The sequence below is a fragment of the Hemiscyllium ocellatum genome, chromosome 28, assembly GCF_020745735.1.
Source record: "Hemiscyllium ocellatum isolate sHemOce1 chromosome 28, sHemOce1.pat.X.cur, whole genome shotgun sequence".
In the NCBI taxonomy this organism is placed as follows: domain Eukaryota; kingdom Metazoa; phylum Chordata; class Chondrichthyes; order Orectolobiformes; family Hemiscylliidae; genus Hemiscyllium; species Hemiscyllium ocellatum.
The window spans coordinates 40677405-40749493 of NC_083428.1; the positions used below are offsets into that span (position 1 = coordinate 40677405).

A 72089-nucleotide genomic window follows, 5' to 3' on the forward strand; every position below is an offset into this window, starting at 1 on the left:
GGTGAAGGGCCAGCAAGCCTCGCTCTTTGCGTCAGAGGCCTCCAAGATAATCTTCCGGTCCAGGGTCCGCTCGGTGGAGCAGGACGAGACGTGCTCACGTTTCTTCTTCCAGAAGGTGCACAAAGAGAGCTCTGTGCTCAGCAGCCTGAAGGAAGAAGACGGCTCGATAACGTCATCTCAGGCTGGCATCATGAGGATCAGTAAATCCTTCTATGCCAGTCTGTATGACGCGAAGCCGACCGACAGCGCGGCCTCCCAGTCGTTCCTGTCGTCTATCACGGAGGTCTTAGACGACAGAACACGCGAGAGGCTGGACCAGCCGCTATCACTGGACGAGCTGACCAAGGCCCTCGAGTCCTTCGAAAAGAATAAAACTCCCGGAAGCGACGGCTTACCGGTCGAGCTCTATTCCGCTCTGTGGGACTTGATTGGCCAGGACCTGCTGGAGGTGTATGTCAGTATGCTTCGGGCAGGTACCATGAGCGAATCCATGAGGAAAGGCATCATCACCCTCATCTATAAGCGGAAGGGGGAGAGGGAGGAACTCAAAAATTGGAGACCGATCACACTGTTGAATGCAGATTACAAAATCCTGTCAAAAGTAATTGCCAACCGGGTCAGGTCTGCTCTGGGGTCGGTGATTCACCCTGACCAAACCTGTACTGTGCAAGGCAGGAAGATCGCTGAGAGTCTCGCACTCCTCAGGGATACGATCGCCTACGTGCAGGACAGAGGGTTGGACGCCTGCCTGATCAGCCTGGACCAGGAGAAAGCCTTTGACAGGATATCACACATGTATATGAGAGATGTTCTCTCCAAAATGGGCTTTGGGGAGGGAATCTGCAATTGGATCAGACTGCTCTGCACCAACATCGTCAGTGCAGTCTCAATCAATGGGTGGGAATCAGATAGCTTCCCAGTCAGATCTGGAGTCAGGCAGGGCTGCCCTCTCTCTCCAGCCTTGTTTGTGTGCTGCATAGAGCCATTTGCCGAGTCGTTCAGGAAGGATGCGAGCCTGAGAGGGGTGACTATTCCGGGCAGCGGGGGCCTGCAGGTTAAGGCCTCCCTGTACATGGATGACGTCGCCGTTTTCTGCTCGGATCCGCTGTCCGTGCGCAGACTCATGTGCATTTGTGACCAGTTCGAACGGGCCTCGGGGGCCAAGGTAAACCGAGGCAAGAGCGAGGCCATGCTCTTCGGGAACTGGGCCGACCAATCCTCGATCCCCTTCACCGTCAGGACCGACCACCTGAAAGTGCTGGGTATTTGGTTCGGGGGGGCTGGGGCATGTGCCAAGTCTTGGGAGGAGCGTATCAGTAAAGTGAGGCAGAAACTGGGCAGATGGAGGCTACGGTCGCTCTCCATCACGGGAAAAAACCTGGTCATCAGGTGTGAGGCACTGTCATTGCTGTTGTACGTGGCACAGGTCTGGCCTATTCGCAGAACCTGCGCCGCTGCAGTCGCCTGGGCCATCTTCCAGTTCATATGGAGTTCAAAGATGGACCGGGTCCGAAGGGACTCACTGTACAAAGATCTGGGCAACGGGGGAAAAAATACACCCAATGCCACCCTCACCCTGATGGCCACCTTTGTGTGTGGCTGCATCAAGCTGTGTGTGGATCCCCGGTACGCAAACACCAAGTGTCACTACGTACTGAGGTTCTACCTGTCCCCGGTGTTGCGAAGGATGGGCCTGGCCTCGCTGCCGCGGAACGCTCCGAGTAGTTGGACCGTTCCGTACCACCTGTCCTTCGTGGAGAAATTTCTGAAGAAAAACACCTTTGACCACAAGTCCATCAGGAAGTGGTCAGCACGTAGCGTCCTCGGGACGCTTCGGGAAAAGGAGAGGGCGGATCCTGTTGAGTGGTTCCCTGAGCAGACTGTCAAAGCAATTTGGCAGAATGCCTCATCGCCAGAACTTTCCAACAAGCACCAAGACATGGCTTGGCTGGTGGTGAGAAGGGCTCTGCCTGTGAGATCGTTTATGCACGCCCGGACTCTCAGCCGCACCGCACGCTGCCCTTGAAGCGGCTGCGGGGGGGACGAGACTGTCACACACCTCCTTCTGGAATGTGCCTATGCAGAGGAAGTCTGGAGAGGAATGCAGTGGTATTTGTCGAGGTTCATCCCGAGCAGCACCGTGACGCGGGACTCCGTGCTCTACGGCCTGTTCCCCGGGACGCACACCGAGATGAACATCAACTGCGCCTGGAGGATCATCAACTCGGTGAAGGACGCTCTCTGGGCGGTCCGAAACCTGTTGATCTTCCAGCTGAAGGAGTTGACCACGACTGAGTGTTGCAGACTGGCACATTCCAAGGTCCAGGACTACGTGTTGAGGGACGCGCTGAAGCTTGGGGCAGCTGCCGCCAAGGCGCGGTGGGGAAAGACCACCGTTTAACATCTGCCTGTCTAAAGAAAAGCAGGGGGCCCATGCAGTCATTTGGGCTCTGCTGACACCTCAGCTCAATATATGAGTGAGAGATGCACTGATCTGTATGTAATAATGATAATTCGGAGCTGTGTATGTAAATGTAGAAATATGAATGGCATTACCTTATGTACAGTGTATCAAATTATTCTATGCATATTTTATGACTAAAGTATATTTTTGAAATAAAAAAAAAGGGGACGTGTACTGCCTGCAGCATTTCTCTGGGGCAGGCTACATCGATGGGACGTTCAGGAGTGTGAAGCATTGTGAGCAGCTCTTGAAGGTCTTCAAGGAGAAGGAAGGGGAACCTCTGTTCTCCATCTTGTCGGCGGTCCTGTTGTGTGTGCTTCCTGCGCAGAGGAGTCGGGTTGTTACAATCCAAATGTACAACCCTTACGTCCCAGCGGCAGATGTTCTCACCTTCTTGAAGAGGTATGTCTAGGTGGAAGGAGAAAGCACCGATGTGGTCAATCCTTTCGGGATCTGGACCAGCAAAAGACAGATCAAGGTAACCCTGAGGGTCGATGGCAGCGGGAACATCCTCCACCCACCCTCCAGCTTCGCCATCGGAGGAAGCAGAGGCTACCTGACATACGCTGGGCAGCCGAAGGTGTGCCGAACCTGCGGGAGGTCAGGCCACATGGCCGACTGTAAGGTGACCGTATGCCGAAATTGCAAGCAGGAAGGCCACCCGACCAAGGATTGTAAGGAGGCCAAGAACTGTAACCTGTGCGGAGAGGCGGGCCACATGTACAAGGCCTGCCCAAGATGAGGAGCCGCCACTTACGCGGGGTATGGCCGGAGGTGGCAACACGAGCCGGGGACCGCCAAAGACCAGCAAGGCACCACAAGATAGCACGGAAATGGTGCCTGGAGGCACCCAGAAGGAAGAGCAGGCGGTAGTGGAGCAGACGGCAGACAGCGGGGAGGTGCAGCGGCCGATCCAAGCTCCTTCAAGGCAGACGGAGGAAATGGAAGAGGAGGAATCAAAGGAGGCAGAGGACTGGATCACAGTCAAAAACAGGAAGAGGAAACCTCTCGGGGGCCCCAAAGCCACCCAGAGAAGGGGGAAACGATACCTGCAAGTCGAGGATACAGGCAGCTCTTCCGATGGTGAGGACGGGCGCAAGAAGGGTCGCCACCAGAGGAAGAGACAGAGCACCGTGGCGAGAAAGGAGGGCAGCACCACCCAGGAAGGGAAAGACGATCCCTCTGTCGGGATGGGTAAAGGCCTCCCCCGACCCGGTGAGAACCAAGAGTTATCCACCGGCCCACAGCTCCAGGTAACTGGGAGCAGCGGTCCTGTGACTGCCCCGCTGTCAGATGGAGAACTGGACGGTGCGGACCCTGGGCTCGACACAAAGACACCAGAGCGGGGAAACGGCCCCAGCGTGGAGCCGGACAGCTACCTCGGCCCTGAGAGGGTCCAGCAGTTTGCCGTCACCACGGGGATGCACACAGCTACCCCAGAGGAGCAAGACCAGCAGCAAATGGACACTGTTAACCTTGTAAATTGTTAAAATGGGGTTTAAAGTTGCCAGCATCAATGTGCGTAGCATCAACTCGGCTACGCGATGTGTTTCAACGATGGCCTTCCTGGCCAGCGTTAAAGCCGACCTCCTGTTTCTGCAGGAGTGTGGGATACCGCACCTCAGCAGCTACAGGAGATGGTCGAGCTTGTGGGCCCATGGGCAGTCAGTTTGGTCGGGAGGCAACGATAGCCGCGCCTCCGGCCTGGGTATCCTGTTGCGAGGAAGCAACTTCACCATCTCCGAGGTTAAGGAGGTGGTGGGCGGGCGCCTCCTTGTCGCCGACGTTATGTACAAGAATGCTCCCGTGAGACTGATCAATGTGTACGCCCCAGTGGGTAAGAGTGAACGGTTGGCCATCCTGCAGCAGCTTCCACTGTTGCTGGCTATGTTCAGGCCGGTCATTCTGGCCGGAGACTTCAACTGTATCGTTGATGCAGATGGACGATCCGGCGGGGGGGTCAGTAAACTGGACGCCATGTCCAGAGCCCTGATGGACACGGTAAAAGATGCCAAGCTGCACGACGTCTTCAGCACCCCTGCAGACGGAGCGCAGTGTAGATACACCTGGTCACAGGCAGACGGGTCTATCCGCTCAAGGATAGATTACCTGTTTGTGTCCCGAACGCTCTCGGTCAGATCCACCGACGTCAAGCCGGTGTTCTTCTCTGACCACTGCCTCCTGCTGGCCGACTGTCACAGGACGAGCAGTGGGCGGGTAAGGGAATGTGGAAGCTGAACACAAAGCTGTTGACCCCGGGAAACATCGAGGAGCTCAAGAGGGACTATGCAGGTTGGAGAACCGCGAAGTCCCTCTTTGAGTCTCCAGCAGACTGGTGGGAAACAGTTAAAGGGAACCTCAAAAGCTTCTTCATCCTCAAAGGAGGATGTTCAGGAGGCGAGAGAGAGGCGGGGAAAACTGTCCTAGCTCCAGGAAAGTATGCAGAAACTGCTCCTGCTGCAGATGATGGGGGTCGATGGCACGGAGGACCTCAAGGAGGTGAAGGGCCAGCAAGCCTCACTCTTTGCCTCGGAGGCCTCCAAGATAATCTTCCGGTCCAGGGTCCACTCGGTGGAGCAGGATGAGACGTGCTCACGTTTCTTCTTCCAGAAGGTGCACAAAGAGAGCTCCGTGCTCAGCAGCCTGAAGGAAGAAGACGGCTCGACAACGTCATCTCAGGCTGACGTCATGAGGATCAGTAAATCCTTCTATGCCAGTCTGTATGACGCGAAGCCGACCGACAGCGCGGCCTCCCAGTCATTCCTGTCGTCTATCACGGAGGTCTTAGATGACAGAACACGCGAGAGGCTGGACCAGCCGCTATCTCTGGATGAGCTGACCAAGGCCCTCGAGTCCTTTGAAAAGAATAAAACTCCTGGAAGCGACGGCTTACCGGTCGAGCTCTATTCCGCTCTGTGGGACTTGATTGGCCAGGACCTGCTGGAGGTGTATGTCCATATGCTTCAAGCGGGTACCATGAGCGAATCCATGAGGAAAGGCATCATCACCCTCATCTACAAGCGGAAGGGGGGAAGGGAGGAACTCAAAAATTGGAGACCGATCACACTGTTGAATGCAGATTACAAAATCCTGTCAAAGGTAATCGCCAACTGGGTCAGGTCTGCTCTGGGGTCGGTGATTCACCCTGACCAAACCTGTGCTGTGCCGGGCAGGAAGATCGCTGAGAGTCTCGCACTCCTCAGGGATACGATCGCCTACGTGCAGGACAGAGGGTTGGACGCCTGCCTGATCAGCCTGGACCAGGAGAAAGCCTTTGACAGGATATCACACAGGGATATGAGAGATGTTCTCTCCAAAATGGGCTTTGGGGAGGGAATCTGCAATTGGATCAGACTGCTCTACACCAACATTGTCAGTGCAGTCTCAATCAATGGGTGGGAATCAGATAGCTTCCCAGTCAGATCTGGAGTCAGGCAGGACTGCCCTCTCTCTCCAGCCTTGTTTGTGTGCTGCATAGAGCCATTTGCCGAGTCCATCAGGAAGGATGCGAGCCTGAGAGGGGTGACTATTCCGGGCAGCGGGAGTCTGCAGGTTAAGGCCTCCCTGTACATGGATGACGTCGCCGTTTTCTGCTCGGATCCGCTGTCCGTGCGCAGACTCGTGTGCATTTGTGACCAGTTCGAACGGGCCTCGGGGGCCAAGGTAAACCGAGACAAGAGCAAGGCCATGCTCTTCGGGAACTGGGCCGACCAATCCTCGATCCCCTTCATTGTCAGGACCGACCACCTGAAGGTGCTGAGTATTTGGTTCGGGGAGGCTGGGGCGTGCGCCAGGTTTTGGGAGGAGCGTATCAGTAAAGTGAGGCAGAAAAGTGAGGAGCTAAAGAGGGAGCTAAGAGAAGCGAGAAGGGGACATGAAAAGTCTTTAGCTGGTAGGATTAGGGAAAACCCAAAGGCTTTCTATAGGTATGTCAAGAATAAAAGGATGACTAGGGTAGGTATCGGTCCAGTCAAGGATAGTAGTGGGAAGTTGTGTGTGGAGGCGGAGGAGATTGGAGAGACATTAAATCAGTACTTTTCATCAGTATTCACTCAGGAACAGGACACTGTTGCTGATGTGAATATGGAATCACAAATAATTAGAATGGATGCCCTGGAAATATGCAGGGAAGAGGTTTTGGGAATATTGGAAAGGATGAATATAGATAAGTCTCCTGGGCCTGATGGCATTTACCCCAGGATCCTATGGGAAGCTAGGGAGGAGATAGCAGAGCCATTGGCCTGGATTTTTATGTCGTCATTGTCAACGGGAATAGTACCAGAGGACTGGAGGATAGCGAATGTGGTCCCATTGTTCAAGAAAGGGAGTAGGGATAGCCCTAGTAACTATAGGCCAGTGAGTCTGACTTCAGTGGTGGGCAAAGTCTTAGAGAGAATGGTAAGGGATAAGATTTATGAACATCTGGGTAGGAATAACGTGATCAGGGATAGCCAGCATGGTTTTGTGAAGGGCAGGTCGTGCCTCACAAACCTTATTGAGTTCTTTGAGAAGGTGACTAAGGAAGTGGATGAGGGTAAAGCAGTAGATGTTGTGTATATGGATTTTAGTAAGGCGTTCGATAAGGTTCCCCATGGTAGGCTAATGCTAAAACTTCGGAGGTATGGCATTGAGGATACATTAGAGGTTTGGATTAGGAATTGGCTGGCTGGAAGGAGACAGAGGGTAGTAGTTGATGGATTATGTTCATCTTGGAGCGCAGTTACTAGCGGTGTACCACAAGGATCTGTTTTGGGACCATTGCTTTTTGTTATCTTTATAAATGATCTAGAGGAAGGACTTGAAAGCTGGGTAAGCAAGTTTGCGGATGACACAAAAGTCGGTGGAGTTGTGGATAGTGAGGAAGGAAGTGGTAGGTTACAGCGGGATATAGATAAGTTGCAGAGCTGGGCGGAAATGTGGCAAATGGAATTCAATGTAGCTAAGTGCGAAGTCGTTCACTTTGGTAGGAATAACAAGATGATGGATTACTGGGCTAATGGTAGGCTACTTGGTAGTGTGGATGAGCAGAGGGATCTTGGTGTCTATGTACACAGATCTCTGAAAGTTGCCACCCAGGTAAATAGTGCTGTGAGGAAGGCATATGGTGTACTGGGCTTTATTGGCAGAGGAATTGAGTTCCGGAGTCCTGAGGTCATGTTGCAGTTGTATAAGACTCTGGTGAGGCCTCATCTGGAGTATTGTGTGCAGTTTTGATCGCCTTACTATAGGAAGGATGTGGAAGCTTTAGAACGAGTGCAGAGGAGGTTTACCAGGATGTTGCCTGGAATGGTAGGAAAATCTTATGAGGAAAGGCTGAGGCACTTGGGGCTGTTCTCATTGGAGAAGAGAAGGTTTAGGGAGATCTGATAGAAGTGTATAAGATGATTAGGGGTTTAGATAGGGTAGATACTAAGAACCTTTTACCGCTAATGGAGTCAGGTGTTACTAGGGGACATAGCTTTAAATTAAGGGGTGGTAGGTATAGGACAGATGTTAGGGGTAGATTCTTCACACAGCGGGTTGTGAGTTCATGGAATGCCCTGCCCGTATCAGTGGTGAACTCTCCTTCTTTATGGTCATTTAAGCGGGCATTGGATAGGCATTTGGAAGTTATTGGGCTAGTATAGGTTAGGTAGGATTCGGTCGGCGCAACATCGAGGGCCGAAGGGCCTGTACTGCGCTGTATCCTTCTATGTTCTATGTTCTATGTTCTAAACTGGGCAGATAGAGGCTACGGTCGCTCTCCATCACGGGAAAAAACCTGGTCATCAGGTGTGAGGCACTGTCATTGCTGTTGTACGTGGCACAGGTCTGGCCTATTCCCAGAACCTGCGCCGCTGCAGTCACCCGGGCCATCTTCCAGTTCATATGGAGTTCAAAGATGGACCGGGTCCGAAGGGACTCACTATACAAAGATCTGGGCAACGGGGGAAAAAATACACCCAATGCCACCCTTACCCTGATGGCCACCTTTGTGTGTGGCTGCATCAAGCTGTGTGTGGATCCCCGGTACGCAAACACCAAGTGTCACTACGTACTGAGGTTCTACCTGTCCCCGGTGTTGCGAAGGATGGGCCTGGCCTCGCTGCCGCAGAACGCTCCGAGTAGTTGGACCGTTCCGTACCACCTCTCCTTCGTGGAGAAATTTTTGAAGAAAAACACCTTTGACCACAAGTCCATCAGGAAGTGGTCAGCACGTAGCATCCTTGAGACCCTTCGGGAAAAGGAGAGGGTGGATCCTGTTGAGTGGTTCCCTGAGCAGAGTGTCAAAGCAATTTGGCAGAATGCCTCATCGCCAGAACTTTCCAACAAGCACCAAGACATGGCTTGGCTGGTGGTGAGAAGGGCTCTGCCTGTGAGATCCTTTATGCACGCCCGGACTCTCAGCCGCACCGCACGCTGCCCTTGAAGCGGCTGCGGGGGGGACGAGACTGTCACACACCTCCTTCTGGAATGTGCCTATGCAGAGGAAGTCTGGAGAGGAATGCAGTGGTATTTGTCGAGGTTCGTCCCGAGCAGCGCCGTGACGCGGGACTCCGTGCTCTACGGCCTGTTCCCCGGGACGCACACCGAGACGAACATCAACTGCGCCTGGAGGATCATCAACTCGGTGAAGGACGCTCTCTGGGTGGTCCGAAACCTGTTGATCTTCCAGCTGAAGGAGTTGACCCCGACTGAGTGTTGCAGACTGGCACATTCCAAGGTCCAGGACTACGTGTTGAGGGATGCGCTGAAGCTTGGGGCAGCTGCCGCCAAGGCACGGTGGGGAAAGACCACCATTTAACATCTGCCTGTCTAAAGAAGATCAGGGGGCCCATGCAGTCATTTGGGGCTCTGCTGATGCCTCAGCTCAATATATGAGTGAGAAATGCACAGACCTGTATGTAATAATGAAAATTCTGAGCTGTGTATGTAAATGTGGACATATGTATGGCATTACCTAATGTACAGTGTATCAAATTATTTTATGCATATTTTATGAATAAAGTATATTTTTGAAATAAAAAAAAGACACCAGAGCGGGGAAATGGCTCCAGCGTGGAGGCGGACAGCTACCTCGGCCCTGGGATGGTCCAGCAGTTTGCCGTCACCACGGGGATGCACACAGCTACCCCAGAGGAGCAAGACCAGCAGCAAATGGACACTGTTAACCTTGTAAATTGTTAAAATGGGGTTTAAAATTGCCAGCATCAATGTGCGTAGCATCAACTCGGCTACGCGATGTGTTCCAACGATGGCCTTCCCTGGCCAGCGTTAAATCCGACCTCCTGTTTCTGCAGGAGTGTGGGATACCGCACCTCAGCAGCTACAGGAGATGGTCGAGCTTGTGGGCCCATGGGCAGTCAGTTTGGTCGGGAGGCAACGATAGCCGCGCCTCCGGCCTGGGTATCCTGTTGCGAGGAAGCAACTTCACTATCTCCGAGGTTAAGGAGGTGGTGGGCGGGCGCCTCCTCGTCGCCGACGTTATGTACAAGAATGCTCCCCTGAGACTGATCAATGTGAACGCCCCAGTGGGTAAGAGTGAACGGTTGGCCGTCCTGCAGCAGCTTCCCCTGTTGCTGGCTACGTCCAGGCCAGTCATTCTGGCCGGAGACTTCAACTGTATCATTGATGCAGATGGATGATCCGGCGGGGGGGTGAGTAAACTGGACGCCACGTCCAGAGCCCTGATGGACACGGTAAAAGATGCCAAGCTGCACGACGTCTTCAGCACCCCTGCAGACGGAGCGCAGCGTAGATACACCTGGTCATGGGCAGACGGGTCTATCCGCTCAAGGATAGATTACCTGTTTGTGTCCCGAACGCTCTCGATCAGATCCACCGACGTCAAGCCGGTGTTCTTCTCTGACCACTGCCTCCTGCTGGCCGACTGTCACCTACAGGACGAGCAGCGGGCGGGTTAGGGAACGTGGAAGCTGAACACAAAGCTGTTGACCCCGGGAAACATCGAGGAGCTCAAGAGGGGATTACGCAGGTTGGAAAACCGCGAAGCCCCTCTTTGAGTCTCCAGCATGCTGGTGGGAAACAGTTAAAGGGAACATCAAGAGCTTCTTCATCCTCAAAAGTGTTCAGGAGGCGAGAGAGAGGCGGGGAAAACTGTCCCAACTCAAGGAAAGTATGCAGAACTTGCTCCTGCTGCAGACGATGGGGGTCGATGTCACGGAGGACCTCAAGGAGGTGAAGGGCCAGCAAGCCTCGCTCTTTTCCTCGGAGGCTTCCAAGATAATCTTCCGGTCCAGGGTCCACTCGGTGGAGCAGGATGAGACGTGCTCACGTTTCTTCTTCCAGAAGGTGCACAAAGAGAGCTCTGTGCTCAGCAGCCTGAAGGAAGAAGACGGCTTGATAACGTCATCTCAGGCTGACGTCATGAGGATCAGTAAATCCTTCTATGCCAGTCTGTATGACGCGAAGCCAATCGACAGCGCGGCCTCCCAGTCATTCCTGTTGTCTATCACGGAGGTCTTAGACAATGGAACACGCAAGAGGCTGGACCAGCCGCTATCTCTGGACGATCTGACCAAGGCCCTTGAGTCCTTCGAAAAGAATAAAACTCCCGGAAGCGACGGCTTACCGGTCGAGCTCTATTCCACTCTGTGGGACTTGATTGGCCAGGACCTGCTGGAGGTGTATGTCAGTATGCTTCGGGCAGGTACCATGAGTGAATCCATGAGGAAAGGCATCAGCACCCTCATCTACAAGCGGAAGGGGGAGAGAGAGGAAATTAGAAATTGGAGACCGATCTCACTGTTAAACACAGACTACAAAATCTTGTCAAAGGTCATCGCCAACCGGGTCAGGTCTGCTCTGGGAGCGGTGATCCACCCCAACCAAACCTGTGCTGTGCCGGGCAGGAAGATCGCTGAGAGTCTCGCACTCCTCAGAGATACGATCGCCGACGTGCAGGGCAGGGGGGTGGACACCTGCCTCATCAGTCTGGACCAGGAGAAAGCCTTTGACAGGATACCGCATACATATATGAGGGATGTCCTCTCCAAAATGGGCTTTGGGGAGGGAATCTGCAATTGGATCAGACTGCTCTACACCAACATTGTCAGTGCAGTCTCAATCAATGGGTGGGAATCAGATAGCTTCCCTGTAAGATCTGGAGTCAGGCAGGACTGCCCACTCTCTCCTGCCTTGTTTGTGTGTTGCATAGAGCCATTTGCCGAATCCATCAGGAAGGATGCGAGCCTGAGAGGGGTGACTATTCCTGGCAGCGGGGGCCTACAGGTTAAGGCCTCCATGTACGTGGATGACGTCACCTTTTTCTGCTCGGATCCGCTGTCCATGCACAGACTCCTATGCATCTGCGACCAGTTTGAGCGGGCCTCAGGCAAGAGTGAGGCCATGCTCTTTGGGAACTGGGCCGACCAATCATATATCCCCTTCACTGTCAGGACTGACCACCTGAAGGTGCTGGGTATTTGGTTCGGGGGTGCTGGGGCATGCGCCAAGACCTGGGAGGAGCGGATCAGGAAGATGAGACAGAAACTAGGCAGATGGAAATAACGGTCGCTCTCCATCGTGAGAAAAAACCTGGTCATCAGGTGCGAGGTACTCTCAGTATTGTTGTATGTGGCACAGTCCTGGCCTATCCCCAGAACCTGTGCTGCCGCAGTCACCCGGGCCATCTTCCACTTCATGTGGAGATCAAAGATGGACCGGGTCCGAAGAGACACCATGTACAAAGACCGGTGCAATGGGGGAAAAAGCACTCCCAATGCCACCCTCGCCCTGATGGCCACCTTTGTGTGTGGCTGCATCAAGCTGTGTGTGGATCCCTGGTACGCAAACACCAAGTGTCACTACGTACTGAGATGTTGCGAAGGATGGACCTGGCCTCGCTGCCGCGGAACGCTCCGCGTAGTTGGACCGTTCTGTACCACCTGTCCTTTGTGGAGAAATTTCTGAAGAAAAACACCTTTGACCACCAGTCCATCAGGAAGTGGTCAGCACTTTGCGTCCTTGAGACCCTTCGGGAAAAGGTGAGGGCAGATCCTGTTGAGTGGTTCCCTGAGCAGACTGTCAAAGCTATTTGGCAGAATGCCTCATTGCCAGAACTTTCCAACAAGCACCAAGACATGGCTTGGCTGGTGGTGAGAAGGGCTCTACCTGTGAGATCGTTTATGCACGCCCGGACTCTCAGCCGCACCGCACGCTGCCCTTGAAGCGGCTGCGGGGGGGACAAGACTGTCACACACCTCCTTCTGGAATGTGCCTATGCAGAGGAAGTCTGGAGAGGAATGCAGTGGTATTTGTCGAGGTTCGTCCCGAGCAGCATCGTGATGCGGAACTCCGTGCTCTACGGCCTGTTCCCCGGGACGCACACCGAGACGAACATCAACTGTGCCTGGAGGATCATCAACTCGGTGAAGGACGCTCTCTGGGTGGTCCGAAACCTGTTGATCTTCCAGCTGAAGGAGTTGACCCCGACTGAGTGTTGCAGACTGGCACATTCCAAGGTCCAGGACTACGTGTTGATGGACGCACTGAAGCTTGGGGCAGCTGCTGCCAAGGCGCGGTGGGGAAAGACCACCGTGTAACATCTGCCTGCCTAAGAAGAACGGGGGCCCACATAGTCATTTGGGCTCTGCTGACACGTCAGCTCAAAATGTAATCATACCGACTTGTAAATAGGAATGATTACTCTGTTTCGGTATGCAAAGAAATGGAATGTTTATCTATGTACGGCCTGTCCAGTTGTATAGATCGAAGTATTTATGAATAAAGTATATTTTTGAAATTAAAAAAAATTCAGGTGCACTGGCCCTTGTTGCTTCCCTTCAGCTGAAAGACAATCCTTCTGCCGTGCAGGAGCAAACCCCCAAAAGGCTGGGATCGAGACAATGACAGCCACAACCTGAAAACCTATGAAACTATCTGTGTATCCTTCCACTGTTCTCCAAAGGAAGGCTGCAAAGATATGGAACTGAAAACTGAGATTTATCTGGGCAGCTTCACCTGCAGGAAGTTAGCTTTCAATAAATCTTGCAGGCAGCTGGACAGGACACTTTGCTTTATCATCCAGGATACAATTCTCAGAGAAGGGAGGTGATGATGGAGCTGTGCAGGACTTTGGTTAGGCCACAGCTGGAGCACTGTGTGTTGTTCTGGTCACGGTAAGATCAGAAGGAAGGGATCACACTGTTGGGGGAGCAGAGGAGATTGACCAGGATGTTGTCTGGGTTGGTGCAGAGAAGGCTGAGTGGGACCTGGATTGAGGACATGGACAGGCTGGTTAAAAGAAGTTATTCCCTTTAGTTGAAAGGGGACATCACCAACACAGGAAACTGCATCACCAACCCAAGGAAATCTAAACACATATATAGAAAGCAGGACATAACACCAGCGCTTCATTGGAGGCTCACTGATGATGTTACTTAGTATGGTGATGAAACGTCTGAAAATAAACCTTCCAGCTCAGCGAGCAAACTTATATCCACAGCTGAACAAAATTAGAATGAAGAGCCATGTAAGTACAGGACCAGGTGGGAAAAGTAACTGTTGTCAGACAGGGTGAAATTGCAATGGTGAGGCTGTACTGGACTGCAGAGGAGAGTAGAGAGAAGAATAGATACAGTTATTGATACAATCCATGACAGAATGGCTCTTGACATGGTCTTCCAAGGTCAGATTGGCAAAAGTGAAGAATTATAATCATCAGCAACTGTCATGGCAAAGAGGGAGAAATAAATTGAATTATTTTTACTGTTCTTCTCTTCAATCTATAACTGAGACTGTTCGTAATTACCTCTCTGATGTTTTATTTCTCCTTAAAGATAGATTATGATCAGTTGCCCCCAAATCCTGTTTATGAAGTACCATTTAAAATAACCAACAGCAAATTCTTTGGAATTAAGAGAAAGTTGGGTTTATTACTGCGTGCAAAACACAGAGCAACAGCCCATGGAACATCACTGCATCCAAGAGAGAAACAATAGAGAAAGGTAATGTAAGATATTAAAATCAAAGATATCAGTATTAGTTCACATGAACTCAAATGTCCAATAAGTCAGTGTCCAATTGAAGCTCTTTCAGTTGGCTGTGCACTGAAATCCCTCTCACCGAAGCTCAGATGCAGTTGAATTCCTGATGAAGATGTGATAGTTATAAGCTGGGAATTAATTCACTTCAGAGGCAAAACACAGCCTTCTTCCAGAAAACAGACTCCTGTGAAATGTTAGATCAGTTGTAGACGATTAGCTCTGCCTGGAGCTGTTTATGAAGTGCCCCATATGGTGTTACAAACAGACGAATTCAGAAGTCCAAGTTGAATAAGTGAAGGTGGTTCAGACAAGCCAACAGCTTCCATCATTTGGTTAGAGACATTTAACAAACAAGATCAATCGATTCCCCTGATCAGAAACCATTGGGTTTTGTAGTGGATAACTGTGATGATATTTGCATTAAGGTCAGGTGACAATGGGTTTTCATGGTCTCCTTTGTTCAGAACTGACAGAGGTAAATGTCCCATCGACAAACTGCTTTGTATTGGCTTGGCTAGGATGTTCATAAATGACAAGGAGTGTCATATTCCAGACGATCATTACTTCACATTTATCCTAGTAATTGCAGGAAATTCCTGGAGGTAATTAATTTGTTAATGAGATTGAGACCCACAATGTCACCACCACCTGGAAAATCATTTAGAAATCAGAGATTTATGTCTTGATCACATTTGTACTTTGATGTGCAGGTTTTTTGGGGCCAGGGTGGAGTTTAATCATAGTCTATTTCTCAGAAGTTATGATTTGGAGGAGCTGGTGCTGGACTGGGGTGGACAAAGTTAAAAAGTTGCTCCAGGGTTATAACAGAGCCCTACCATTAGCAGTCAATAGGCTTCCAACCACTAGAATTCCTATTAACCAAGCTTTGGGTCACATCTCCTAATGTCCACTACTAGCTGCTGTCAATTCTTGTCCAATCAATTCCTGTGAAACACCTACAAATGTCTTTCTATTGGAGAGGCACAGATACATTGAAGTGTTGTGGAGTGAAGGATACAGATAGTGAAGGGCAAGGGCAGAAAGAGATCTGAAAATAAGGGTTAGAATTTTAACAGTGACACTGATTAACAAAATCCACTGTACGTCAATGAGCACAGGACTGATAGGTGAACAGAATTTGGTGTAAATCAAAATGAAAGCATCTGGGTTTTGGATGAATTGAAGATGATGGAAGATACAAGGTGAAAGGCTAGCCATGAGTGTGCTGGAACAGTACAAACCAGAAGGCACAGACATGGATGACAGTCTCAGCAGATGAGCAGAAGCTCAATTGGGTGAGTCAGGCAGAGGCAATAGGAGCACAGAGCTTAGCACATATGTGCAGGCAAAAGCTCAGCTTGGAGTCAAATACAACACCTGGATTGAGAAGAGTACAGTTTGGTTTCACAGTAGTCAGGGAGAGGGAAGGAATTGGTGGCTCTGAATTCAAGATTGTGGCAGAGCCCGCAATATTTTGGACATCACAATATTTAGCAGGAGGATAGCTCTGTCTTCTAGTATTGCAATAAATCTGACAAGTTAAAAACAGTGGTGGGATTGGGAAACATTCTGCTGAGGTACATTGATTTGCTTTCAGTGTATAAGTGGAATTTAACAGTGTTTGTCAATGTTATCACCATGGGGATTCAAGTAGATTAGAAATAGGTGGAGGAGGGGGAAAAGCCAAGGAAGACCCTCAGGGAACACCAGAAATACTTGTGCTGGAATGGAACTGAAGCTACGAAAGGGAATTCCTTCCAATAAATGGGCAGCACGGTGGCACAGTGGTTAGCACTGCTGCCTCACAGCGGCAGAGACCTGGGTTCAATTCCCACCTCAGGCGACTGACTGGGTGGAGTTTGCACATTCTCCCCGTGTCTGCGTGGGTTTCCTCCGGGTGCTCCGGTTTCCTCCCACAGTCCAAACATGTGCGGGTCAGGTGAATTGGCCATGCTAAAATTGCCCGTAGTGTTAGGTAAGGGGTAGATGTAGGGGTACGGGTGGGTTGCGCTTCGGCGGGTCGGTGTGGACTTGTTGGGCCGAAGGGCCTGTTTCCACACTGTAAGTAATCTAATCTAATCAAAAAAAAAACATAGTTGGGGTAATTCTATGTAACAGTGCATTCCACCCTCAGGAAGGATGTTGAAATAATAGATTGGATACTACCTGCTGTGTAAGAATATGTGTGCACAGAATGACTTGAAAAATTGGATCAGTTTATATTGCAATATTGAAGATTATTCAGTAATTTTGTGTTTATAATCATGAAGATGGGAACAAAATGGACATAGGTGCACAACTACATTAGAACAGGCAAATGCTTCAGGTGAAGGTTGTGAAGTTGTTGAGTGCAACAAATTCTGGGTTTGGCATGTTAACATTCCAGAAGTGGTTAGCTGGTGGGTTGAGTGAAATGGGATGTAGGAATATGGAAGTATTTGGATGAAATTAGAACTATGGAGAATAAGCAACGTAGGCTGATTTGCTGAAAAACTATTTGTTGCATTTTGTGAACAATCCAATGTTGAAGAGAAAACCAAGACCCACAAATTGATTGCTGTCACACTTTATATCCAATGCTTTGCACAAATAACATCTTCAGGCCATTACCTGAATGTTAGACAATGTAGTCATTCCCTGTTACTGTGCACAACGGGCAATGGCCTTGCTGTTTTTCTTACTATTCAAGCACATGCATTTATTATGTTTCATTTATTGAAAACAGATTTTCACTCTCTTTACCAATAAAACATTTCCAGAGAAACCTCGGTTATCCAGCATTCGATTATCCAAATATTGGATTATCCAGCAATGTTACAAGGTCCCGATGCTTGACTGAACTATATAATCTGGTATTTGGTTATCTGGAATTTGATTAACCAAACAAAATACTCCCCACCCGTGTCCTTCGGATAATCGAGGTTCCTCTGTACAGGTCAGTGCCTTATCAATATCGTCAAGGAGATAATGTTGTTATTTCTAAAGCAGAAAGTCAGAAGGTCAAATTTGATTTCGAGATTTGATCATATAATTGCAGCTCCTACAAGAGTAGTGCAGGATTAGACATGTTCACTTCCAGGTTCGCTGTTAAATGGAAACTTTTTCAGATGAAGATACAAAGTCCCATGACAGTATTCAGAGAAAGACTTACAGGTTTTCCTCACATCATGTTTTCTGAATAAACTCTTGTAAAACAGATTATTGGGCTGTTAATATCATGATTATGTTTTTTATGCAAATTAGATGGTATGTTTTCTCACACTCCAATTGTGACTATCCTTCATTAATCAAAGCCTTTTGGAACATCCAGAAGTGATTAAAGCAGCATTATCAATGTAGAGATGCAGCAAGACAGATACTAATAAAGAGTAGACAGAAACTCAGCAGCATCAGGCAAGCAGTTGATTCTTTTTGGTTGGTTTTATCCAGTGTTAGCGTCGGCACTTTGAGATTTCCATCTCAGGGTAAAGTGCTTTTTTGGCAATTCCACAGTGATTGTCCCTGTCCTTGGCCATTTCGATATAGCCTTCCATCCCCCAATCTGTTCCATAACTAAAATGTAAGAGAGCACTATGTTAGATTTCTACTCAAACACACCTTTAAACAGAACATTTAACTAATTGAATGTTTCAACATCAGATTACTGTTTTCCCAAAGAGCAAAGCTGGACATTGAGTAGCACTCACACTCAGTGCATCACTCGAGTGTCTGCCTGGGCCTTGTTGTTCTCATTGTGACACAATGTTCAGAAGAAGCAGCTCAGGGTTGGAGCAGGTAGATGCTTATACACCCTGGTTGCTCTTGTAAACGGTGGCAACTGATATCAGGATGTGAAGAGAGTTTGATACAAGTTTGATACTGAATTAGATTTCCCAACATTACTTTTGCAAAGCAGCATTGAGTATTTGGATCGACCTCACCTTCCCCCAACTGGAATATCAAAAGGAGATCAGGTGAGCCACATGGTCTCTCTTCAGTCATTAAAGGAAGTCCCATTGATATCCATTGAGATTTGGTACAACATTTCAATGAATTGCAAAAAACCATCAGGTGGAATCTTAAAAGGACTCTCTTAGTGCTCACTGACACTGAGCCTCCCTGGATGTGGGGATACAAGGCTCACAGTAATGCTGTCTGATTTGGCACACACACACACAGACACCAGATTGTCAGGGTTGTCAGCAGTCAGTGGGGGGGGTCTCTGCATGAATCCTCAGGATAACCTCTGATACCAGTTGAAGGGCTTGGTCATGGTCAACTGCTTGGGATGGTCACAGAAGCATCCTCTCCTTATAAAGAGATAGGGAAGACAGCAGTCCCTTGAATTTTCTTTCCAGCTGCATTGGCCTTTGAGATCCAAGTGCAGTCGTAATCTTGGGAATCAGAAGGTAATGCCATGATCGGTTTGTTAATGCCAATCATGGTGCATGGGACACTGGAACAGCCGTACAGCCTATGGGGGACTTTAGGGTGGGGCTTAATGTCAGGAAATATACCGCATTCCTTGAGTCATTCTGCCCAATTGTGGATAGTTTTCTCCTGGAGAGAGAGAGTGAGAGAGAGAGAGAGAGAGATGGGTAGAATAGGAGATGAAAGGCAGTGGTACTTTAGGTGCAGTTGGTGAGGGTCTGAGCAAGGTGGTGCCTCCAACAGGTCAACAAAGGATTTCCTCCGCTGGGGTCGAGCGAGTCCTAAGGCAAGTCCGACTCATCTCCTGCATTTCTGTCCTCACCTCTTCCCCTACTTCCCAGAACAATGACAGAATTCTCCTTGTTCTCCCTTTCCATCCCACTAGATTCTACATTCCAACGATCATCCTCTGCCATTTCCACCACCTCCAGCAGGATACCACCACCAAACACATCTTCCCCTCCTCTTCACTATCAGCATTCCACTGGGACCAATCTGCCCCTTTCCGTTACTCCTAGCCCTTCTGTCCCATGTCACCACACTCTCCCCTGCCCTGGCACAATCCCATGCCATCACTGAAGGTATAACACTTGTCTTTTTACCTACTCCCTGTCCAAGGCCCCAAAAACACCTTCCAGATGAAGCAGCAATTCACTTGTACTTCTTCCAATCTACCCGACTGTGTTCACTGCTCACAATATGGTTTGCTCAACATCGGCCAAACTAAATGCAGGCTGCGATGATCTTGATTTTCTCGTTCCTTACCATTTGAATACACCATGCTGCTCCCATGGTAATATCTTCATCTCAGATTTGCTGCAGTGAGGAACGACACCTCGTTTTCCACTTCATCACTTTACAGCCTTCAGGACTCAACATTGAATTCAACTTCAAGGTGTGAACACTGACCTCCATTTTGATTCGACCTCCACTGCACCACTTCCTTCCCCAACCCCCACCCCCATGTCTTGTTTGTGTGTCATTGTCTTTGTTCTTAACAGGACTAACCTATTTCCTTCAATTCACACCTATCATTAGACTGATTTTGTATCTCAATCCCTCCTTTACCAGCTTTTATCTTTTGATTTATGCACCCTTACCATCCAGTCCACTCACTTTCTCCCTCTGTCAACAATTAAAAAGAGCAACTAAGTCATGTTGCACTTGAAATATGAACCTTTCTCTCCGAGTGAACCACTGGCTGTTACGGCTCGGGTTGGCTTGGATAATCGCTGGAAGTTCGATGGATGGTTTAAGGCAAGAGGGGAAGTCACAAATTATGGAGTTGAACAGGAAAATGAGGAAGCAAGGTAACAACACACACTGTGCAGTCCTGGTGCTAACCCACACTGAAAACATTAAACTCCAAAACCAGTACAGATATGGTTCCTCCCTATAAACCATTTATTAGGCTACAGGTGGAACACTGAGTGCAGTTCTGCTCACCACACCATCAGAGGGATGTGATTGCACTGGAAAAGGTGCAGAGGAGATTCACCAGGATGGGGCCTGGGATGGAAAGCCTCAGTTATGAGGAGAGACTGGGTTTGTTTTCCTTGGAGCGAAGGAGGCTGAGGGAGATCTGATTGAGATATAGAAAATTATGACAGACACAGACAGGGCAGATTGTGAGAACCTTTTCCTCATGGCAGACATTTCTAAGACCAGATAGCAAAATGTTTAAGGAATAAGTAGTTTAGGGGACATCTGTAAAAAGAAAAATCATCCGACGTGTGGTAGAAGAATGGAATGTGCTGCCCGAGAGGGAGGTGAAGGCAGGTAGTCTTACAATATTTAAGAAACATCTGGATACGCACTCAAAATACCAGGGCATAGTCGGCTGTGGACCAAGAGCAGGTAAATGGGATCAGTGTAGTTTGGTGTGTGGTGGTCAGTGTAGACATGGAGGGCCAAAGGGCCTGCTCCTATGCTGCATGATTCTATAAACCTTTCTATGACTCAATGAGATACAATATTTAAAAAGAAAAATGTAATTGTAGGTAAGTTAAACACAGTGAGAATTAATACACATTTATGTGTTTCTGGATATTTTTATGTTTACCTGTTTTTAACAATCCAATAATTCCCCTGTTTATCATCTTGATATCCAACCACTAGCATTGCATGATTAAGTTTTGTGCTGCTGCAGTTTGGCTCATAATAAATACCTGCAAAGAGTACAAATATATTATCTGTGTAAGAAATTAATTTTAACCACAATTCAGAAAATCCCCAGGCTTTGAACCTTTACATCCAAGGACATGGAAGTCACAGAGTAACTGATAACAATCAAATAGAACATTCTGATCTCCTAACTGGAGCTGAATTAAATTGTCTGTGGTTAACTCAACTGATCCTTTTTGGGATCTGTCAGTAATTAGTCAGGAAAGGGCAGTGTCTAAGATTGGTAAATTTGTGTTAGGAGTTTCATCAGATGACATCCTTTTGTTCATAACTAACATCTCTTACCACTTGCTTTATATGTTCGCTAAAAATTCTTAGGTTTACTTATTGCTGGGCTCCTTGCTGAGATATTTGTATCATCGATAGACACAGGTGAGGTGCTGAAAGCCTGGAGGTTGGCTTATGTGGTCCCGCTATTTAAGAAAGGTGGTTAGGAAAAGCCAGGGTTCTACAGACTGGTATCAGCAGTGGGCAAGTTGTTGGAGAGAATCCTGAGGGACAGGATTCACGTGAATTTGGAAAGGCAAGGATTGATGAGGGATAGTCAGCACGGCTTTGTGTGTGGGAAATCATGTCTCACAAACTTGATTGAGTTTTTTGAAGAAGTAACAAAGAGGATTGATGATAGCAGAGTGGTGGATGTGATCAACATGGACTTCAGCAAGTCCGTCGACAATGTTCTCTATGGGAGATGAGTTACCAAGGTGAGATCTCATGGAAAACATGGAGAACTAGCCATTTGGATACAGAACTGACTCAAAGGTAGAAAACAGAGGATGGTGGTAGAGGGTTGCCTTACAGACTGGAAGGCTGTGACCAATGGAGTGCCACAAGGATCGGTACTGCGTCCACTACTTTTTGTCATTAATATAAATGATTTGGATGTGAACATGGGAGGTATAGTTAGTAAGTTTGCAGATGACAACACCAAACTTGGAGGTGCAGTAGACATTGAAGAAGCTTACCTCATAGTAAACGGGATCTTGATCAGATGGGCCAATGAGCTGATGTGTGGCAGATGGAGTTTAATTTCAATAAATGTGAGGTGCTGCATTTTGGAAAAGCAAGTCAGAGCAGGACTTATATACTTCCTGGTAAGGTCCTAGGGGGTGTAGCTGAACAGAGAGACCTTGGAGTGCAGGTTCATAGCTCCTTGAAAGGAGAGTCACAGGTAGATAGGCTAGTGAAAAAGGCATTTGGTATGCTTTCCTTTATTGGTCAGAGTATTGAGTATAGGAGTTGGAAGGTCATGTTGCAGGTGTACAGGTCATTGGTTAGGCCACCGTTGGAATATTGCGTGCAATTCTGGTCTCTTTCCTATCGGAAGGATATTGTGAAATTTGAAAGGGTTCAGAAAAAATTCACAAGGATGTTGCCAGGATTGGAGGATTTGAGCTATAGGGAGAGGTTGAATAGGGTGTGTCTGTTTTCTTTGAAGTGTCAGAATCTGTCAGGTGACCTTATAGAGATTTATAAAATCATGAGGGGCATGGATTGGGTAAATAGACAAAGTCTTTTCCCTGGGGTTGGGGGGGGCCAGGGGAGTCCAAGACTTGAGGGCATAGGTTGAGGGTGAGAGGGGAAAGATATAAGAGGGTTCTAATGGCTAACATTTCATGCAGAAGGTGGTGTGTGCAGTCTGCCAGAGAAAGTGGTGGAGGCTGGTACAACTGCAGCATTTAAAAGGCATCTGCAAGGGTATATGAATAGGAAGGGTTTGGAAGGATATGGGCCAAATGCTGGCAAATGGGACTAGATTAGGTTAGGCTATCTGGTCAGCATGGACGGGTTGGATTGAAGGGTCTGTTTCCGTGCTGTACATCTCTATGTCTCTATGATGTTAACTGCAATTCTATTCTCATTCTGTCTTTGGCAATTTTACTTCCCTCTTCATTTTCTCTCTCAACTTATTATATTTGACCTGGCCCCTGCTTGTAGAATTAATCTGACATGCATCACAGACAAAGTCTCCTTTTGTCTCATCATATTTATACCTTTATTCATAAAGCTCAGGGTTATGATGTGCTTATCATCTTTTTTTTAAACCTGTCTGCCATCTTCAAAATTAACGGACAAAATGCGCTAAGTCTCTGTTACTTTCTCCCCTGTAAAATGGCATTATTTTGTATCGGTGGTCTCTCCTCATTCTTCCAAAGAAAATGCTTTTTGTGTGTTTTGTTTCATCTGCCCGTTTCTCTCTTTCATTTTAACCCATGTCCTTTTTCAGTCTTATTGACTTCAGAACTTTAATAACTGTGCGAGGATGGAATGAGTCAACAAAAGATAAGCTTATGTCTAGAAAGAATCAGAAAGAAATACAACTGGAGTAAACTGATAAAGGACAAGGACAAACTTATAAACGAGTTCATCATGTCTTGGAAAGGAGGGAGTCACGATTATTTCGACAAAACTGCTTTGGTGCCTGCTTGAGAAACTGGATACTTTATGTCACAAGGGCAACTGATTGTCATGCAGAAGGATTGAAGGAGTTAACTACAGGAAAGCTGTGTCTTCGAACAGACAGTCAACGCCAAATGTAACAAGGAACAAAGAAGCTACTTCTGATAATAAGGCAAGCTGCAGACTTGCAGTAACTTGGATGAAAAAACATTTTTTTAAAATCATTAATATGAGCCCACAGAGACTGAAGGACGAAAATGTGTGAAAAAAATCAAACTCCAGAACTCCACTTTAGTGACCTTTGAAGAACAACACTGTACAAGGATCAAACCTTGAGCACTTCCACAGACAGACACTTTTAGTTGGAATCCTGGCTGGATTTCACCATTAATCAGATAGTCACCAAGTCAGGATGTGAAGATTAACTTGCTTACTTGAGGGGTCTTATCTTGGTTGCTAGATGGAATGAACTTTAAAACATTGTTTCAGTACGTGATTGCCTGTGTAATTTCCTAATAAGTAGCTGAATTAAAAGCAACTTGGGATGATTTACCCACAACAAGCCATTATTTGGATTGTTCACTCCATTTCAAGTCATCTCCAAGTCGAGGTCAAGTCATGAATGCAGACTGAAAGCATCAGTGTCTTTAGCATTGAATCATGGGAAATCCGACTGAATATTTCACCAATTGGGGGGAACAAAAGGGAGATTTGTGTTTTGACTGATAAGGGCATTCTGAGTTTTAATAATAAATTGTATTTCCAACATATTCCCATGAACCTTTGTCTTGCTTTTACAACGATGATGTCAAATATCTTCTAAATGGACAACACATTGAATATGAAAAATCTTTACTTTTGAACAGAATGAATGAATTTGTATCTTACCACTTTTATAAAGGTGGAAAGATTTGTGGCTTGCATCCATAGCAATAGAAATGGGCCCAACCTGAGCCACTGCTTCAGCGAGTTGATGCTCAGAATTTTGTTGAATGCATTTCACACACGTACAACGGGTGACAATATCACTTCTGTTAAAGTGGCATTTACCATTCTAAAGTATATTAAAAAACAAAACATTCACACCTCAATATTTAAGTTAAAAAGAGACAACTTATTAAGTAATGAGATACAATTTCAATTACTTCCGAAAAAAGGATGAATTAATTTAAAGCTTACCTTTGCTGTGTAGGGATAGGAACATTCTGTAGTAATACCATGTTTTTTAACGTAATCCAAAGCATAAAATGGATGTCCACCACAACATCTACAGCTTTCCCAATCACAGTCAACCAAGTTCTGCTCACTCAGAGAAATCAGCTTTCCTGTTCTCTTAAAAAGCTGTCCTTCAAGTGATCCAGTTGCACTGAAAGCCCAGCATGAGCCACATTGTCTCTGAATAATGACAGAGAGTAGACAAACATTTGTGTTATCATCTACATAGAAACCATATAATGTATTTAACCTGTTGGAAGCTCTAATCCAGACAGGCCTCTTAACCCTCACATGAGGGGCACTTGTAAACCACACATTTAATTGATCTTATCCAACAAAGTGCTTTGGGGTTTTTCTCTGTCAAACCATATGCTGTAAATGATATCAAAATAAACCTGTGATACAGCCTGCTACTAGAATAAGCTTTTTCATTAGACCATTCTCACATCAAATCCTTTTTATTGTGTACATTTCAAGGATCGGACTGTGCCAAGGTAAAGGTAAAGTTGTCCTAGTTTTATCAGACCATGGGGCTGCTCCCTTGTTAGAGAGAGATGGTTTAATCTGAGTGTGACCAGGCCTCAGGCAAGGGGAGACATAGAGAGGAAAATACTTCATGGTAACCTCAGCTATTGCTGAAGTGAACCCAAGCTGTTAATATTATTCGGCATTGCAAACCAGCTGTCCAGCCAACTGCACTAACCGATCCCCTTCTGCCAAAAATGCCTCAGGTGTCAAGTTTGTGCAGAGGGTCCTTTGTCTTATAATTGTTCCACTTTAGTCAGAGACCAGAAATAAGAGGGAAATCCTCACCACAATAAAAGGAGGGAAAGTTTCAATCAGCTGTAACCAGAACAGAGGTTATATGATTCTCCCATGTGACACACTTTGCACTGTGACCTTGCAGTCCACAGACATAAAAAAAGACCAACAGATGAGATGGCAATTTCGGAACAGAGTGTTATTTGAACTTAATGTGCTGTAAGAGGCACAAACGGGGTCATTTATCTCATACCAATGGATAAGTGTCAGAAGTGTTAGTATAGAAACTATCTCGTGAACTAAAGTGATTCACCCAGGAGCACAGTCATGAGAACAAAACCCCTGGCTCCTGAACAATTTAACCAACTTTGGATGGTCATGTTTTAGTCTGGGGAAAGCTCGTTCAGTAACAGTCTGTAAAACTCTACTCACCTTTTAACGTGGCAGTCGGAAAAAACTAGTCTTCTATTAACATTAGTAACTGCAGGTGTCTCTCTCTCTCTACGGCAAACCAGACCCCGTGCTCAGCTAAGCCAATTTCTGTGTCAATCTTTCTCAAATGTGACTTCCAGAAGAAATCCTACATTCAGGTGAAAAATGGCCCAAACATATTGCTGCGTCTCCAACCACTGGGAGGTGGGACTTGGCAAGATCACCCAACAGACAGGAACCTCCGCTGGTCACAGACTTTCTGAAGTCAGCCACAAATCACATGAATTAAAGCACAAAGACTTAATTTTAAATTATTCTTAACTGTAATACTCTTTAACTATTTGAAATAGACAACTGTTGGTTTTGAAATAAACAGAACCTGGTGCAAACACTCAGCAAGTCTGGCAGTACCTATGAAGAGGGAAAAAAATTAGCATGGAGCATTCAGGAGACAGAACATTTTCCAGACATAACTGGAAAAAGTTATTGATCTGAAGTGTTAACTGCCCTGTAGCTGCTGGGTGATGTGCTGAACGCTTTAGAATTTTTTTCATTTTTAACTTAAGATTTTCAGCATCCATGGTATTTAGCTTCTGTTTCAACATTTAGTTTTGAGCTGTGCAAGAGGGAGGAGTCAATAAGCAAAGTAAATCTTATAACAGTGCTCCAACAAGAGGATCAGACCCAAACAGGATTCGACCTGTCCTTCATTAATCGTGCATGTCAAACTTTTTCCAGGGTGTCTATCAACTGACACCTCGAGTATACCTCCATTACTCTTCTTGTCTGAATTCTGCTCAGACATTTTAATGTATTGGTTTGTGAATACCAGCCTGGGGCCCACAGATCTGACTGCAACAATTGCAGATCTTCTTCCTGGCCACCAGATGGCACTACATTTCATTTCTACACATCCTTTTGTGAAATTGTTAAAAATCACATAACACCAGGTTGTAGTCCAAGGCGGACTTTGGGTCAGGCAGCAATGAAAAGTGGCCAAGCAGAAGCTGATAGCTAAGTTCGTTACTCATAGGGAGGGCCTCAACTGGGACCTTGGGTTCATGTCACACTACAGGTGACCACCATTGCTCTAAACACACACACAGGCACTCCTACAGACACACACTGATGTAGACTCTCTCATACACTCCCACACTCACACATGCACCCTCTCATAGATTTATAACACTTTATACTCACACACATGCATACAGTCTCGTACTCCTATAGACACACACACTGATGTAGACTCTCTCATACACTCCCACACTCATACATGCACCCTCTCACAGATTTCTAACACTTTACACTCACACACATGCATACAGTCTCTCACAGATATTCACATACAACCCCCCCCCCCACCCCCCCAACGCCACACACAACACCCACATGCACCAGACGCATTATGTTTGTGGGGTGAGTTTGTACTTGCAGAGTTACATTTTACTTTGCTCTAAAACTGAATGAATCCATGTAAGTTTCTGTAAATTCATTTTTTAGATTAGAATCAGTCTAAACATTGTAGCACAGACAGCATCACACGGGGAGCTCACACCTTCAATATATTATCTGGGCTGACACCAATTGTTAAAGTTCACTTGAGAATGTAACTTTTTAAAAAAACGTTTTGCGATTTACATACGAAAGAACTGAAACTAACATGGTCATTCCAACGGATAAGAGACTTAACAAGCAATCCAGGACATTTTCAATGTGTAATTTCAGTTACATCACACTAACTTTTGCTGTAAATTCCGTGTCTTACAATCTTATACACCACAACCACCTGATGAAGGAGCAGCCACTCTGAAAGTTAGTGCTTCCAATTAAACCTGGTGAAGTATAACCTGGTGTTGTGTGGTTTTTAACTTTATACACCCCAGTCCAAGAATGGCATCTCCAAATCATAAACCCTAGGATGGAGCAAGTCATTCCTTATCCCTTACTCTAACCTTCCCCTCCTTTTCCAGACCCAAATACACATCTACAATACACGTCCGAGAGAGAAGGAACATTGGAATTTGTCTCCTTCCCTGTGAAAAAGGTTTAGAAACACAATCTTCAATTTACCACATTGAATTTGCTGCTTTTTTTTAGTTTCTTTACGCATTTCCTTGCCATTGTATTCCATGTTGAGCTAATAACATAGATTTCAGAATTTCTACATGGACATTGAGTAAGATTTATATGAAGTTTGTTCAATCTCACCTGGTCCTTCACTTCAGTAACAAAACCCTTTGTTCTCCAGTCAACGCTTTGAGGCAATTTAACATGATTCCCTGCTGCAAAAAGTTCACACGTTGTGTGATCAATCTCCTTTTCTTTAAATCCATTGAAACGCTGATTGAACTCCTCCGAGGTCTAGAAAAATCAAGACAAAAGGTGATTAATCGATTACAAGTATCAGAAATCATGGAATAGGAGTATCCATCATTTGGAAAGTTGTCCCACAAGAATCAATATTTATGTGAATAATCTGGAATCTAAAATTGAAAGTACAAATTCAAACTTTGCTGATCACACCAAACTGGATGAATTGGCTTATATTCATGTAGGTGGCAATATGATATAATTAACCATTAACAAACTTGCAAATTAAGCATCCACCTGGCACATTCATTTCTGTACGGGTCAGTGTGAGCCGGTGCATTTTGGTAGGAAAAATTAAAGATAAAATGAGCTGCCAGAGGAAGTGGTGGAGGCTGGGTCAATTGCAACATTTAAGAGGCATCTGGATGGATAGATGAAAAGGAAGGGTTTAGAGGGACATGGGCCAAATGCTGGCAAATGGGACTAAATTAGGTTGGGATATCCGGTCAGCACGGATGAGTTGGACCAAAGGGTCTGTTTCTGTGCTGAACATCTGTATGACTGTCTGACACAGATTGCTGAGAGAATGAAGTCCTTGCTTGTGTTCCTGGGTTGGGTGCACAGTGGGAGGAGGAATCCCAGGTCCATTGACTGGACCTATACAAATGACTACCCTGCCGAACTGAGAGGAGGAGACATTCTTTCAGCTAGAGGTAGTGAATCATTACCACAGAGGCTGTGGATCCAAGTCATTGAATGCATTTAAGACAGAGATGGATTATTGATTAGTAAGGGAATCAATGGTTACAGAGAGTAGGCAGGAGAACAGGAGTGGGAAACTAACAGGAGAAAGTGAAGACTGCAGATGCTGGAGAGTCAGATGTGAAAAGTGTGGTGCTGGAAAAGCACAGCAGGTCAGGAAGCATCCAAGTAGCAGGAGAGTCAATGTTTTGAGCATAAGTGTTTCATCAGGATTGTGTGTGGGGGTTGTGGTGCTGAGGTATAAATAGGGGGATGAAAGGGAGGCTGGTGGAAAGGTAGTGATAGGTGGATGCAGGTAGGAGATGATTGTGACAGGTTGGTGGGGAGGGTGGAGTGGATAGGTGGCAAGGAACATGGACAGTTGATCAGGTCAAGAGAGTTTGCTGAGTTGGAGGGTTGGATCAGGGATGAGGTGAGAGGAGGAGAGATTTGGAAACTCGTCATGTCAATGTTGATGCCATGAGATTGTAGGGTCCCAAGGTTGAAGATGTGGTCTTCCTCCTCCAGTCAGCAGATGGCATTGATTTGGCAGTGGAGGAGGCCCAGAACTTACATGTCCTTTGGGAGAGGTGGAATTGAAGTGGTTGGTCATAAGGTGGCAGGGTTGGTTGGTGTGTGCAGACCAGAGATGTTTCCTGAGATGCTCATATGGAGAGGAGACCACATCGCGAACAACACTTGCAGTAATTGAGATAGGAGGACGTGCAGGACAATCTCTGCCAGATATGAAATGATCCTTTAGGGCCTTGGACGGAGGTATGAGCGCAGGCTTTGCGGCAGCAAGGTGAGGTGCCGGGTGTGGAGGGTAGGTTAGTGGGGAGCATGATCCTAACAAGGGAGACACAGGGAGAATGGTCCCTATGGAACATAGATAGGGCTGGGCAGGGAAATATATTTTTGGTGGTGCCTTCTGACTATAGGTGGCGAAAATAGCAGAGGATAATGTTCTGCATCCGGAGATGAGTGGGTGGAATGTGACGATCAAGGGGGTTCTATCCATTTTGCTGTTGGAGGGATGGGTTTCAAGGGCGGAGGTGCAGGAAGTAGAGGAGATGCACTGGAGGGCATTACTGATCATGTGGAAGCGGAATTGGCCGTCCTTGAAATAGGCGAGCATTTGGGATGTCCTGGAGTAGAATGGCTCCTCCTGGGAGCAGGTATGGTGAAGGCAGAGGAATTGGGAGTGAGGGATCATTTTTATATGAGGTGAGATAGGAGGTGGTATAGTCCAGGTAGCTGTGGGAGTTGGTTGGTTTGAATTAAATACCAGCCATGATTGAATGATGGAGCAGACTCAATGGGCTGAATGGACTAATAGAGTCATAGAGATGCACAGCATGGAAACAGACCCTTCGGTCCAAACCGTCCATGCCAACCAAATATTCCAATCCAATCTAGTCCCACCTGCCAGCACTTGGCCCATATCCCTCCAAACCCTCCCTATTCATATACCCATCCAAATGCCTCTTAAATGTTACAATTGTACCGGCCTCCACCATTTCTTCTGACAGCTCATTCCATACATGTACCACCCTCTGTGTGAAAAAGTTGCCCCATAGGTCTCTTTTATATCTTTCCCCTCTCACCCTAAACCTATGCCCTGTAGTTTTGGACTCCCCGACCCCAGGGAAAAGGCTTTGTCTATTTACCCTATCCATGCCCCTCATAATTTTATAAACCTCTATAAGATCAACCCTCAGCCTTCGAAGGTCCACGGAAAACAGCCCCAGCCTGTTCAGCTTCTCCCTAAAGCTCAAATCTTCCAACCCTGGCAACATCCTTGTAAACCTTTTCTGAACCCTTTCAAGTTTTACAACATCTTTCTGATAGGAAGGAGACCAGAATTGCACACAATATTCCAACAGTGGCCTAACCAATGTCCTGTACAGTCGCAACATGACCTCCCAACTCCTGTACTCAATACTGTGACCAATAAAGAAAAGCATACCAAACGCCTTCTTCACTATCCTATCTACCTGTGACTCCACTTTCAAGGAGCTATGAACCTGCACTCCAAGGTCTCTTGGTTCAGCAACACTCCCTAGGACCATACCATTAGGTATATAAGTCATGCTAAGATTTGCTTTCCCAAATTGCAGCACCTCGTATTTATCTGAGTTAATCTCCATCTGCCACTTCCCAGCCCATTGGCCCATCTAGTCCAGATCCTGTTGTAAGCGGAGGTAATCCTCTTCGCTGTCCACTACACTTCCAATTTTGATGTCATCTGCAAACTTAGTAACTGTACCGCTTATGCTCGCATCCAAATCATTTATGTAAATGACAAAAAGTAGAGGACCCAGCACCAATCCTTGTGGTACTCCACTGGTCACAGGCCTCCAGTCTGAAAAACAACATTCCAACACCACCCTCTGTCTTCTACCTTTGAGCCAGTTCTGTTTCTAAATGGTTAGATCTCACTGTATTCCGTGAGATCTCACCTTACTAATCAGTCTCCCGTGGGGAACCTTGTCGAGCGCCTTACTGAAGTCCATACAGATGACATCTACCATTCTGCCCTCATCAATCTTCTTTGTTACTTCCTCAAAAACTCAATCAAGTTTGAGAGTCATGGTTTCCCATGCACAAAGCCATGTTTACTATCCCTAATCAGTCCTTGCCTTTCCAAATACATCTTTCTCCTATACTTTATGTTCTTAGGGTCGATTGGAGAAAGGAAAAGGATTGATTGCTAAAGCTAGAAGAGAGGTGTGAGGAACATTACATGGTAAATGGTTGGATTGCAGGGGTGCTGTGGTTTCTGTATGTTAACTTGTAAAGATGATTATGGATCCTACATTTCCTATGTTAACTATGATGTGGAGATGCCAGAGTTGGACTGGGGTGGATAAAATTACAAATTACCAGGTTATAGTCCATCAGGTTTATTTGGAAGCACTAGCTTTCGGAGCACTGCTCTTCATCTGGTTCGTAGTGAGTCAGGATCATCGGACACAGAATTTATAGTTAAAGATCAAAGTCACACACAACTGATGCAATGTATTAAACAAACCTGGTTTGCTGTTAAGTCTTTAATCACTTAGAATTGGGTTGCAGGTTTCGATTCATTAATATGTAAATCCCAGAACTTCTTTCAAGTCACATTCCCAGGGTAACTTCAGGTTTTATTTAAAAATAAAGGTGATATCTCAGCTCAGACAATGCATCAAAGGTGTGAGGTTAGAGTCTGTCTGTATTCCAACCCTGAGTCAGACTGGAGCTCCATTTCCAAAGTAGCAATTTATAAAATGTCACATGGACTGACTTCCTTCAGATTATGTGGGTTTTGAACAAAATGAATGTATCTACAAATACAAATTCACCCCAGCGACTTATTTGTGTATGTGAGGGGGAGAGAGAGAGTGAGGGTAGAGAGTGTGTACGTGTGTGTGTGTACGTGTGTGTGAGAATGTATGCGCAAGTGTGAGTATATGCCTGTGAGGGGGTGAATGCGTAAATGTGAGTGTGGGGCTGTGAGTATGTGTGTGTCAAACAGCGTGTTTATGAGACAAGTTCTGCATGAGTGTGTGAGTGTGATCATGTGTAAGAGTGTGTGTGAGAATGTATAGTGTAGTGGGGTCACCTGTAGAGTGACATGAACCCAGTATCATTGAGAATGAGCACCTCACCAAGATCTTCCTTGCACCTCCAATTCTCACTTTTAAACCCACCTTAAACAGAACATTGTTCACAGCAAACTGCCCAGCCTTCAGGACAACATCAACTGTACAACCCTGTCAAGGCAATCACTGAAAGACATGTCAGAGTGTTGCCACAGATACCATCATTACTTGTGGGGACACCACCCGACTCCCACCACCCCCTCAATTTACCCAGCAGGTACTTATGTGACTTGGCCCACGTTGTCTCTCTCATACACTGCAGGCAAGGATGCCCTGAAGCATGGTACATTGGCAACACAAAGCAGAAGCTACAACTATGGATGAATGGACACCAAAAAACAATCGCCAGACAGGGATGTTCCCTCCTTATCAGGAGGTCTATAGCAATCAGGGACATTCAGCCTCAGATCTTTGGGTGACTGTCCTCCAAGGCAGACTTCGGGATAGGCAACAATGTAGAGTCTCTGAGCAGAGGCTTATAGCTAAGTTTGGTACCCATGGCCTCAACTGGGACCTTAGGTTCATGTCTCACTACAAGTCACCCCACTACATGAGACACTCTCAGACACACACACATACACAAGCACACATACACACACACACTTTCACACACAATCACACTCACACACTCATGCAGAGCCTCTCTCATACAAACACCCAAACTCACATTCATGTGCACACCCTCTCACACGTGCACATTCACACTCTCTCCCTCTCTCCCACACACAAACACGTACATTCTCTCACTCCCTCTCTCCCTTACACACACACACACACACACTCAGAAATCAATGGGGTGAATTTGCATTTGCAGATTTGTATTTGCAGATACATTCTATTTTGTTCCAAAAGCACGCAATCTGTAGGCAGTCGGTGCACGTGACATTTTAGAAAATTCTACTTTGGAAATAGAACCGGTCTGACTACAGAGTACAGAAAAACTCTAACCTCACACCTTTAATGCATTGTCTGAGCTCAGATGTCACCTTCTTTTGAATAAAACCTTAGGCCTGACAGCTAGTGGCTTTCAGTGATACAAACGAATTAAACCATATATCAAGGTGAAGTATTTGTCCAGTTTCCAGTCACTATGGATCCCAAACATATTTATACTGACCAGATCGCCAAACTGGTTCATTCCCACAGTGAATGTGTGCTTTCCCATTGCATACTCCATGTTGTGCCGTTCAATGTATCTCACGTTGTCCTCCCACAATGCTCTTCTGTAGGCCTCCTCAGCCTGAAAAAAAGGTTACATCAAGTCAGTTGAAGACCCAGCTGTTATTGTCAGTGTGAGTACAAAGACAGTGCTACATCTGGACACTGACCATGAACTGATGGGCTCCAGCTCACAGGCAGTAAAGATTATTCAGACACAAACAATCTAGATTCAGGTGGCTGCAGATGGCTGGAACACGGGCGATTAATCAATTACAAACAGTGAATATACATCAAGCTTTGCACAGGTAGGTGATGGAAATCCAAAGAACAATATTTTTAAACCAATTTTTTAGAATTGATGAAAAATGCTCTAACTTTCAGAACACAGAACAAAGAACAAACAACACAGAACAAAGAACAATGCAGTGCAGGAACAGGCCATTCAGCCCTCCAAGCCTGCACCGACACATTTTGCCCTTCCATATTAAAACTGTCTTCACTTACAGGATCTGCATCCCTCTATTCCCTTCCTCTGCATGTATTCATCCAGATTTCTTGAAATCTGCTATTGTGTATACCTCCACTTCCACTGGCAATGCGTTCCACTCACCACTCTGTGCGAAAAAACTCACCTCACACATCTCTTTTAAACTTCCCCCTGCACCTTGAACCTGTGTCCCCTAGTAATTGACCCCTCTGCCCTGAGAAAAAGCCTCATACTTTCCACTCTATCCATACTATTCACAATCTTATAAACGTCTATCAGGTCGCCCTCAACCTGCTGCATTCCAGTGAAAACAAACCCAGTTTAGACAACCTTTCTTCACAGCTAAAATCCCTCATACCAGGCAACATCCTGATGAACTTCTTCTGTACTTTGTCCAAAGAATCAGATCCTTCTCATAATGTGGTGACCAGAATTGATATGACATCTGTATAGAGGAGCTGCACAGGTTAAAAAATGTGTTATCTAGATTGGAAATCAACTGCCCAACACTGTAATAGGTTTTTTAGAATTTGCACATATTCACCATTGTCAACTGTCTCTTTGTCAATTTACAACTAATATTATAAGAAGTCAGTGTTTTTGAATTAAGAATCCCAGGAGCAGGGGAAGGCATGCATTAAGCACAATGGAAACAATTGAATTAATCAGGACAAATGAAAAGATAAATAAATTATTATCATCACGCCAGCACTTTGAAATACTAGAAAGGAGGAGGGAGGAAAACCTGAGGGAGGTATGATAAAGAGGAGTGAACAAATAATTTTGAAAGAACAAAAGAGGAAAAAAGAGAGGAGGTGAACGAGAAAGAGCAATTAAAAGTGATGTGTGAGAGTTACAAATGGGAAAAATTGAAACAAAGCATGAGAAAATAGATTAAGAATTCTAATTCTCAGTTTATTTTACACAGAGTTAAGAGTTACTGAAGAGAAGTCTTTGATATAAAAGAGGAAGCAAATATAGCCATTTCCTGGGGAACACAAACCAGTTTTACTACAAAAGAGAGGCCTTTCTAAAACAGTCTAAAACTTGAGAAACAACTTCTGCTTTGAATTGCCCAGTGGAACTGCAGTTGCCCAGCTCTTACCATTTTATATTGCTTCCCATGCAATGATTTCCAGTTGATCCAGGCTTCATCCAATGTTGAATCAAATGTGGAAACAGTGGCTGCAGCCAACATGGAGACCAAAACCCAGTCCACAAACAGAGAGCACCTCATGATGGGCATTCTGATGGAACAAAACCTTCAACCTTATTTTCAGTAAACACAGAATTTGTGAAATCTGCATCTGAACCAATTACATTTTAAAACTAGGATGTTACATTGCTTGTGGCTCTTTTCAATCTCCCCCTCTGTAGAAATCACCATTCCATTTGTAACAGTAAGAAAAAGACAACGGGCAGATGGCAGCTACAGTGTCAAGGCAAAGGGGAAGCAGGAAAAGGATAGAGAGTCAATATTGGGAGAAAATTGACAGGTCTTCAGTATTTAATGGCATCACTTAAATGCAAAGAGTTCAGTGAAAATTCATGTGGGCTGAATATCCACTTTAATAGACTCTTAAATGCTGAAAGATTGGGAAAGATAAACATCATGTTGGGAGATGTAGTGAGGTCTTGTTGTAATTGTTGAGAGTCTTTGTGAGACTGGACCTGGATAACTGTGCACAGCTTGGGTCTCCTGGAAAGGAAGAATATGCTTTCCATATAGGAAGTTCATTGGGCATCTAATTGCCTAATCACTGGGATTGAAGGATTGTTTTTGTGATGAGAGATTGAGGAAACCTTGACAGTAGTTACAATTTTGAAGACTTTTTGGTGAAAAGTCTACAGCACAAATAAAATCCCTTTGGCCATTGAGTCTATGCCAGTCAAAAACAACCATCTGACCATTATTATCCCATTTTCCACTTCATTGCTCTGTCAGCTTGGCATTACAAGGTATAGCTATTTACTTTTTAAACATTAAGAAGTGGTTCTGCCTCCACCACCCTCTGAGTGAAAACATTTTTCTCACATTCCCTCTCAACCTGCTGCCTCTTACCTTCAATCTATGTCATGCCCCCAATCATTGATTAGATTAGATTAGATTCCCTACAGTGTGGAAACAGGCCTTTCAGTCCAACAAGTCCACATCAACCCTCCGAAGAGCAACCGACCCAGACCCATTCCCCGAACTAATGCACCTAACACTACAGGCAATTTAGCATGGCCAATTCACCTAACCTGAATATCTTTGGACTGTGGGAGGAAACCGGAGCACCCGGAGAAAACCCATGCAGACACGGGGAGAATGTGCAAACTCCACACAGACAGTTGCCCGAGGTGGGAATTGAACCTGGGTCCCTGGCGCTGTGAGGCAGCAGTGCTAACCACTGAGCCACCATAGGGAGAAGTTTCTTTCTGTCTATCCTGTCAATGTTTGTTTATATACCTCAATCATGTGCACCGTCAGTCTCCTCTGCTCAAGGGAACACAAACCAGCCTAAACAATCTCTCTTCATAATTGAAACTCTCCAGCCCAGGCAACATCCCAGTAAACCTCTCCACCCTCTTCAGTGCAATCACATCCTCCTGTAATGTGGATTCCAGAAATGCACACAATACTCTCGCTGTGGTATAGATAATGTTTTACGTTCCAACATAACCTCCCTGCTCTTAAACTCTATGCTTTGTCTAATAAAGGTAAGTATCATAAAGAGCCTTTTAACTATTTTATCCACCTGTCCCACTACCATAAAGGATCGGTGCACATTTGCGCCAAGGTCTCTCTGATCCTCAGTGGTTCCCAGGCTTCTACTCTTTGTCAATTATTCCACGGCTTTATTTGTCCTACCCATAACCTCACACTTACCCGAATTGAATTCTACTTGCAGCTGATCAGCCCATCTGACCAGCCACCTATATCATCTTGTAATCTCAGGCTGTCCTCCAAACTATCACCACACACACTCTAGTATCATTTGCAAACTTATTGATCAATCCTCCTACGTTCAAATCTAATCTGTTTGTATATGTCAAAATATTAAGGGCCCCAGCACTGACCCTTGAGTTAGCCCATTGGACACAGGCTTCCAGTCACAAAAACACCCCTTGACTATTACCCTCTGCTTTCTGCCACTCAGCCAATGATGGATGCTTGGATGCCATAGGCTTATACCCTGAATATCAGTCTTCCACATGGGACATTATCAAAAACCTTGCTGAAGTCCAGGTAGACAACATCAAAAGCATTGCCCTCATCTACACACCTGATTACCCTTCCAAAAAATTCAATTTGGTTTGGATATGACCTCCCTTGACAAAACCATACTGACTGTTCTTCATTAATCCTTGTCTCTCCAAAAGCAAATTAATTCTGTCCCTCTGTATCACTTCCAATAGTTTCCCCGCCACTGAGGTAACACTAACTAGCCTGAAGTTTCCCGGTTTATTGCTGGCATTCTTCTTAAATAACGGGACCAGGATTGGTTCTCCTCTAATCTTCTGGCATTTCTCTTGTAGCTAAAGAGGAATTGATAGTTACTGCCAATAACCCTGTTCTTTCCTCTACTGTCTCACCCAAGAGACTAGGATACATTGAGCCCAATTCTGGAGATTGATCTGCTTTTAAGACTGCTGGACCATTGAGAGCCTCCTTGCTGTCTGTGCTAGGTTCTTTGTGTATCACAGTCCTGCTCCATGATTTCTGTATCCACGTTGTTCCTCTCAATAGTGAACATTGGCACATAGTATTAACTTAGCACACTATCGCAGTTCTCTGGCTCCATGCACAAATTACCACTGTGGTCCCTCTCTTTTCCTAGTTCTTCTTTTATCTTTAATATACACGTGAAATGACTTAGGATTTTCCTTAATTTACCTGCTATTATTCTTCCATGCTCCTTTTTGCTCTTCTAATTTCCTTTTCAAGTTTCCCTGGGTACATTCTGGATATTTTTAATTTAACCTGCTCACAGATGGTATTACACATCTCAAGGGCAAGTGTACTCATTCAGGGCTTCAACTATAATGATCTCATCAGAACTTACAAAATCCTAACAAGTCATAAACACAAACAGAAATGACTGGAAAAACTCAGCAGGTCTGGCAGCATCTGTAGAGAGAGATCAGAATTAATGCTTTGGAATGGAAGAATGATCACTGGATCTGAAACATTAACTCCGCTTTCTCTCCATAGATGCTGCCTGACCTGCTGAGGTTTTCCAGCAACTTTTGGTTTTGTTTCTGATTTCCAGCATTCATAGCTATTTCAGGTTTATCTTTTCTTGCAAGTCATGTAAGGGATAGGTTGTTTCCCTTAATATCTCCCAGTTATTTTTCAGCTCAAAAACTACTTGTGCTGCAGGTTGTTGCAAACAGGAATATCTGGGTTAATTTTAACGCCCCTCGGTCAATTAGATTTAAGGATCTCCAAACAACAGAGGAACAATGGAAAAGAAAATAAAGTGAGTAAGAGTTAAATAAGGTCCAGAAAAATAGCAAGTGCAAACTTTTTCAGTTTTAAAAATCAGTAAAGTACAATTTACTTTCTGAAAATAAGGAGACCCAATAGTTTCAGCTGTTCTTTTTATGGACCAGAGATATCAAGAACCTGCATCTCGTTAAAAACAGCCCTTCCCCTGCTAAGTGCTAGCTTTAACTTACAGCAAAAAGTGCAGCAATTTTGTGAAACTCAAGAGGGAGGTCACAATGAGCTGCTGTTCATACAGAGCCATCAGCAGAGTGGCACAAAACATCGAGCAAGTTATGGTGGATCAAAATTCACAGGGTAGTTCATCATCCCCAAAAATCAGTGAATGTTTCACACTCGTTATACTGTGTGCATTACATTCTCTGTTAAACTAGGAGTAAGCTCTTCTCAGTTGCTTCTACTATCAGCATGCATGTTATTCGTCTTAAAATACAGGTAATTAATATAGTCACCTAATTGCCACCTTACCTCAACAGTTTTATTTTCTTATCGTCTTGTCCTCCTCAAGAAGTGTTCTCAGAGTGAGCTGAGCTGTGATTTTATATCAGATCTAATGTTTTGGACCATCCCCCTTCGAACATGGTGCAAATAGTCAGTGGTTGACACGTTCAAGTAGGACTATGTTTATGTAAATGATGTTTTTGTCAGCACTAACATTAAAGCCACATTGCTGTCTCACAGGAATGCAGTACCTTAGCTATTGAAAATATGATTAATGATTCTTAAAATTAAGGCAAATAAGTCTATGGGGTGAATTTGCAGATACATTTTATTTTGTTCAAATGTACAATCTGTAGGCAGTCAGTCCATGTGATATTCAATAAATTCTTATTTTGGAAATAGAACCAGTCCGACTCAGGGTTGGAATACAGACACATTCTAACATCTTTAATGCACTATCTGAGCTGAGATGTCACTTTTTTTATAAACCTAAATTGTCTCAGGAATGTGACTTGAAAGAAGTTCTGGAATTTACATATTAATGAGTCGAAACCTGAAACCTATTTGAAGTGATTAAAGACTGAACAGCAATCTAGGTTTGTTCAATACATCGCATTGGTTGTATGATACTTTGATCATTTACTATAAATTTGGTGTCCAATGATCCTGTCAAAGAAGCAGTGCTCTGAAAACTTGTACTTCCAAATAATCCTGTTGGACTATAACCTGGTGTTGTGTGACTTTTAACTTTGTCCACCTAGTCTAATACAGGCACCTCCACATCATCGCAATTTACAAAGTCAATGCACTGGGTTTTCTCACAAATGTAGAACTTAAATTCATGCGTTCACTTTTCAAGTTTAGCTGAACACTTTGATACAATAATTCCACATACAAATATGATGGATGCTTCAAAAAATTAGTGCCATTTAATTAGAACAGAGTAGAAAGAGATAATTAAATATTTACAAGGGGCAGGTCAGAGAAATATAAAAAAAACCCGGGGTTAATTTGCAACTATACAACTGAATTTTATGATTTTCATGGATGATAGAAGATTGACATGGATAGTGTTATAACATATGACATAATACTTGTAAATGAATTCAAATAAAAGACACAACTGATCCATATCTAAGTGCAGGCAAAGAAGATGCTGTTACATGCCTATTCATTGTTGCATTCACAATGCACTCCAATGCTCTTGAAAGATCTTGATAACAGAGGTAAATATTCATGAACGTTCTTGAAATGGCTGAGGATAACACTATAAGAGGGCAAGCTGTTCCAGACTTAACAGTCAATATCGCTAAAAGGTGTGGCACTGGAAAAGCACAGCCAGTCAGGCAGCATCTGAGGAGCAGGAGAGTCGACGTTTTGAGCATAAGCTCTTCAATCAGGAATGCTGCCTGACCTGCTGTGCTTTTCCAATGCCACACTTTTTGACTCAAAAATGAGGTCTGCAGATGCTGGAGATCACAGCTGCAAATGTGTTGCTGGTCAAAGCACAGCAGGCCAGGCAGCATCTCAGGAATAGAGAATTCGACGTTTCGAGCATAAGCCCTTCATCAGGAATAAGAGAGAGAGAGCCAAGCAGGCTAAGATAAAAGGTAGGGAGGAGGGACTAGGGGGAGGGGCGATGGAGGTGGGATAGGTGGAAGGAGGTCAAGGTGAGGGTGATAGGCCGGAGTGGGGTGGGGGCGGAGAGGTCAGGAAGAGGATTGCAGGTTAGGAGGGCGGTGCTGAGTTGAGGGAACCGACTGAGACAAGGCGGGGGGAGGGGAAATGAGGAAGCTGGAGAAATCTGAATTTATACCTTGTGGTTGGAGGGTTCCCAGGCGGAAGATGAGGCGGTCCTCCTCCAGCCGTCGTGTAGTTGTGTTCTGCCGGTGGAGGAGTCCAAGGACCTGCATGTCCTCGGTGGAGTGGGAGGGGGAGTTAAAGTGTTGAGCCACGGGGTGATTGGGTTGGTTGGTTCGGGCGGCCCAGAGGTGTTCTCTGAAGCGTTCCGCAAGTAAGCGGCCTGTCTCACCAATATAGAGGAGGCCACATCGGGTGCAGCGGATGCAATAGATGATGTGTGTGGAGGTACAGGTGAACTTGTGGCGGATATGGAAGGATCCCTTGGGGCCTTGGAGGGAAGTGAGTGTGGAGGTGTGGGCGCAAGTTTACTGAACTCCAGTATCTGCTGTCCTCACTTTCTCCTTGTCAACATAGCTAACCAATGCAATCAATCGAGTTAACAGAATGTTGAATTTTACAGCCAAAATAGTCAACTTACATTGGAGGATACTTGAATTGTACAGAACCCTGAGCGGATCACATCTTTGAGTAATGCTTTTAGATCTATTTAGCAAGAAGACCCACTGAGCTGATATAATTCATTATGCTAATAGTAGATATGAAAAGTTGGAAAAGTCTAAGGTTCAACAGGCTTAAAAGGAAAACGTACGTTGATAAAATGATCTCAAACTGAATTACGAAATGGCAATGGACATGGGTTCAACTTAGCAAAAGGCAAATTTGGGATTTCTTTCATTCATTTATGGGAGGTGGGTGTACTGCACAGACCAACATATATTGCTCTTCCCTCATTGCCCAGATTCAGCCATATTATCTGAGTCTGGAGTCACATATGGCTCAGACAACATAAGGATGGCAGATTTCCTTTCCTAAAGGACATAATCATTCTGAGCTGCTCACAGAAAAAGGGATCCCAAAGCTTTTACTGGCACATTAAAAGGAGTAAAGGTTAAAGAGTTGGGATAATTCAGGACTAAAAATAGGATTTAGATGTTGAAGCAAAAGCATAGCTAAGATATGAAATTAATATGGGCCAAAGGCCCTGTTTCTACACTTTAGAGACTCTATGATTCTATGAGTTTGCAACTTTGGAGCCAGACGGTCATACAGCACAGACTCAGACCCAGTTAATGCTGTCCATAATCCCAAACTAAACTAGTCCCACCTGCCTGCATTTGGCCCCTACCCCTCCAAACAATTTTTATTCATGCGCTTATCCAAATGTCTTTTAAATGTTGTAACTGTACCTGCATCCACCGCTTCCTCTGAAAGTTCATTCCACACACAAACTGCTCTCTATGTAAAAGGGTTGTCTCTCACGTCTTTCTGAAATCTTTCTCCTCTCACCTTAAAAACATGATGCCCAGTTGTAAATCCCCCACCCTAGGGAAAAGAAACCTGCCATTCACCTTATCTGTGTCCCTCATGATTTTATGAATCTCCATCTTTTCCAAGGAAGCTGATGGTGAGAGAAGGAAATTTAAAATTGATAAGGAAGCGACATTGGATAGACTGTCTGTATTAAAACTGATAAGGCACCAAGATCAGATGAGATGCATCCAAGGATACTGGTGGAAATTACAGAGATACTGGCCATTGTGTTTCTGTTTTCATTGGACACAGATGTGCTGTCGGAAGATGGAGAATTGCAAACATTATGCTTTGGATAAAAAAAACGATGTAAGGATAAGCCCAGCAGTTACAGACCACTCAGTTTAATGTCAGTTGGTGGAATATTCTGGAAATAATAATTTGAGATAGAATGAACAATCACATGAACAAATGTGGGTTAATTAAACCAGCATGGATTTCTTAAGGGAATGTTGTATTTTCCTGAACATACTGGAATATTTGAAGAGATAACTGAGAGGGTTGATGAGAGGAAAGTTATTGATGAGCTGTACATGAACCACCAAAAGGTGTTTGTGCTGCACAACAAACTAGTTGGATGGTGAAGTGATACTTGGTGAGTCCTGGAATGATCACATGGTACAATTGGCAGAGCTCTTTGAATGACTATGAAAAGCAAAACTGGTAATAAACTGAACCAAAACTGAATTCGCAAAAGCAGAGGTGACGTTCTTGGGACATAACATTGGTCATGGAAGGTTGTTCCCATGGAACACAAAGATGAAGGTCATTGAGGAATTTCTACGATCAACCTCAAAGAAAGCGGTGTTTTAATTCTTGGGTCTAAGCAGATTCTCTCAGGGGTTTGTTCCAAGCATCAGCAGTGTAGTGGCACTGTTAACCAATTTGTTGAAGAAGAACACAAAAATTTTAATGGACAGAACAATGCCGGGAGGCATTCGACCATTTGAAAGCAATATTAACCACCATGAGAGAGAGAGAGAGAGAGTACGAGAGAGAGAGCTTTAGCTAAACCAAACTTTTCAAAACCTTTCAAAGTTGCGATTAATGCTTGTGACATCGGAGTTGGAGCTGTAGCATTACAGGTAGATGATGATGGGATTGACCTGGCAGTTGGTTACTTTTTGAAGAAAGTCAACATCCAACAAAGAAAATACTCCACGATCGAAAAGTAACTATTGAGTTTGGTACTGGCCTTTCAACATTTTAATGTATATGTCACAAACAATTCATCAGAGACAGTTGTGTACATGGATCACAATCCTCTTACATTCTTGGAATGCTTTAAAGACAAGAATATGATACTATTTCACTGGAGTCTTATGTTACAGACTTTTAATCTAGATATCGTACATGTTGTGGGTCGTAAGAATGTCATCACAGATGAATTATTGCGGGCTTAACTGATAAAGTATTGATAAGATTGATATATATTCAATGTTATATTGATGTGGGAAGAGGTTAATATGAACTTCGATTAAAGTCATATGTATGTCATGATATTAAGAATAAGAAACAGAGGGAAAAAACATGAAGCCATCTTTTCATTATAACTGTTCATTTTTTCTTAAGAGGGGAGGTGTTATGAAGGTGTAGAGGTGTACTATACCCTTTAAGAGGGTTGAAAAGCTAGCAAGGACTAACTGAAAGCACAGGGTGACTGGAATAAGTATCAGTGTAACACTTGGTCGAAACAAATAACAGCAGTTGGATTGCCATGAAACAAAAACAAATTCAAATTTGGCCAATCAATTTAAATTATTCCCCAAGATATCAAAATCCAATTAAATTTAAAATTAGCATTTTGATAATATGAAACGGTCCGATGTTTTCGGGTATAAAACCGGACATTCTGAACAATTAGGGTGAGAACTGTTGAAGACCAACAAATGCAGACTGCTAGCTAAAGAGCTCTCTGAAAGGGGCCTGTCTGTGGGGAGTGTAGCAGAACATCGAAGCTGACCTGGAGAGAATCTACAGAGGAAAATCTACAAAGGAGAATCAGCAGAGCTGACTGGGTTTGATATCTGAGGTTTTTTTCTGTAAATCTTAATCAGTACTATAGAATGGGAGATAAAAGATAGGTTTAAGAGAAAGGAGTTATAAATAGTTGTTGGTTTTAATATTCTCTGTTGGACATAAAGAATAAAGTTGTTCATTTTTATTTAAAATAGTGATCTCTGGGATAGTTCTTTGCCTCTTGAATTTTAACAGATTACAGCATGGGGTGCACCTTTTCTGTGTTGGTGGTTTAAATTATCGGGGGGAGGGGGTGTGATTTACCCCGTGTCGTAACAGTGGGGTCTGGCTGTGGGTGGCAGAAATGGTGGAGGATAATGCGTTGTATCCGCAGATTGGTGAGCTGGAAGGTGAGGACCAGGGTGGGGGGGATTCTATCCTTGTTGCGGTTGGAGGGGAGGGGTGGGGTTCAAGGACGGAGGTGCAGGAATTTGTTTTGCCAGAAGCAGCAGCAGTGGGAGGAGTGACAGTGAGGATCAGAGTCCTGCTGGGAAGGGAAATGTAAAATTATATAAACTTACCTCATGAATAGGTGGAGCACACGCTGAGCAGGAGCGGACCCGGGACTGCTGAGTAAGTAAAGTCATACATTTGGCCGTTTGCGTGATCCGAAACACTACTTAGGTAGTGTCTCCCACCCATCCTCCTCCTCTAACCAAAGTATAGGTTCTGTGAGCCGGATTGTAAGGTAACTTTTTTTTATTCTTTATTCTTCTACAGTCTCTTTGGGAATATAGAACGGAATGGCAGTAAGAGCAGTTGAATGTTCCTCCTGCAGAACGTGGGAGGTAATTTCCTGCACCCAACTCCTGCTCCTTGACAACCGTGTTAAACTGGAGCTAGAGTTGGATGAACTTCGGATCATTCAGAAGACAGAGGGGCTATTGAGAGGAGTTACAGGGAGGTAGTCACACCTCAGATACAAGAAAAAGGCAGATGGGTTACAGTCAGGGGATGGAAAGGCAGTGCAGGGATACCCCCTGTGGTCATTCCCCTCAATAACAAGTATACTGTTTTGGATAGTGTTGGGGGGAGCAACTTACCAGGGGTTAGCCAAGGGGTACAGTCTCTGGCACAAAGCCTGTCCTTGTTGCTCAAAAGGAGAGGGGGAGGGAGGGGAGATGAGCAGAACATTGGGGATTCCATAGTTAGGGGGACAGTTAGGAGGTTCTATGGGAATGAGAGAGACTCACGTTGCTGTGCTGCCTTCCAGGTGCCAGGATAAATGATGTCTTGGATCATGTTTTCAGGATCTTTGTTGGGGGGGGGAGGGGAGTAGCCCCAAGTCGTGATCCACATAGGTACTAATGACTTAGGTCGGAGGAGGGATGGGGACTTAAGGAGAAATTCAGGGAACTAGGGTGGAAGCTTAGTACTAGAACAAACAGAATTGTTATCTCTGGTTTGTTGCCTGTGCCACGTATTAGCGAGGCGAAGAATAGGGAGAGAAAGGAGTTGAACACGTGGCCACAGGATGGTGCAGGATGGCGGGTTTCAGATAGCTGGGTAATTGGGACTCCTTCTGGGGTTGGTGGGACCTCTACAAGCAGGATGATCTACATCTGAACCAGAGGGGTACCGATATCCTAAGGTGAGGAAATTGGCTCATGCTGTTCAGGAGGTTTAAAGTAATTCAGCAGGGAAATGGGAACCTAAATTGTAGTTCCAGTGTTTAGTAGGGTGAGAGTAGTGAAGTCAGAAATGTGGTTTCAAGGTCACAAGAGTTCACCAGCAAGCAGGAAGGTGGTTTGAAGTGTGTCTACTTCAGCTCCAGGTGCATCCAGAAAAAGGTGGGCAAATTTGCAGCATGGGTTGGTACCTGGGATTTCAATGTTGTGACCATTTCGGAGACATGGATAGAGCAGTGACAGGAATGGTTATTGCAGGTTCCATGATTTAGATGTTTTGGTAAAAGCATAGAAAATGGCAAAAAGAGGGGGTAAGTGTGGCATTGTTAGTCAAGGACAATCTTATGGTGGCAGAAAGAACATTTGAGAAGTCATCTACTGAGGTAGTATGGACTGAGGCTAGAAACAGGAAATGAGAGGTTACCCTGTTGGGAGTTTTCTATCTACCTCCGAATAGTTCCAGAGTTTAGAGGAAAGCAAAGCAAAGATAATTCTGGATAGAAGTGAGAGTAACAGGGTAGTTGTTATGGGGGACTTTAACTTTCCAAACATTGACTGGAAATATTATAGTTTGAGTACGTTAGATGGGTCAGTTTTTGTCCAATGTGTGCAGGAAGGTTTCCTTACATAATATGTAGACAGGCCAACAAGGGGCGAGGCCACATTGGATTTGGTACTGGCCAGGTGTTATATTTGGAGGTAGGTGAACATTCTGGTGATAGCGACCACAATTTGGTTATCTTAATTTTCGCGATGGGAAGAGATAGGTGTATAAAGCAGGGCAAGAGTTATTGCTGGGGGAAAGGCAATTATGATGCGATTTGGCAAGAGTTAGATAGTGTAGGATGGGGAAAGAAAGTGCAGGGGATAGGCACAACTGAAATGTGAAGCTCATTCAAGCAACAGCTACTGAGTGTCCTTGATAAATATGTACCTGTCAGGCAGGAAGGAAGTGGTTGAGCCAAGAACCTGTTGTTTAGTAATGAAGTTGAATCTCTTGTTAAGAGGAAGAAGAAAGCTTATGTTAGGATGAGATGTGTAGGCTCAGTTAGGGTGCTTGAGAGTTACAAGTTAGCTAGGAAAGACTTAAAGAGAGAGCTAAGATGAGCCAAGAGGGGATATGAGAAGTCATTGGCAAGTAGGATCAAGGAGAACCCTAAAGTGAGAGAAAGATTAAGGCAAATCAAGGATAGTAGTGGAGTCCAAGGAAAAAGGGAAGTGCTAAATGAATATTTTTTGTCAGTATTCACACTGGAAAATGACAATGTTGTCGAGGAGAATACCAAGATATGGGCTACTAGACTAGACAAGGTTGACATTCACAAGGAGGAAGTGATAGCAATTCTGGAAAGTGTGAAAATAGATAAGTCGCCTGGGCCCAATGGGATTTATCCTAGGATTCTCTGGAAAGCCAGGGAGGAGATTGCGGAGCATTTGGTTTTGATTTTAATGTCATAATTGTCTACAGGAATAGTACCAGAAGACTGGAGGATAGCAAATGTTGTTCCCTTGTTCAAGAAGGGGAATAGAGACAACCCTGGTAATTATAGATTAGTGAGCCTTACTTTGGTTGTGGGTAAAGTGTTGGAAAAGGTTATAAGAGTTTGGATTTTTAATCATCCAGAGAGAATAATTAGGGATAGTCAACATGGTTTTATGAAGGAAAGGTCATGCCTCACTAACCTTATTGAGTTCTTTGAGATGGTGATCAAACAGGTGGATGAGGTTAAAGTGGTTGATGTGGTGTATGTAGATTTCAGTAAGGTATTTGACAAGACTCCCCACAGTAGACTAATGGAGAAAATACAGAGGCATGGGATTGAGGGTGATTTAGCAATTTGGATCAGAAGTTGACTAGCTGAAAGAAGATAGAGGGTGGTGGTTGATGGGAAATGTTCACCCCAGCATTAATACATTTGCCGATGACAATAAGGTCCGCAGAATTGAGGATAGTGCTGAAGGATATTGCAGGTTACAGAGAAACATAGATAAGCTGCAGAGCTGGGCTGAGAGGTGGCAAATAGAGTTTAATGTGGAAAAGTGTGAGATGATTCATTTTGGAAGGAGCAACAGGAATGCAGAGTGCTGGGTTAATGTTAAAATGCTTGATAGTGTAGATGAGTAGACAGATCTCGGTGTTGATGTACATAGATCTCTGTAAGTTGCCACCCAGATTGATAGGTTATTAAGAAGGCATACAGTCTGTTAGTTTTTATTGGTAGAGGAATTGAGTTTCAGAGCCACGAGATCATGCTGCAGCTGTACAAAACTCTGGTGCGGCCGCACTTTGGGTTTTGCGTACACTTCTGGTCAACACATTATCGGAAAGATGTGGAAGTTTGGGAGAGGGTTCAGAGGAGATTTACAAGGATGTTACCTAGTATAGAGGGAAAGTCTTAGGAAAGGCACTTGAGTCTTTTTTCATTAGAGAGAAGAAGTTTGAGAGGAGACTTAACTGAGACATACAAGATAATCAGAGGATTAGGTAGGGTGGACAGTGCGAGCCTTTTTCTTCGGATGGTGATGGCTAGCACGAGAGGACATAGGTTTAAATTGAGGGGAGATAGATATAGGACAGATGTCAGAGGTAGTTTCTTTACTCAGATAGTAGTAGGAGCATGAAACGCACTGCCTGCAACAGAGTAAATTCGCCAACTTTAAGCTCATTTAAATGGTCATTGGATAGACATATGGATGAAAATGGAATAGTGGAAGATAGATGGGCTTCAGGTTGGTTCCACAACATTGAGGGCCGAAGGGCCTGTACTGCACTGTAATGGTGTATGTCCTAAGTGGAGGAGATATGCTGGAGGGCATTGTTGACCACATGGGAGGGGAAATTACAGTCCTGAAGTAGGATTCATTTGGGATGTCGTGGAGTGGAATTGCTCCTCCTGGGAGCAGATATGACAGAGTTGGAGGAATTGGGAATGAGGGATAACACTTTTACAGGAGGATACTCTACACTGGGGAGACAGGATGCCAATTCACAGAATGTTTCAGAGAACATCTCTGGGACACACACACCAAACAAACCCACTGCCCTGTGGTTGACCACTTCAACTGTCTCTCCCACTCTGCCAAGGACATTCAAGTCCTGGGCCTCCTCCCCTGCCAAATCCGAACCACCTGACACCTGGAGGAAGAACGCATCATCTTCCACCTTGGGCCTCTACAACCACAGGTCAACAATGTCGATTTCACCAATTTCCTCATCTTCCCATCACCCACCTCATCCCAGATCCAACCCTCCAACTTGGGCACAACCCTTTTGAACTGTCCTAACTGTCCACACTCCTTCCCACCTATCCTATCCACCCTCCACTTTGACATATCATCACCCCCACCACCATCTATTGAGTTCCAAGCTTCCTATTCCCTCAGCCCTGCCTCCCCATTTATCTCTCAGCACCCTTCCCCAACAACACCCCCCACCCCCTAACTCGGTACATTCCTGATGAAGGGTTTATACTTGAAATATTGACTCTTCTGCCCCTCGGATGCTGCCTGACCTGCTGTGCTTTTTAACTGTGATCTCCAGCACCTGCAGTCCTCACTTTCTCCTATGGGCTATATGTCCTTGTTGCTATAATCTGCTTGTACCGTTCACAAAATAAAGCTTTTTATCAGACAAGACTCAAATCAAATCAAACCACTCTTGATCATTGGCCATAATAGATCATTAACAATAGCTTAAACGCTTGCTGTGATTTAGATAAATTTTCAGGAAGTGGAGTAATTGCACAGCTATACTTTCATATCTCTGCAGAGACATGCATCAAGATTCAGGTTGCGAATATTCATCAGCTGATTCACACTGGAAAAGACTTCGAACCATTAGCACAAAGGAAACTTAACTTGGAGGGCCAAAGGGCCTGTTCCTGTGCTGTAATTCTCTTTGTTTTTTTGTTCTTTGTTCTAATGACTATTGTTTATCAAGAGCAGGTAGTTCTGAGACACATTTGTAGCCACAATCCACAAGTAATATGAGCTCGCATCTATGTTCACCAATATTAGTAATAATTGAGACTGATTATTGATCTATCAAGTCATAGAGGAGGCCTTAGGGTGAATGTTATCCTCAGAGTTCGGACAATAATTCGAATCCTCAGCACTATAATTTACTGTGACTATGTTAAAATGTACAAAGGACAAAATACAGACAAAGGCAGATGGGAAACATTTCCGACTTCTCTCTTCATTCCACTATTGATGAGGCTGATTGTATACTTTTGTTCAGCTGTGGCTCAGTTGGTAGCAGTTTTGCATGAGTCAGGTTCAGGACCTGAGCAGAAAAATAAAAACTGACACTTCAGTGCAGCCCTGAGAGAGTCCTGCCTTGGTGGAGCTGCTGTCTTTTGGATGAGATATGAAAATGAGGCTCCATCTATTCTCTCAGGTGGATGTAAAAGATCCCATCCTGCTTTTTCAAAGAAAAGGAATCATCTTTGGTATCCTAATATTCATCCCTTGTATAATATCTCAGAATAAATTATCATATGTGCTTTGGTAATTAACACTGGTGAATTGTTTGCTGTTGTGTTTCAGTTGGGAGAATGTGGAGTGTCAGTAAAAATTAAGTCATTCAGTTTAAAAGTGTGTACTGGAACAGAGATATACGGATGTTTTACACATCTCTGCAGGTAGATGGATAAGTTAAGAAGGCTGTTAAGGCAATGGGATCTTTGGATTGATTCATAGAGACGTCTCACACAGAATCAAGGATGTTCATTACATATTGGTGATTGCCCATCTGGGGTATTGTTTAATTCAGGACACAACACTTCAGGAAAGATGTCAGGGATGTCTGAATGACTGCTTTTACAAGGCAGAATATTATTTTATCTATCAAAAACAATGATAAAGTTTCCAGTGTAACAGGTGCTGGTAACCAAAGGACCCATACCAAATGCAATTCGAAGAATAGGGGCGGCATGGTGGCTCAGTGGTTAGCACTGCTGCCTCTCAGGTTCAATTCCCGCCTCAAGCAACTGCCTGTATGGAGTTTGCACATTCTCCCCGTGTCTGTGTGGATTTTCTCTGGGTGCTCCAATTTCCTCCCACAGTCCAAAAATGTTCAGGTTAGGTGAATTGGCCACGCTAAATTGCCTGGAGTGTTATGTGAAGGGATAAGTGTCAGGGAATGGGTCTGGGTGGGTTGCTCATCAGAGGGTCGGTGTGGGCTTGTTGGGCCGAAGGGCCTGTTTCCACTCTAAGTAATCTAATCTAATCGAACAATAGGTGGATTTATGGAAGTCTTTATGCACACTAAAATGCTCTGATTTGGATGGCACTGCTTGAAAACACAGTCAATTATAACAATCAGAACAGAATTGGATAATTACTTGATGGGTAAATACATACAGCACTTTGGGGTTAGAAGAGGGGAATGGAACTGAATGGAATGCTTGACAAAAATGTGACCACAGATGTGATCAAATGGCTGCCTTCCCCACTATATTGTTCAGCTACATCACTATATATGAACCTTCCAGCTCAGTGAGCAAACCTACAAACACAACCTCAACCTGAGCTACAAATCTTCTCAAAACCCAATAACCACTATGTCATTCTACAATTCTTTGAAAGTAAAAGAATGTACAAGAACCTATTTGCTGAAAAGACAAAAAGGAAAGAAGTGTAATGGGTTTTGGAAAAAGGAACAGTAACGATGGAAACAACTATGTAGTAACATGCTTAGGAATGGAAAAGCAGAGAGATTTGGAGGGTGAATATATCACACTTTATGAAGAGACTGGAGCTGAAAAAGATTTAAGATGCAAATGGTTACTGTGATTTGATTGGACGATGCAAACATGAATGCAACCGATTGATTAGCTTGGATAAACTACTCAGTAGATTACTGAGGTCTGGGTACACCTAAAAGGATGGACAATAAAATCATAGAAAGAATGCAACAAATATACATTCAGTAAACTAAAGAGGAAAGGATTAAAGTATTGACATTGTTCTACACAAAGGTTTATTACATTCACAAGATTACAGGAATCAAAATTATTTGGAATTGAATGAAAATTTCAGAAGCTAATGGCACTATGTTACACAATGACTTTAATACAATACAGTATGACAAGATACTTTCTAAGTATTCATTGGAGTAAAATAACCATTTGAGGGAAAATAAATTTTTCATTTAATGCTTTTTGTGATGAATTGAACTTTCAAAATGACTCATTTGGAGCAATATTTCCAGAAAGAACTGGGGAGTTATCTCCACTCTACTGGCCAGCACCTGTCACTTGACCAACATCACAAAAAACATTTTCACTGAAAGTATGGCATTGTTGTTTGTGGGAATGTGCTCTGTGCACATTGACTGTCACTTCAGTTTTCACATACAGGCTGTGTTTCGTATCACTGCATCAGAGCAGAATTGTTCTTCAGTTTGTATTCTTTGCAGATTTCTTCAGTTCTAAATTCAATCCTGAATGCTTTGGAAAAAGAAATGGTTGCTAACGTTGGATCACTGTTTTCTTTGCCCACATTCAGTTGGTCTCTGGCTTCATCTTTTTCCACATGATAGTTACACCGAATCTGCAATCAGTTCTTTCACTATGCAGAAGAGTCTGTACCATGCTCTAAAGAAAGCCTGAGTTTCCAGGTAGCTTGGCAGTTTGTTCCCTGTCCTGGTTAATCAGTATTTAACTGCTTTCATGGAACTCCTAAAGTGTGGAAAGAGGCCATTTAGCCCAAAAGTCACATGACTCTACGAAGAGTAACCCTTCCAAACCCATTCCCCTACCCTATTACTCTACATTTACCCAAAACTAATGCTCCAAACCAACACATCCCTGAACACTATGGGCAATTTAGCAAGGCCAATTCATCGAACCTGCACAATCTTAGACTGTGGGAGTAAAGCCACATAGCCACAATGTGCAAACTCCACCCAATCACCCTTTGCACTGTTAGGCAGAGTGCTAACCACTAAGCCACTGTGCCTTTTAAGATCATTATCAAATTCCTCTCAGTTTTGCCCATTTTCAACTTCACTGAAGTGATAGAGGGCTGAATTGTTGCTTGCACAACTCATACACCAGTTGCTTGGTACAGAAATTCAGATCAAGTTTGCAAATATAAGCAACTACTACAAAGCTGCTCCCTGCCAATCATGTATCTCATCATTTGGACTGAGTCTCGTGTGCAACTTATCTTTAATATCTGCTGTGTGCACACTGGGTTTCTTGTCTTAATGTGAGCTTCGTTCAATTTCTTCCATGAGTCAAATATATTCATATATCTACCTATTGATGGTCAGAATCTAATTCCCAGAAAACTAGCATTTAAGATGGGAGGGGGGGTGGGGGGGGGGGGGAGTTCAAAGGAGATGTGAGAGGTGAGTTCTTTTTACACAGAGAATGGTAGGATTGGGTGGTGGTGAGGGCAGATATGATACGGGCTTTTAGGGGACTTTCAGACGTGCACATGAATACGCAAGGAATGAAGGGATATAGACCAAGCGCAGGCAGAAGGGATTAGTTTAATTTGGCAATCTGTGAGGCATAAGATTGTAGGCTGAAGGGCCGGTTCCTGTGCTGTACAGGTCTATGTTCTATTTACAGCAAATTAAGTGCTTCTTAATTCGCTGTCATGATGTATAAACTTGGAAGCCAATTAGTTGACGTCCAGAAACAATAAAATAAATCAGTAAATAATATGACATTACAAAGACATAGTTGCAAAATAAACTACAACTGGGACCCGAATACTATTTGACATTATAAAGGACTAGAAGAAAGATGAAGGATGTTGATACCTGAGTTGAGAAAGGATGAGATCAGTGGTGAGTAATGCTCTTCGTTCTGAGAATCAACATATAAAATCTGTTTGGGTGCAGACAAGAGATAATAAAGTCATGGGTGGAGAACGTTTGTAAATCCCTAACAGTAGGTACACTGTAAGGAATGTATCCCTCAGCCTTTACTCCAACAAGCCTTTTAGAGTCTTGTGTGTGTCAATGAAATTTCTTTTCATTCTTCTAAATACCAAAACCAATTCAGGGAACTGTTGCTGAACCCAATGCAAATGTACCCTTGCTTAAATGTTGAGAACATACTGCACGTGTGACTTAAATCCCAAATAATCTTAACACGACTCCTTTATTTCTGTACCCCAACCACCTTACAATGAAGGCCAATACAGCACATACTTTCACAATAGCTTACTGACTTTTTGCATTCCTCGTATAAGCGTACCCAATTCTTAAAAATCAACATGATCTTTTAGACAGAAAATTTGTTTCTTTTATTTTTAAGACCAAAGTGAATAATGTTATACCTCCCTACACAATATTCCACGTGCCACCTTATTGCCAACTAACTTCACATGTGTTTATATCTCTTAGCAGCATGTATCCCTCACACATCGTATCCTTCCACCTAGTTTAGTATCATCAGCAAATGTAGATACAGTCATGGCTGAGATTTTACAATTTTATGATATCTGTTACAAAAAGCATAGACCAGAGTTGCACATTCGGACAACATAGAAATCATGTCACAACAGAATTCATGGGAATGATCTGGGATGTTGGAATTTTTTTCCACTGGCATCTACAATCCTCCAAAAAGGATATCTTTGGTGAGTTAGTGTTGAAGATTTTGGAGGGTTCCAACTGACCTAAGCTTAATAATTACCCAGGATTAAAGCTCTAACTTATCGGTAATTATTAAACTTATTCCAGCTCACCTCTGACCCCACTCCCCATCTTCCTATTGTGACTCTGATACTTCCTAAGTCCAACACCCTTATATCTGCTCTGACTGCCCCAAGTGGTCCAATTTGCATCAAAGCTGGAGGCCCAAAAGCCACATATCAATTTCCCACTGGCTTCCTGGATTCAAACCTGTCAGAACCGACACCCAACTCCCAATCTTGCTAGACTCAAAACCTACCCTTGGCATCGCCAAACCCCATAATATCAGGCACTCCACTTAATAATAATAAATACAGTGACTTGTGTTTGAGGACAGAGAGAAAAAAAGGATTGGGGAAAGTGAGAAGAAGGTAAATCAGAGAAATGGAAAGAGGCAGAGCTGTGAAAATAAAATGGAAATGGAAAGGAATTAAACTGCTTGAACTCGAAAGAGATGAGGAAATTGGACAAGTTAGTCAAAGAGAAGCTGGAAGTGAAGGAAGAAAGGAAGAGGTAATAGCTCAGAAGGTGATTCTGACTCCAATGAAAGATTTGATTTTACCAACACCCTGCGCTTAGTGCCTAAAATTACTGCAGAGGGAAGAAATTAAAGTCATTTTACCTCATTTGGGAAGGTAAATGGACAGATTAAGTTGCCAAAAGATATTTGGACTTTAATGTTACACAAAGTGTTGTGGTATATACAGCTATGACTGTGTACTGTACTCTGTCAGAAGAACAATCTGCAGATTATAAAATTATCAAAAAGGTAATACTCAATGATTATTCACTTGCCCCTGCATCTTATCAATAAAATTTAAGATGACAATGCTAAATTGCCCAAAGTGTTAGGTAGGGGAATGGATCTTGGTGGATTGCTCTTCGGCGGGTCGGTGTGGACCTGTTGGGCTGAAGGACCTGTTTCCACACTGTAGGGAATCTAATCTAATCTAATCTAATTAGATATTCACAGAATTTGTACAGGAAAAGCAAAATGTTGTGGGATCAGCGATTTAGATCACTATAGGTAGAGACAAGTTCTCAGAATCTAAAAGATATTATGTTGTGACAAAGCTGTCACTTTAAAGAGATTATTTTGTCCTGGGATTATTTGAAGAGATGTTGTAAATGCAGAGGTGTCAAAGTGGCCAATGGAGAAGGCCTAAGTCAACAATTCAGAAGGTTACAGAGTCACAGAGATGTACAGCATGGAAAAAGAGCCTTCGATCCAACCAGTCCATGCTGACCAGAGGTTTTTAGGTCTTTTTTTAAAAACAATTGTAACAATGGAAGAGGGGTGGCCAGTTCTCATAGATCAGCCTTTCTAGACTTTTAGCTGTAGCTGTCAGAAGCTGTTTGGGTCCCAGAAGAGTCGGAGCGTCAGTAAATGATTTCTAATCGCTACTTTCTCTCAAATCTCTTGTTGTTGTTTCCCCCAGATTGGAGAATTAGATGTAAGAATCTGTGTCTGAATTTACCTTTTTGCCAAAGGGTGTGTTTTTGGGATGTTTTTTGTTCAAAATGTCGATTCTCCTGCTCGTCGGATGCTGCCTGACCTGCTGTGCTTTTTCAGCACCACACTAACGATTCTAATCTCCAGCATCTGCAGTCCTCACTTTCACTCTGTACTGGAACAGTGAATTAGTAATAGTAGTACCTCTATTATCCAGCTACGTTTTCCAACAGTTAAGGCATTCTAAATTATTCTTTCTTTTTGTGTGTATTTTAACTAATGTATTTAAAATAAAGTATGTTTTGCTTAATGTCTAGTTCTTTGACCAATTGCATCATATCGGGAACACCCACTTCACATTTGTCATAGAGTCATAGAAAGTACAGCATGGAAACAGACCTTTCAGTCCAACCCATCCATGCTGACCAGATATCCCAACCCAATCAAGTCCCACCTGCCAGCACCCGGCCAATTCCCTCCAAACCCTTCCTATTCATATACCCACCCAAATGCCTTTTAAATGTTGCAATTATACCAGCCTCCACCACTTCCTCTGGCAGCTCATTCCATACACATACCATCATCTGCGTGAAAAAGCTGTCCCTTAGGTCTCTTTTATATCTTTCCCCTCTCGCCTTAAACCTATGCCCTCTAGTTCTGGACTCCCTGACCCCAGGGAAAAGACTTTGTCTCCTTACTCTATCCATGCCCCTCATGATTTTGTAAACCTCTGTAAGTCACTCCTCAACCTCCGACACTCCAGGGAAAACAGCTCCAGCCTGTTCAGCCTCTTCCTATAGCTCAAATCCTCCAACCCTGGCAACATCCTTGTAAATCTTTTCTGAACCCTTTCAAGTTTCACAACATCTTTCCGATAGGAAGGAGACCAGAATTGCATGCAATATTCCAAAAGTGGCCTAACCAATGTCCTGTACAGCCGTAACATGACCTCCCAACTCCTGTACTCAATACTCTGACCAATAAAGGAAAGCATACCAAATGGCTTCTTCACTATCCTATCTACCTGCGACTCCACTTTCAAGGACCTATGAACCTGCACTCCAAGGTCTCTTTGTTCAGCAATACTCCCTAGGACCTTACCAGTAAAGTATAAGTCCTGCTAAGATTTGCTTTCCAAAATGTAGCACTTCACATCTATCTGAATTAAACTCCATTTACCACTTCTCAGCCCATTGGCCCATCTGGTCAAGATCCTGTTGTAATCTGAGGTAACCTTCTTTGCTGTCCACTACACCTCCAATTTTGGTGTCATCTGCAAACTTACTAACTGTACCTCTTATGCTCATACCCAAATCATTTATGTAAATGACAAAAAGTAGAGGACGGAGCACCGATCCTTGTGGCACTCCACTGGTCACAGGCCTCCAGTCTGAAAAACAACTCTCCACCACTACCCTTTGTCTTCTACCTTTGAGCCAATTCTGCATCCGAATGGCCAGTTCTCCCTGTATTCCATGGGATCTAATCTTGCTAACCAATCTCCCATGGGGAACCTTAAGTCTTTAAAATAAAAAACGTTAGATCTAGGCTACTTTCTTAAAATATTTTAAGGGAAGGATGCCAAAGTAATAAAGGAGAAACAATGAAACAAAAACATATAAATAAATGAATATGTTTCCCATTTTAATAAGACTTGACATATCAAACGATATTGCTGGAAGTTAACTGGGAGACTGATTACAGGAGTAGGAATGTCTAATGTGCATTGAGAAATGAATTAGATATTAAAACTGTAATGGTAACACAAAGAGAACACGTTTACTTAGAAATGTACAAAGAAAGGTAAAGATAATGAGGCTGACATGTTCAGCGCACCTTCTTGAATAGAAATGCAAGATTTTAAATTGAGTTACCTAACAACCTACTGAGAAACTGAATCAGGAACAATCCCCGAGGGTTATTATTTTACAGACAAGATACTAACATGGAAATGGAGAACACCTCAAATACAAGGCAATGTAAAATGAACAGTGGTCAATCAGATGATAATTTTGAGTATTTGTAATGAAATTTTGAGAATAGTTCACAAAATTCCAATGACAGGTCACTGCAATCATACAGTCATAGAGTCACATCATCCTACAGCATGGAGACAGGCCCTTTGGCCCAAACTGGTCCCTGTCATCCAAAATGTTCATCCGCACAAACCCCGTTTTCCACATTTGGCCCATATTCTTCCAAACCTTTCCTATCCATGTATTTGCCCAAATGCCTCTTAAATGTCATTAATGTACCTGCCTCAACCATTTTCACCAACAGCTCATTCCATATGCATCTCACCCTCTGTGTAATAGAAGTTGCCCCTCACGTTCCCTTTTATTCTTTCCCCTCTAACCTTAAACTGATGCCTTCTAGTCCTCAATTCCCCAAACCTGAGTGAGTGCATTCACCCTATCCATGCTTGTCATGATCTTACAAACTTCTGTAGGATCCCCCTCAATCTCCAATGCAGTAAAGAAAATGGTCCTAGCTTGGACAATGTCTCTGTATAACTCAGACTGTTGAGCCTTCGCAACTTCCTTGTAAATTTCTTCTGCACTCTTTCCAATTTAATAACATCCTTCCTACAGCAAGGTGACCAAAACTATACAATACTGCAAGTGCAGCCTCACCAATGTCCTGTACAGCAGCAACATAACTTCCCAACTTCAATATTCAATGCCCTGACTGATGAAGGCCAGTGTGCCAAAAACCTTCTTCCCTGCCCTGTCTCCCTGTGACTCCACTTTCAGAGAACTGTGCACCTGAACTCCAAGGTCCCTCTGTTCCACTACACTCCTTAAGACCCTACCATTTTCACCATGAAACTCCTGCCTTGATTTGACTTTCCAAAATGCAAGACATCACTGTTATCTATATTAAACTCAGCTTACCATTTCTCAGCCCACCTCCCCAGCTGATCAAGGTCCTGCTGCAATTTCGATAACCTTCCTCATTGTTCATGATACTGTCTATTTTAGAATCATCCGCAAGCTTACTAATCATGCCTTGTACATTCTCATCCAAGTCATTATATAGATAACAAACAGCAATGGGTCCAGTACCATCCCTGAGGCACTCCATTAGTGACAGGCCTCCAGTCTGACAAGCATTCTTCCACTATTACTCTCTGCTTCCTACCATGAAGCCAATTGTGTATCTAATTTGCCAGCTCCCCCTGGATTCCATGCGATCTAACCTTCCAGAGCAGCCTACCATGTGCAACTTATCAAAGGCTTTACTGAAGTCCATATAGACTACGTCTACTGCCCTGCTCTCATCAACCTTCTTGGTCACTTCATCAAAGAACTCTTACACATTTGTGAGGCATGATCTCCCACGCACAAAGCCATGCTGACTATTCCTAATCAAACCCTGCCTTTCCAAATGCATGTATGTCTTATCTCTTAGAATCTTTTCAAGTAACTCACCTGCCACAGATGTTAAGCTGACTGGTCTATAGTCTCCAGGTTTTTCTTTTCAACTCTTCTGGAATAACAGCTCAGCATTCGCTCCCCTCCAGTCTTCCGGGAACTCACACATGGCTAACGATGATACAAAAATATGAGGCAGGGGCCCCGAACTTTCTTCTCTAGCCTCTAGCAGTGTTCTTGGATATATCTAGTCAGGTACACCTGATGAAGGGATTTTGTTTGAAATGTTGATTTTCCTGGTCCTCGGATGCTGCCTGACCTGCTGTGCTTTTCCAGCTACACACTCTCAACTATATCTGGTCAGGACCAGATTTATCCAGCTTCATACATTCTAATGCATACAGCAATTCCCAGGGTTACAATCTATTTATGTACCAAGTTTCACTGAAGTTGATTCTTGGGATATATTTTTTACAAAATGAACTAAAACAGGATCACGTTCACCAACCTCAAGTTTAATGAATCTTCAGTAAGACCGAAATCCCACCTGAGAGCTGTCACCAAAGCAAACCCCACGAGTTCTGAAGAAGGGTCACTGGACTTGAAACATTAACTTTGTTTTCCCTCCACATGCTGCCAGACCTCCTGAGTTTCTCCATCAATTTCTGTTTGTGTTTCAGATTTCCACATCTGCAGCTCTTTATTTGATGTCAGCAGTTCTTCAGGATCACCATGAGAAGGGGAGGCCAGGCCCCTGCTGTACCATAGTGGGGATTGCTGTTTGATCCCCAGATATTGGCAAGTGCTACTGATTGCATTTTAGCCAAGTGTGGTCTCATACCTTTGTACCCTTGTCACTGCCATTATTTCAGTTTAAAACACTTAATTCTCACCCTCAAATGCAACCACATCATCGTACCCATCACTAAGAGAATACTTGACTATGAGGTCATTAATCAATCCTCTCTCATTAAACATAGGTTTGCTCAGTAGTCTGCCCTAAAAAAAGACCGCACCCAATTATTGGTTAATATCAGAAGATGCAGGATGAGGTCCATTTAAGGCTTTCAATTGACACAGGGATTAAAAGGGTCACCAGCGAGCCTGGACTTGAATAGAGAGCAGTAGGAGGCTGGCACACCCTTAATCCCCCATATTTCGATTTTATCAAATGCCTCCTTACCCAAACTCAACTCTATCAAACACTAAATGCCACAGAGTATGTTAATACACAGTTGGATTCAGCAATGTTCATATGCAACACAAACATTGCATCAAGTTTTAAGAATTTACACTTCTTGCAACAGTAGCATTAACAAGCCCTTTCAATATTTTGTTTTGGTGTAAAGATTAAAGTTAATTAAATAAAATTAATTAAAATTAATTAAATGGACACATGAGGTTTTACAATTATCACATGTTCTGTGTAAGACAAGTTAAAATCTTTAACCAACACACATCCATGCTTGTGAGTGTAACTAGAATAGTATATCATTTGTCTTGATCATAAGATAAATTCTACATGTGGTGATGAAACCACAGAAGTTATGTTGGGTACTATGAAGATAAACGCCAAAAAATGGTCACCGTAGCAAACCCAAAACATTTGAGAAATGTTCTTTCACACAAACACCAACCTGTTAAAAAAATTATTGATGCCATTCGGTTGTTGTCTGCGGTAGGCTTGTTCATGCAGCAAAGAGGTAGCTGCAAAATTATGGTCAACCATAATTATTCTGTTCCCTGAGAGTTTCATCCGATTGTCAAGGAGATCGGGACCATCCAAGCAGTCTACGTGTAAAGTTTCCCTTACTGATGTTCCCTCATTAGTACTCACCTCACATCTCAAGCTAGCTCTTTCTCATTTTTACCTAACCCTTTTCAATGTCATCACAGGCATGGGATTCATTTCCTGCTCCGTGGTCTTATTCATACTAAGCTGGTCACCAACTTCACAGCACCCTCACGTTAGCTGATACTGTTCATGGTTCACATGCTTGAGGTACAGTCATTCTCTCCTTTATTATGATCTCTTCAGAGACTGTGATCTTTCATTTTCCAAAAAAGTAGAGAAATCTATAATCCCAGTTATTTCCTAAAAGAAAGAAGCCACATGATTCAATTGGTAATAAACCAGAGTTACATGGCACAAATTTTTTAAAAAATGCTTTTAGTTTACTGTTTAAATATAGAATTCAGAATTTTCATTGGCATACGAAATTAAGAAAAATTTTCAAATTGGAATCGTCGTCCTCTCAGCATGAAATCATAAAGAGATGGCTTTGTGCGTGGAAAATCATGTCTCACAAACTTGATTGAGTTTTTTTGAGGAAATAACAGAGGATTGATGAGGGCAGAGCGGTAGATGTGATCTATATGGACTTCAGTAAGGTTTTCGACAAGGTTCCCCTTGGGAGACTGATTAGCAAGGTTTGATCTCACGGAATACAGGGAGAACTAGCCATTTGATTACAGAACTGGCTCAAAGGCAGAGGACAAAGGGTGGTGGTGGAGGGTTGATTTTCAGACTGGAGGCTTATGACCAGTGGACTGTCAGAAGGATTGGTGCTGGGTCCTCTACTTTTTGTCATTTACATAAATGACTTGGATGCAAGCATAAGAGGTACAGTTAGCATAAGTTTGCAGATGACACCAAAATTGGAGGTGTAGTGGACAGCGAAGAAGGTTACCTCAGATTACAACAGGATCTGGATCAGATGGGCCAATGGGCTGAGAAGTGGCAGAGATGGAGTTTAATTCAGATAAATGCCAGGTGTTGCATTTTGGGAAAGCAAATCTTAGCAGGACTTACACACTTAATGTATAGGTCCTAGGGAGTGTTGCTGAACAAAGAGACCTTGGAGTGCAGGTTCATAGCTCCTTAAAAGTGGAGTCACAGGTAGATAGGACAGTGAAAAAGGCGTTTGGTATGCTTTCTTTTATTGGTCAGAGTATTGAGTACAGGAGTTGGGAGGTCATGTTGCGGCTGCACAGGACATTGGTTAGGTCACTCTTGGAATATTGCGCGCAATTCTGGTCTCCTTCCTATCGGAAGGATGTTGTGAAACTTGAAAGGGTTCAGAAAAGATTTACAAGGATGTTGCCAGGGTTGGAGGATTTGAGCTACAGGGAGAGGCTGAACAGGCTGGGACTGTTTTCCCTGGAGTGTAGGAAGCTGTGGAGTTATAGAGGTTTACAAAATTATGAGGGGCATGGATAGGGTAAATAGGCAGTCTTTTCCCTGGGGTCAGGGAGTCCAGAACTAGAGGGCATAGGTTTAGGGTGAGAGGGGAAAGAGAGGGGCAAAAGACACCGAAGGGGCAACTTTTTCACGCAGAGGGTGGTACGTGTATGGAATGAACTGCCAGAGGAAATGGTGGAGGCTGGTACAACTGCAACATTTAAGAGGCAGTTGGATGGGTATATAAATAGGAAGGGTTTGGAAGGATAATTGGGTGCTGGCAGGTGGGACTAGATTGGGTTGGGATATCTTTTCGGCATGGACTGGTTTGACCGAAGGGTCGGTTTCCATGCTGTACATCTCTATGTCTCTATGACCTGTAAATCTCTGTCTTCTTCATGATGTGTTTCTGTTATATTGTTCCTTAAAGAGGTTTACAAAATTATGAGGAGCATGGATTGGGTAAATAGGCAAAGTCTTTTCCCTGGGGTGGGGGAGTCCGGAACTGGAGGGCATAGGTTTAGGGTGAGAGGGGAAAGCTATAAAAGAGACCTACAGAACAACTTTTTCACGCAGAGGGTGGTATGTGTGTAGAATGAGCTGCCAGAGGAAGTGGTAGAGGCTAGTAAAATTGCAACATTTAAGAGGCAATTGGATGGTTATATGGAGGGATATGGGCCGGGTGCTGGCAGGTGGGACGAGATTGGGTTGGGATATCTGGTTAGCATGGACGAGTTGGACCAAAGGGTCTGTTTCTGTGCTGTACATCTCTATGACTATGACTCTAGTGCCTCCAAATAAACCTGTTGTCCTATAACGTGGTGTTGTGTGATTTTTAACATTGTCCACTCCAGTCCAACATTGGCTCCTCCAAACTGTGCATAAATTTAGTACGGGACACCAATGCACATATGTACAACAAAGACATGTGAACTCAAGGCAGACTATATAGGAGATACAATAGCATAGCTATTCCAGATTCCCAGATAGAGTCATAGAGATGTATAACACGGAAACAGGCCCTTTAGTCTAACTCGTCCATTTTGCCCAGATATCCTAAACTAATCTAGTCCCATCTACCAGCACTTGGCCCATATCCCTCTAAACCCTCCTATTCATATTTCCATCCAGATGCCTTTTAAATGCTGCAATTGTACCAGCCTCCACCACTTCCTCTGGCTGCTCATTCCATACACACACCACCCTCTGTGTGAAATTGTTGCCCCTTAAGTCCCTTTCATATCTTTCCCTCTCACCCTAAACCTATGCCCTACAGTTCTCTGCAGGAAATGATTCTGTATTCGATCCCTCCAGTTCAGAATCACTGATTTGCATGTAAAAGAAAGGCACGACAATATATAAGAAGGAGGGAGGGATTTTGCTGGACTTCCATCCAGAACAGAACCAAACCTTGGATGAAAGCATATGTTCAGCCAGGAGGTGTGTGACTATGAGCATGCTGTGTCATGGAGATGTTGAGAAGGAAGGTCTGCAGATACTGGTCTGCAAGAAACGAGTGCATGCAAAACACAGACAAAGGCAGCATCGCTCTGTAGGCTGTGCAAAACAGGAATAAGGCAACATGGACATGTGGATAAAATACAAGGGAAGCGAATAGTCCGAAAGGTCATTAAGTCCCTGGATCTGATCGGGTGCATCTTATGATATTAAGGATGTAGCTACAAAGACTGGAGCATTGGTAGTAATCTTCCAGGAATTTATCAAATGTAGAAAAGTCCCAGGGGATTGGAAATTTGCCAACGTGACATGTTTATTCAAGATGTGGAGGAGATAAGCATACACAGAGGATTGGCGAATGAACAGAAGACAGATAGTTGGGATAAGGAAGGCATTTCCAGGATGGCAAGCTGTAACTAATGGAATGGCACAGGGATCAGTGCAGGCACTGCAGTAATTTCCCAAATATATATTCATGACTTGGATAAGGAAAGTGAATGTACTATAACCAGGTTCGCTGATGGAAAGTAGGTGGTGAGGACATCACAAAGAGTCTACAGAGGTCTGCAGAACAGGTTAAGTGAGTGGGCGAACACTTGGCACATGGAGTGTAATCAGGGAGGGGGGGAATGGGAGATTATACAATGTGGCAGGAAGAATAAAAGCACGGAATATTATTCAAATGGAGAAAGTTAGCAGAAAGCGACAGGACCGAGGAATTTGGGAGGCCTCAACCATGAACCACAAAAAGCCAGCATCCAAGTTCAGTGGGTCATAGGGAAGGCAAATGGAATGTTGACCATTATTCCAAACAAGATGGAGTGTCAAAGTACGGAGGGTTTGTGAAACTATTCAAGACACTAATCAGACTGCAGATGGAATACTGTGGGCAATTTTGTTCCCCTTACCTCAGGAAAATTACACTGATATTGAAGCCAATCCATGGAATGTTCCCTTGGCTTCTACTAGGGCTGGAGGATGTCTTGGAAGGAGAGGTTGAGAAGGTTGGGCCTGTACTTATTGGAGTCTGGGGGAGTGAAATGTGACCTTATTGAATCATCTGGGTTTGCTCGGGGACTTGACAGGGTCGGTGTGACTTTGTTGGGGCATTATCAGACCTTCACTGGATTGCCGAGAGCTGAATGTTTGGGGTAAAAACAGTCTTTGAACAATGGGCAATTTTCAAAGAGAAGCTGGTTAACGCACAGGCAAGCATATTCCCTCAAAAAATAAAGCTAGAACAAACAAATCCAGAGCTCCATTGATGATTAGATTACTTACAGTGTGGAAACAGGCCTTTTGGCCCAACAAGTCCACACCGACCCACCGAAGCACAACCCACCCATACCCCTACATTTACCCCTTACCTAACACTACGGGCAATTTAGCATGGCCAATTCACCTGACCCACACATCTTTGGACTGTGGGAGGAAACCGGAGCACCCGGAGGAAACCCACGCAGACACGGGGAGAATGTGCAAACTCCACACAGTCAGTCGCCTGAGTCGGGAATTGAACCCGGGTCTCAGGCACTGTGAGACAGCCGTGCTAACCACTGTGCCACCATGCAAGTTAAAGAAGAAAACACTGCTGATGACAGGTGTCAGTTCATCAATACATGGACAACCAAAAAGGTTCAGAAAGCAGGTGTTACAACCAAGGAGCGATTATGAAAAGGACTGACAGATATAATAACAAAAACTCAAAGTCCTCTATGAGCAAATCAACAGTAAAAGGATGGTGGAAGGAGGATTAGAGCTAATTAGGGACCAACAAGGGGATTTGTAAATACAGGTCAGAGGCATGACAGAGGGGTTAATGAATACTTTGCATCTGTCGTTTCCTCTGTGGGAGATGCTGCCCAGCTCGAAAGATGAGAAATGTGATCACTATAATGTTGTAAAATTAATCAGTGAGAGCATAAGCTATTGGTATTTCAAGTTGATAAGGCACTGAGACCGAATAAGATACATCCATGGCTATTGAAGGAGAAGAGAATAGAGATTTCAGAGGAAGTTGCAATAATCTTCAACCTTCCATAGAACCGGGAGTAGTGGTGGAGAATTGGCAACCTGAAACATTATTCCTTTGGTCAAAAACAATTACAAAGGTCAATCCAACAATGAGAGTGTAACTTCAGTAATGGAAAAACCACAGTGCTGAGAAGTGTGAGGTAATACTTTTTTTTACAAAAGGACAAGTGTATTACCGAGGATTATACCCTGAAGAACTACTGCAGAGATATCCTGGGCTGAAATAATTAACCCACAACAAGAACAACTCTGTAATGTGTGCTGCAATTTCACTGGGTTGGCTCTCATTTGTAAATGTGACTAATGTTATTCCTGGCCTGTTCTCCCTGCTACAATTATAATTTAAATGGACTATCAATATTAAACTTTATATTTTGACTTGAATGGACTAAAATTGGTTTTAAAATGGACTCTTCCGACCTAAAATGGCTGCATTGATCACGTGACAAACACAGACCAATCTCTACAATCAGCTGGTTAGGAATTATTATTTTAATCAAGATGCATTGAAACTCAGTGAGGTGTCAAGAAATTTGCATCTCTTGTTTCACTCACACTTGCATGATCAATGTAAATAATTTAGAACTCCCCATGTGGCAAACATTCCTTTGAAAACACCTTCCTAACCGCCCAGCCTCGACCATTGAGTAAGACAAAGGGTGCTAATGGATGGACCCAGAGCATAGAGACTGTGTGATTTGAGAAGCTGACTTACCCTCACATTCCCAAGGGCAATCTGGGATAGGCAATAATGTTCATATCTCTTGAATGAATTTTTAAAAAAATCTCACCTCTAATTCCAATCACCCATCAAATTGATGGACAACATGTGTTGCTGGTCAGTATTAAAATTCTCATAATTGTTTTCAAAACCCCCCACAACCCCACTCTCCTTATCTCTCTAACCTCCCATCACCCGCATCCACTGAATTATCCTCCACTTCTGGCCTTTCGCAAATTCCCCTTTCCTCATCTCGCTCCAGCTGCCTTGGACCTCAGCAATGGGGATATTGTCCCTCATCCTCTCCATCTCTTTATCATTCTCGTCCATTCTCGTTTTTTTTCTCCTTTAAGAAACCTCTTACAACCAGCCTCTTTGATCCTAATTTTACCCAATGTGAAGAAAGTGTATGGTGTGTAAGACTTTATTGGTAGAGGGATTTTGTTTCAGAGCCATGAGGTCATGCTGCAGCTGTACAAAACTCTGGTGCAGCCACACTTGGAGTATTGTGTAGAGTTCTGGTTGCTGAAATACAGGAAGGATGTGGAAGCATTGGAAAGGGTGCAGAGGAAATTTACCAGGATAATGCCTGATATGGAGGGAAGCTCTTGTGAGGAAAGGCTGAGGGACTTGAGGCTGTTTTCACTAGAGAGAAAAAGGCTGAGAGGTGAATTACTAGAGACATGCAAGATGATCAGAAGATTAGATAGAGTGGACAGTGAGAGCCTTTTTCCTCAGATGGTGATGGCTAGCATGAGGGGACATAGTTTTAAATTAAGGGGTGGTAGACATAGGATAGATGTCAGCGGTAGTTTCTTTACTCAGAGTATTACAGGCGTGGAATGCCCTGCCTATGACAGTAGTAGACTCGCCAGTTTTAAGGGCATTTAAATGGTCATTATATAAACATATGGAAGATAATGGAATAGTGTAGGTTAGATGGGCTTCAGATTGTTTTCATAGGTCGGCGCAACTTCAAGGGCCAAAGGGCCTGTACTGCGCTGTGATCTTCTGTGTTCTATGTTCAATGTGGCTCAATGTCAAATGTTATTTGATTACATTCCTGTGGCAGCAGTTAGGATGTCTTACCCAAATTGAAGGTGATGTGTAAATCAAAGTTGTTGGAGAAAACAGCGTAGTGATGGTGCTGTGGCTTGAAGAGGTTATTGTGTCCTGGTTCTTTTTGAAGAGAGGTTGTAAGGCAGAGGCACAGAGCAGCCTACCAAAACCACTGGAGGAAACAGTTTGTGAGGCCTTGGGGTTTTTAAAAGTTGGAACAAGAGAGGCAGCCTGGCTGGGTGTGGCCATCTCTCACAGACCAGGATTTCCAGGTTTTTTTTAGATTTTCAGTTTAGCTTTAAGCATTTGCTGCTGTGGGCATCAGGAAGTAGAAGCTATCTTTTCCCTCTCTCCCGTTACAGCTAAAAGCTGGGGTAAGTGTAACCCCTGCACTTAAGATTAGAACAAACGATTGACATGAATAGTGGGGAAAACATCCAAGTCTACTATAAATTTTATCATATCTGATATTAAAAGTCTCACAACCATCTAACTGCTGTTAATTGTTGTAAAAATTTATCTAGTTCACTAATGTCTTTTGAGGATTGTTATCTACCATGTTGACCTGTTTGGCATACATATGACTGTAGATGCAGATCAATGTGGTTGAGTCTTATGAGCACTCTACAACGGCCTAACAAGCCACTCAGTTCTGTCAAGCCAGTACAAAATCTACACAAAGAAATGGAGCCAGACACATTATATGACACTAATTGAGGCACCAGAAAAGACAATGGCAAACATGGCATAATTCTTGAGCAAATTATACAATGAACAGAAGAGCCTTCGGAAAAGTTGATGGGCAGAGAGATCTGGGAGTGCAGGTCGATTGTACCCTGAAGGTTGCTGCACAGGTGAATAGAGTGGTCAAGAAGGCATATGGAATGTTTGCCGTCATTGGACAGAATATTGAGTATAAGAGCTGGCAAGTCATGTTGAAATTGTCCAAGACATTGGTTCGGCCATATTTAGAATACTGTGTACAGTTCTGGTCGCCACATTACCAAAAAGATGTGGACGCTTTGGAGAGGGTGCAGAGAGGGTGTACGAGGATGTTGCCTGGTATGGAAGGTGCTAGCTATGAAGAAAGGTTGAGTAGGTTGGGTTTATTTTCATGAGAAAAAAAAGAGATTAAGGAGGGACCTGACTGAGGTTTACAAAATCATGAAGGCTATAGACAGGGTGGATAGAGACAAACTTTTTCCCAGGGTGAAGGATTCAATAACAAGAGGTCATGCTTTCAAGGTAAGAGATGGAAAGTTTAAGGGCGAATCCATGCGGTAAGTACTTCACACAGAGGGTGGTGGGCGTTTGGAACACGTTGTCAACAGAGAGGTAGAGGCAGGCACAGTAGATTCAAGATGCGCCTGGACAAATGCATGAGTAGCTGGGGAGCAGAGGGATACAGATGCTTAGGAATTGACTGACAGGTTTAAACATTCGATTTGGATCAGCTCAGGCTTGGAGGGCTGAAGGCCTGTTCCTGGCTGTAAATTTTTTTTGTTCTTTGTTCTATGGCCTTATCAAACCTGCAAAATCATCTTTAGTATCATCTAAGAGCTCTTGCCAATATTGGAATAGCTGCCATTTGAACTAGTTGAGCAACACCATGGCATGGTGGCACTCACAGCAATGTCTCAGACACTACCATAACCATCTCAGGATGTCTCCTGTCTCACCACCAAGACAGATTCACCAGAGGTGTTATCACAATCATCTATAGTCAGGATGGAGTAGGCCATGGGGTCCTCACTGTTGATTCCGATTTGGAATCAAACCTGACTCTCACCCCACAAAAGATGATCAGATCTAGCAACCCAACAGGATATTCATGAGGTTGTGAGCTATCAACAGCAGATTATCTCATGACCCGTCATAGTCCCACTCTTGATAATGAGGGGGTGGGGACGGTCCCAGAGGACTGCCGAATTGTTATTGTTGTCCCCTTGTTTAATGACGGTAGCAGGGAAATTCCATATAATTACAGATCTGTGAGCCTGATGTCAGTGGTTGGGAAGCTACTGGAGCAGGTACTAAGGGATAGGATATATAGCCATTTGAAAGAAAGTGGGTGTATCAGTGATAGGCAACATGGTTTTGTGCAGGGAAAGTTATGTTTTACAAACCTAATGGAATTCCTTGATGAGGTGACAAAGTTGATTGATGAGGGAAGGGATGTAGATGTCAGACACATGGACTTTAGTAAGGCATTTGTTAAGGTTCCCCATGGTAGGCTGATGTAGAAGGTGAAATCGTATGAGGCCCAGGATGTTCTAGCTAGATGGATAGAGAACTGACAGGATAAGGAGGCTTCATAATATTCCATCTTTGATGCTGAGGAACCTCAGCACATCAGATCAAAAGATGAGGATAAAGTATTTGATCCAACTTCAGCCAGAAAGTCTGAGTTGATGATCCATCTTGGTCTCCTCCTGAGGTCCCCAGCATCACAGGTGCCAGTTTTCAACAAATTCAATTCACTCCACGTGATGTCAAGAACCAACTGAAGGTATTGGATACTGTGAAGGGTTTGAGTCCTGACAGCATTCTGGTAACAGTGCTGAAGATTTCTGCTTCAGGACTCACCATGGTCCCAGCCACACTGTTCCACTTCAGTGACAGGCATTGGCATGTGGGAAAATGCCCAGGTCTGTCCTTTGAGAGAAGCAGCACAAATCCAACCTGACCAGTTGCCACCCTAAGACTTTTCTCAATCATCAGCAAAGTAACAGAAGGTGTTGTTGATAGCGCTATCGAGTGATGTTTTGCAAAGAATTTACCTGCTCATGGATGTTTTTTGTTTTGCTCAGGGCATTTGGCTTCTGACTTCATGACCGTCTTGGTAAGAACATGGACAATACAACTGAAACACATCATGTGGAAGACAGAGATTTCAAGAATTTTGTGACATCATGCCGAGAGGATGATGATTCCAATTTGTAAGATTTTTCTTAATAGTGTATGCCAAATAATATTGACTCTGAATTCTATATTTAAGCATTTAACTAAGAGTATTTCATGTTGTTATTTGTTTAATTCTTGAAGATAAAACATTTTGGTATCGAACCATTGAAACATGTGACCTAATTCTTTTAAGAAATAATTGGAATTTTGGATTTCTCTACTTTCTGGAAAAATGAAAAATTACAGTCTCAAAAGAGATCTTAATAAAAGAGAGAAGGATAGCATCTAAAGCTTGGAACCCATTAACAGTATCAGCCAATGTGAGGCTGTAGAGAAATTGATGATCAGCTTCGTAAGAAATGGACCACAGGAGCAGGAAATGAATCTCACAGACAAGATGAATTTGGAAAGGGTGAGGGAAGAAATGGAACGGGACAAGAGTAAGATGAGAGTTGAGTGCTACTATGAGAACAGCAGTCAAGGAACCCTTACACAGTAGGCTGCTTGGATGGTCCCGATCTCCTTGACAATCCCATGAGCTCTCTGGGAACAGAATAATTATGGTTGACTATAATTTTGTAGCTGTCTCTTTCCTGCATGAACAAGCCTAATGACCAAAATGACATCTTTGTTTTAAATGGTCTTTGTGTGAAAGACCATTTCTCATGTTTTGGGTTTGACACGGTAACCATGTTTTGGCGCTTATCTCCATAGAATCCAAAAGAACGTCTGTGGTTTCATCACTAACTGTAGAATTTATGTTATGATCAACACAATAAGTGCTCACAAGCATGAATGTGTAATTGATTAAAGATTTCAACTGATCTTTCACAGATTGCATGACAATTACAAAAGCTCATGTGTCTATTCAATTAACCTTACTCTTTTCACCCATGTTGTGGAGGTGCCAATGTTGGACTGGGGTGGAGAAAGTTAAAAATCATGCAACACCAGGTTATAGTCCAACAGGTTTGTTTGGAAGTACGAGCTTTCAGAACACTGCTCCTTCATCAAGTAGCTACACCAGGTGATTTTTAATTCCTTTCACTCAAACAGCATCCAAATATTGCAAGGGTTTTTTTTAAATGCTACTGGAGCAATAAATGTAAATGTTTAATCCTGATACAATGTTTGTGTTGCAAGTGAGCATTGCTGAATCCAACTGTGTGTTAACATGCTCTGTGGCACTTCATGCTCACGAGAGTTGAGCTCGGGGGAAGAGGTATTTGATCAGCTAGTTGTGCTCATAGAGAAGGTAATAGCCTGCCAGTATTATTGCTAGACTTTTAATCCAA

General features: G+C 44.0%; 1 protein-coding gene across 1 annotated transcript; it reads right to left on the reverse strand.

Annotated features, from left to right (window-relative positions):
* Window positions 1-17001: 17001 nt before the first annotated feature.
* On the reverse strand, window positions 17002-39208 carry LOC132828996 (procathepsin L-like). The gene is made up of 8 exons (XM_060846254.1): window positions 39161-39208; window positions 35306-35447; window positions 33670-33792; window positions 28066-28218; window positions 24625-24840; window positions 24334-24499; window positions 20924-21029; window positions 17002-18003 (listed from the first exon to the last, which is right to left on the reverse strand). The coding sequence occupies exons 2-8, from the start codon at window positions 35444-35446 to the stop codon at window positions 17883-17885; spliced, it is 1026 nt and encodes a 341-aa protein (XP_060702237.1). The 5' UTR covers window position 35447; window positions 39161-39208; the 3' UTR covers window positions 17002-17882.
* Window positions 39209-72089: the final 32881 nt, after the last annotated feature.

Bases quoted from the DNA above. Each gene is read 5' to 3' on its own strand.
- LOC132828996 (XM_060846254.1), bottom strand. From the start codon at position 35,446: ATGCCCATCATGAGGTGCTCTCTGTTTGTGGACTGGGTTTTGGTCTCC. The intron at 24,500-24,624 runs GTAAGCTTTAAA...AATATACTTTAG, and splicing joins CCTATCCCTACACAGCAAAG to AATGGTAAATGCCACTTTAA. The intron at 21,030-24,333 runs GTAAGATACAAA...TACTCTTTGCAG, and splicing joins TTTCCACCTTTATAAAAGTG to GTATTTATTATGAGCCAAAC.